At 44.9% G+C, this 72089-nt stretch overlaps 1 protein-coding gene across 2 annotated transcripts; it reads left to right on the forward strand.

Moving 5' to 3' along the window:
- The first annotated feature begins 19767 nt into the window (after positions 1 to 19767).
- On the forward strand, positions 19768 to 52795 carry midn (midnolin). 2 transcript variants are annotated; one of them, XM_055658887.1, is made up of 8 exons: positions 19768 to 20744; positions 22820 to 23405; positions 23688 to 23775; positions 23898 to 23960; positions 36626 to 37087; positions 39396 to 39513; positions 40272 to 40562; positions 49495 to 52795. In XM_055658887.1, exons 2-8 carry the CDS (start codon positions 23194 to 23196, stop codon positions 49755 to 49757), a joined length of 1497 nt encoding a protein of 498 aa, XP_055514862.1. In that variant the 5' UTR covers positions 19768 to 20744; positions 22820 to 23193; the 3' UTR covers positions 49758 to 52795. The 2 variants fall into 2 exon arrangements, with proteins under 2 accessions (XP_055514862.1, XP_055514863.1); XM_055658888.1 differs by lacking the exon at positions 19768 to 20744 and adding an exon at positions 20755 to 22550.
- Positions 52796 to 72089: the final 19294 nt, after the last annotated feature.

The raw sequence follows: 72089 nt of genomic DNA on the forward strand, positions 1-72089 counted from the left end.
CTGCGAGCTATCAAATTAAATTGGCTTTGTTTATATCTGTTAAATAGATTCGGCCATATTTCTTGGCATTCCTTGGAGCTGAATTATAAACCATCTGCATCATCCTTATACATAATTGCCCCTAACAATGGTGTATCACCCAGACTTAAACAGCAACACAAGCTGGGGTCACAGTTACTCCTGCACTGTTGAAGCTGGGTGGAGGCTCGCGGCTGGTGGCAGCGTCGTTATAATGTTGTGAGTGTCCAGAGGGAGATGGGTTACAGTTTATGTAGGAAGGAACTGCAGATGTTGGTTTACCCTGAAGGTAGACACAAAATGCTGCAATAACCCAGCAGGTCAGGCAGCATCTGTGGAGAAAAGGAATAGGTGACGTTTCGGGTCAAGATTCCAGTGGGTTATAGTTCATTATTGTCATGCGTACCGAAGGTACAGTGAAAAGATTTTTGTTGCGTGCTATCAAGTCGGCTTTCTGCTTTCTTTTGGTCAGTGTGCATATGACACCCTCAACGTTGAGAGCAAAGAAACGTTGATTGAAAAAAAACAACTATGACAGTGATGGCAATTTATTTAGTTTAGTTTATTATTGCCACTTGTACCAAGATACAATGATACAAAGTTTTTTTTGTTGCATGTTATCCAGTCAGTGAAAATATTATACATGATTCCAATCAAGCCGTCCACAGTGTACAGATACAGGATAAAGGGTATACTGGTTAGAGCAATGCTTAATTATAGTTTAAAAGTCTCCATCGAGGCAGATGGGAGAGAGACACAAAATGCTGGAGTAACTCAGCGGGACAGGCAGCATCTCTGGAGAGAAGGAATGGGAGACGTTTCAGTTGAAACCCTTCTTCAGGCTGATTGAATTGGCTTTGTTTATATTAGATGGGCGGTCAGGACTGCTCTCGAGCTGTTGAGAGGTCGGTCCAGTTGCCTGGTAACATGGGCGGCATGGTGGTAGAATTGCTGCCTCACAGCGCCAGAGACTCTGATTTGATCCCGACTACGGGTGCTGCCCTCTTCGGAGTTTGGACTTTCTCCCCGTGACCTGTGTAGGTTTTCTCCACGGGATCTTAGGTTTCGTCCCACACTCCGGGCGTACTGGTTTGTAGGTTAATTGGCTTGGTTTAATTGTAAATTGTCCCTAATGTGTGTAGGATAGAGTTAGTGTGCGGGGGATCGCTGGCTGGTGTGGACTCAGTGGGCCGAAGGGCCTGTTTCCTTCCTGTATCTCTAAACTTTTTTTTTGTGGTCAAACAAAAAATTCAAAAAATATAAAGTCTAGAGATACAGCAAGGAAACAGGCCCTTCTGCCCACCGATCCACACCAGCCAGCAATCCCCTCACACTAACACTATCCTATAGGGGAACTGCTGATGTTCTGCGGATAAAGGGGAAATCCTTTAAAACCGAGATGAGAAGAACGTTTTTCACACAGAGAGTGGTGAATCTCTGGAACTCTCTGCCACAGAGGGTAGTTGAGGCCAGTTCATTGGCTATATTTAAGAGGGAGTTAGATGTGGCCCTTGTGGCTAAGGGGATCAGGGGAGATGGAGAGAAGGCAGGTACGGGATACTGAGTTGGATGATCAGCCATGATCATATTGAATGGCGGTGCAGGCTCGAAGGGCCGAATGGCCTACTCCTGCACCTAATTTCTATGTTTCTATGTTTCTAAATCCCCTCACACTAACACTATCCTGCACAGGTAGACAAAAATGCTGGAGAAACTCAGCGGGTGCGGCAGCATCTATGGAGCGAAGGAAATAGGCAACGTTTCGTCCCGAATTATGGCCAAGCACTGCCATAAGCTCAGGATTGAGGAGCACTTCAACAACAACTCCGACCCCCGACGCATGTGGCAAGGCATCCAGGCCATCACGGACTACAGACCCTCCAACATCACCCCCACATCCAGCGACGCCTCCTTCCTTGAGGAGCTTAACCACTTCTATGGCCGCTTCGACAGGGACAATCTAGAGACAGCCATCAAGGCTGTGCTATCTGCCGATCACCAACCCCTCACACTCACCCCCTACGACGTGTACGTGGCACTGAGTAGGACTAATGCACGTAAGCTGAACACCAGGAAGATCTTCATGACTGCTGAAGCCATGTGAGTGGTGCCTGACGGCATCCCCCAGGGCGCGTGCTCAGTGCCTGTGCTGCGCAGCTGACAGACGTCTGGACTGACATCTTCAACCTGTCACTTGCCCAAGCAGTTGTCCCCACTTGCCTTAAAGCCACCTCCATCGTGCCAGTGCCAAAACACTCCACTGCGGCAAGCCTCAACGACTTCCGCCCAGTTGCACTTACCCCCATCATCACCAAGTGCTTCGAGAGGCTGGTCCTGGCACACCTCAAAAGCTGCCTACCCCCCACACTGGATCCCTATCAGTTTGCCTACCGCAAGAACAGGAGTACGGAGGATGCCATCTCCACGGCACTTCACTCCGCCCTGACCCACCTTGACAACAGATCACACTTATGTAAGAATGCTGTCATCGATTACAGCTAGCATTCAACACCATTATTCCATCAAAACTGATCACCAAACTCGGTAACCTGGGCATCGACCCCTCCCTCTGCAACTGGATACTGGACTTTCTAACCAACAGACCCCAGTCTGTGAGGTTAGACAAGCACACCTCTTCAAACCCTCACCCTGAACACCAGCGTTCCTCAGGGCTGTGTGCCGAGCCCCCTCCTCTACTCCCTCTTCACCTATGACTGCACACCTGTACATGGTACTAACACCATCATCAAGTATGCAGATGATACAACGGTGATTGGCCTCATCAGCAACAACGATGAGCTGGCCTACAGGGAGGAGGTCCAGCACTTAGCTGCATGGTGCGCTGACAACAACCTGGCCCTTAACTCCAAGAAGACCAAGGAGCTCATTGTAGACTTCAGGAAGTCCAGAGGTGGCACGCACACCCCCATCCACATTAACGGGACGGAGGTGGAACGTGTTTCTAGCTTCAGGTTCCTGGGAGTCAACATCTCCGATGACCTCTCTTGGACCCACAATACCTCTACTCTGATCAAGAAGGCTCATCAGCGTCTCTTCTTCCTGAGGAGACTGAAGAAGGTCCATCTGTCTCCTCAGATCCTGGTGAACTTCTACCGCTGCACCATCGAGAGCATCCTTACCAACTGCATCACAGTATGGTATGGCAACTGCTCTGTCTCCGACCGGAAGGCACTGCAGAGGGTGGTGAAAATTGCCCAACGCATCACCGGTTCCTCGATCGCTCCCCTCCATTGAGTCTGTCCAAAGCAAGCGCTGTCTGCGGAGGGCGCTCAGCATCGCCAAGGACTGCTCTCACCCCAACCATGGACTGTTTACCCTCCTACCATCCGGGAGGCGCTACAGGTCTCTCCGTTGCCGAACCAGCAGGTCGAGGAACAGCTTCTTTCCGGCGGCTGTCACTCTACTAAATGCAGACGTCGTCCCCCCCACCCCCCCCCCCCCCCGGACACTTATTATTTTTTTTTTATTCAAATCGTTTGCTATGTCGCATTTTTGTCTACCTTCGATTTTCCAGCATCTGCAGTTCCTTCTTGAACACTATCCTACACACATTAGGGACAATTTATCTCTTTCTCTAAACTAAACTAAACTAAGAAACTGTCCCTGACAAAAGGAAGATATCCCTTCATGACAAAGTGCGTTACGACCAGTGAAGCCGTGTGAGTGGTGCAGCAAGGATATAGGCCAGACGGCGCATCGAATCTCCTTCGACCATCTGAAACATTCGCTGTTTAGTTTTGTTTGGTTATTGTCTTTTGTGCAGAGATGCAGTAAAAAGCTCGTTCTGCATGTTATACGGTCAGATCATGAACACAATACATCCTCTTCTGGAATAGCACGCGCAGAGCCGCCACGTTCCAGCTCCACCTTGCGGCTGACAGGCCTCTGGAAATTATCAACCTTGACAGAAAGAGGTTCACAACTTCATATATTTGCACTTTTAGGCTCGGTGTCCTGGAGACACAGCTGTGAACAATGGGGTAACAGATTTTTAAATCGCAAGCTCCTGCAAACAGCAACTAAATCAATGGCCAAATCATCTGTTTTAAGTATCCGTATATAGATAAATGATGGATCACCAATGACTCACGACAATGCAATATGTTACTTATAAAGACATAAAGTGCTGGAGTAACTCAGTAGGTCAGGCAGCATCCGTGGGGAAATTGGATAGGTGATGTTTCGGGTCGGGACCCTTTGTCCTGACCAGAACACCTATCCATGTTCTCCAAGGATGTTTCCCAACACACTGAGTTACTCTTACACTTTGCGTATTTTTTTGTAAACCAACATCAGCAGTTCATTGCTTCAGGTCTTATGATTAATATACCAAGTTACCATTCAGTATGGTGTAAACAATGGTTGCTTTATTTTTTAGCGCCACACCCTAGGTAGGAAGCAGACTCAGAACTGGACTGAAAGGGGGAATATCCAGTGTCATTAAAAGTGAAATGTAGCAACACAACATAACAATAGCATCACAACACTGAACGAGGCGAATCTGTAACTAACTGCAAAGCTGAGAAAATAATGGAGACACAAGGAAATGCAGACGTGTCCCCCCTCTCTCCAGAGCTGCCTGACGGATTGTTTTACTCCAGCACTTTGCGTTTTATCCACTGCTGATTACACAATGTTCAAAGCCATTCACCACAAATGAAGCAGCCCATGTCTACATTCAGTAAGGCCTAAACAATATTCAGGCTTGGGCGATGAATGACAAGTTCCCTTTGTGTCATTGAATTGCCACGTGAAGACCATTGCCAGCAATAGAGATTCTAATCATCTACTCTTGGCATACGATGGCCTTGCCATTGTTGAGTTTCCCACCATCATTATGCTCAGCTGGACTGGTTACATGAATACAGTGGTTATAAGGTGGTGCAGCGGTAGAGTCGCTGCCCTACAGCGCCAGAGTTACAGCCAGTGAAGGGCGCTCAGCATCGTCAAGGACTGCTCTCACCCCAACCATAGACTGTTTACCCTCCTACCATCCGGGAGGCGCATGTACCACTGTACCTCGGTAATTGCCAACCACACTCCTTCCACCAGGAAAAAAAAATAATTGCACTACAATGACTGTATGCACGTAAATATATTTATTTATTGCTCATATTCTATGTCGCTCTTCTCAGGAGATGCTAACTGCATTTTGTTGTCTCTGTACTGTACACTGCACAATGACAATAAATTTGAATCTGAATCTGAATCTGAATCAGAGGCCCAGATTCGATCCCGGCTACAGGTGCTGTCTGTATGGAATTTGTATGTTCTCCCCATGATCTGCGCAGGTTTTCACTGGGTGCTCTGGTTTCCTCCCACGCTCCAAAGGTGTACAGGTTTGTAGATTAATTGGCTTGGTAAAATTGTAAATTGTCCATAGTGTGTGTAGGATATTGCTAGTGTGTGGGGATCGCTTGTCAGGGCGGACTAGTTGGGCATGTTTCCCGCGCTGTATCTCTAAACTAAACTAAGCATATTGGAGGTACACAAAAAAGCTGGAGAAACTCAGCGGGTGCAGCAGCATCTATGGAGCGAAGGAAATAGGCAACGTTTCGTCTCGAATTTTTCATTTTCTGAGAATGCGGCTCAACGGGCCCTTAAAGTGTGATTGAGCACATATAAATATATAAATAATCAAAAACACAACAAATTAATAATTTTCATACTTTAATTGTGCAAAGTCCATAGTGTATTCAAAGTCACAGTTCATAGAAGGTCACAATTGCTGAGGTTAGTGTTCAAGTGCCTGATGGTTGCTGGAAAAAGGCTGTTCTTGAACCTTGACCACTTGAACCTAGTGGTCATGGTTTTCAGGCTCCTGTACCTTCATCAATGAATGCATTGTTGCATATCTAAATGGCTGATAATTGGGACATCCAGGTTAATGAATTGCCAATGGGAAAACCTTGTGTTTTTTCCTGTTGGATGTGATTGAGGAGATTATAAAACAACACCATAACAAATGCCAGCAAAAGAGGAACTAATGCCAGCTTCCTTCGACTCACTTCCACATCGAAACTCTGAATACACTTTCACATACATGAAGAAGACACTTTGGCCGAGATATTGGGCCAATAATATTATTTATATAGCTGAACTTCAATCTCTGCTTTGGTTAAAATGTTATGTCAGAGAAGGAATCAAAACTGTTGCTATTGGATACTCAATGGCAGTCACATAATATTATTCAAACCATTTACGTAGTCTGATGCCATTCTGAAGAAGGGTCTCGACCCGGAACGTCACCTGTTCCTTCGCTCCATAGATGCTGCCTCACCAGCTGAGTCACTCCAGCATTTTTGTCTACCAACCACTTTATTAACGATGAGATTATGAGAATAAATGATTGAACTGTACATAACAACTTTTATTTATTCTCTTTAAAAGAATCATAGAACATAGAACACGATAGTTTTTTATTTGGTACAGTGAAATGTGTGGTCGCCATACAGCCATACGAATAATAAAGAGCACAGAACACATAGTTTTTTAAACACAGACATCCCCACACAGCGGGATCAAAGTTTCCCACTGTGAGGGAAGGCTCCAAAATCCTCTGTTGTCATCCCGTGGTCGGAGAGGCTCCCGAATCCCCGCTGTCGCCGCTACGGGCGGCCCGATGTTCAGGCCCGCTCACCGTGGTGATGGAAGTCCGACGTTGGGACTGGAGGACATCCTACGCGGCTTGGACATCCGAAACGGTCACCTCCTACTTGAATCCGCGGCTCCCGAAGTCTACAGGCTGCGCTGGGTGGAGATTCAACGCTGGCGGCCCTCGGCAAAGGGACCAGGACTCCACGATGTTGAAGTCAGCGCCGCCTGCGTTGGAAGCTCTTCAAACCACAGCTCCGCGATGTTGAAGCAGCAGGCCCAACACATCGGAGCTTCAAACGGCGATCCCAGGTAAGGCATCGCCCGCTCCGCTGTGAATCCAGCGCTGCGCCGCCGCTGCTGGTGCTCTGGTCTGGTCCCTGGCAGGAAAGGCTGCTCCAATCCAGTTGGTAGGCCACGAGAGGGGGGGGGGGGGGGGGGGGGGGGGGGGCGAGGGACGCCACTCGGAGAGTAGTCGCGTCTTCGCCAGGAAGTGTCCGTGAAACGTTTTCCCCCTTACCCTACCCCTCTCCCCAACAAAGAAAAGCTAAAGAAACTAAAGAAACATACTTTAAACATAGCTAAAAATTAAAAAGAGATAGAAAAACAAACAGACTGTAGGCAGAGGCTGCCTTCAATATGGCGCCCCCAGTGGCCAAGCACAGGAATAGGCTTTTTGACCTACTGAGTCCATGCTGAACATATAAAACCAACCGTTTGTAGGAAGGAACTGCAGATGCCGGTTTACACCAAAGATAGACACAAAATTCTGCAATAACTCAGCGGGTCAGGCAGTATCTCCGGAGAAAAGGAATAGGTGACGTTTTGGGTCGAGACCCCTCTTCAGACTCCTTTACCTCCATTCTTTCAAAGTTTAGTTAGTTTTAGTTAGTTAATTAGGTTTTCATAAAACAAATTTATCCTTCCATTCTCTACATATCCATGTGCCTTTTAAAAGTTTCTTAAATGTCACCATTTTATCTTCCTCCACCATCTCCTTTGGCAGCTGTTCCAGGCACCCACCGCGCTGTGTGTAAAAACTGGGTTAGCACGCCTCTTTTAAAAAAAGTGCTACTTTTAAAAGTGTTACAGAGATAGGTTGAATAAGTTAGGTCTTTATTCTCTGGAGCGCAGAAGGCTAAGGGGGGACTTGATAGAGGTCTTTAAAATGATGAGAGGGATAGACAGAGTTGATGTGGACAAGCTTTTCCCTTTGAGAATAGGGAAGATTCAAACAAGAGGACATGACTTCAGAATTAAGGGACAGAAGTTTAGGGGTAATATGAGGGGGAACTTCTTTACTCAGAGAGTTGTAGTGGTGTGGAATGAGCTTCCAGTGGAAGTGGTGGAGGCAGGTTCATTGGTATCATTTAAAAATAAATTGGATAGGCATATGGATGAGAAGGGAACGGAGGGTTATGGTATGAGTGCAGGCAGGTGGGACTAAGGGGAAAAAAAAGTTGTTCGGCATGGACTTGTAGGGCCGGGATGGCCTGTTTCCGTGCTGTAATTGTTATATGGTATATGGTTATATGGTTAATGGTTCAGGCAGCACCCCTGGAGAACGTGGATTGGTGATGTTTTGGATCGGAACCCTTCTTCTGACTGATTGTAGCAAAAGCTCATCAGCAACAATGGTGAGAATGTGAATTTAGAAAAAACATGCAACTGATTCAGCCATGTCCTTTAGGGAGGGTGGTCTGTCACCCTTACATGGTCTGTCCTGTATATATGACCAAGAAGCCTGGCAGTATGTGGATGACCCTGAAAAGCCCTCTCAAACGATTTAGCAAGTTACACCCCTTGAGTAAATCAAAGAAGATAACAGTTCCTTGCTTGCCGTAGCAACAGAGACCTTGAACTGTTTAGATCAGGAGTTTTATGTGACTCATTTTCCAATGATCATCGTATCCCCGAATATCTAGAACTTTCTCTCCCCTGAAAATTCAGGTGAGTAGTAGGTAGCTATCTTTTTTCTAGAATGTTCTAGACTGGCTTGTGTGCAAGCCATAACTAGAATAGGCGAAGCCAGAGTCACAGGACTGGGATGTCAGGACAATAATCTACAGATTATTAGGACAGCACAGTGAAGCAGCGGTAGTGTTGCTGCCTTGCAACTCTAGAGACCCGGGTTCGATCCTGACTGTGGATGCTGTCAGTACTGAGTTTGCACGTTCTCCCCGTGACTGCGTGGGTTTTCTCCGGGAGCTCTGGTTTCCTCCTACACTCTGAAGACGTACAGGTTTGTAGGTTAATTGGCTTCGGTAAAAGTGTAAATTGCCCCTCGTGTGTGTAGGATAGTGTCAGCGTATGGGGTGACCGCTGGTCAGTGCGGACTCGGTGGGCTGAAGGATCTGTTTCTGTTCTGTATCTCTGAAGTCTAAATAAATAAGTCCAAATAAGTTCAAAGCATTAACAGTTTTGTGTAGGAATTGAAATAATTAAATGTCAATTATTAAATAGAATACAAACCAATCCACATGTGGAACTTCCTAGAAGAACTGACGCAAAACCTATTGTTTAAGAAGGAACTGCATCATGGTGCTCCGGTGGCTGAGACGGCGTTCTGGCGGCGGCGGCCTGAGTCCGGGGTTCGGCCGCGGGCCAGTGGACGACGTTGTCAACAGCTGCATCCGCTGGTGTTGAACTGGCCAGTTCGCGGAGCGCGGTGAGCCGCGGGACTGATTTACCATCGCCCAGTGGGGTATCGCCTCAGCGCAGAGGGAGAAGAGGAGGGAAGAGACTGCAGTCCTAAGATTTTTGCCTCCATCACAGTGAGGAGGTGCTTGGTGGACTCACTGTGGTGGATGTTAATTTGTGTTTACTGTCTGTTCTGTTGTCTATTATTGTATTATTGTATGTATGACTGCAGGCACGAAATTTTGTTCAGACTGAAAGGTCTGAATGACAATAAAAGAAATTCAATTCAATTCAATTCAATTCAGAGGAACTGCAGATGCTGGAAAATCGAAGGCACACAAAAATGCTGGAGAAACTCAGTGGGTGCAGCAGCATCTATGGAGCGAAGGAAATAGGATTCCTTGAAGAAGGATTTTGGTCCGAAACGTCGCCTATTTCCTTCGCTCCATAGATGCTGCTGCACCCGCTGAGTTTCTCCAGCATTTTTGTAACGCAAAACCTATATTGCCAGTGGGATAATTTTGATAAAAGGTTGTTCTCTAAACTATTTCCTTCCTGCATTGAACCTGTATCATCAGTAACAGACCAAGCAACAATTCTAATCTAATTTGATCGAAGGACAAAACATTGGATCGTATGGCAGTGTTTTATGAGTGTTGTGCAACAATAAATTGATTTGAGATGAAGTGAATCAAGTTGGTGAGTGTCTCCTGGTCAATCCATGTTGATTGTGAGATCTGGCAGTTTTCAGTACTTGGGGCAGTACTTGGCGCAGCGGTAGAGTTGCTGCCTCACAACAGCAGAGACCCAGGTTCGATCCTGACTATGGATGCTGTCTGCACTTATGCCCCTGTCCCACTTAGGAAACCTGAATGGAAACCTCTGGAGACTTTGCCCACCACCCAAGGTTTCCGTGCGGTTCCCGGAGGTTGCAGGTGGTTGCCGGAGGTTGCAGGTAGTGGAAGCAGGTAGGGAGACTCACAAAAACCTCAGGGAACTGCACGGAAACCGTGGGTGAGGCGCAAAGTCTCCAGAGATTTCTGTTCATGTTACCTAAGTGGGACAGGGGCATTAGTCTGTACATTCTCACTGTGACCCCATCGGTTTCCTCCAAGTGCTCCACACACTAAAGGCGTACAGGTTTGTAGGTTACACTGCAAATTGTCCCTAGTGCGTAGGATAGTGCTAGAGTATGGGGTGACTTGGTGGACCATAGGACCTGTTTCTGCACTGTATCTCTAAAGAAAAATCTAAAGTTCTGTTGTGAGAACTTGAACCAGGTAATCCTTAAACGCCCATCATTAGACATATGTATCCAATTAAACTCACAGCGCCTCTGCAGGGGTTAGATTGGGAGCTTGGTGCCGTGGTTGGGTGGCTGTGTTGTTATTTGTGCATGCATGGGAAGAAGTCAAGTCAAGTTCATTGTCATACTCAACAGTATTCAAGAGTCAAGAGAGTTTATTGTCATGTGTCCCAGATAGGACAATTAAATTCTTGCTTTGTTTCAGCACAAGTGAATATAGTAGGCATAAATAAACACAGAACAGATCAGTGTGACCATATACCATTGAATATATATATACACACATAAATAAGCAGATAAAGTGCAATGGGCTATTAATGTTCAGAGTTTTGTTTGAGTTGAGTTTAGTAGCCTGATGGCTGTAGGGAAGTAGCTGGTAGCTGTCCCTGAACCTGGATGTTGCAGATTTCAGGCACCCGTACCGTCTACCTGAAGGCAGCGGGGAGATGAGTGAGTGGCCAGGATGGTGTGGATCCTTGATGATGTTGGCAGCCTTTTCAAGGCGACGACTATGATAGATCCCCTTGATGGTAGGGAGGTCAGAGCCGATGATGGACTGGGCAGTGTTTACAACTTTTTGCAGTCTTTTCCGCTCCTGGGCGCTCAGTTGCCGAACCAAGTCACGATGCAACCGGTCAGCATGCTCTCTACTGTGCACCTGTAGAATTTTGAGAGGGTCCTCCTTGACATACCGACTCTCCGTAATCTTCTCAGGAAGTAGAGGCGCTGATGAGTTTTCATGCTTTCTGTGGTGCTGTAGAAGTTTGGAATAGTCGTTGGAGACACGCTGAATTTCTTCATAGTTTTATTTGGGAGTGGCTCTGCCACAACAGCAAGAAATTGCATAGAGTTGTGCATGTAGCCCAGTCCATCGCACAGACCAAACCCTCCCATCATTGATTTAATCTACACAGCCTCAGAAAAGCTGCCAAAAAAATCTCCCCGCTGCCCCGGGCCGCGCACTCCTTCTCAAAGATCCTATAGGATCTTTGCTCCTTCTCCTCGCTGCGGATCCAATCTTTGGCCGGAAGCAAGAAGGCGGGAGCAAGATGGCGGAACAAGATGGCGGAGGCAGGTTGCTAAAATGAGGCATAAAATCGTCCATGAATCCGCCCATGAACGTACCTCACTTTTGCGTGAGAGTAACCCATCTTGCTCTGCTATAGGATCTTTGGCCCTGTGGAACGCCGGTGTTCAGGGTGAGGGTTGAAGAGGTGTGCTTGTCTAACCTAACAGACTGTGGTCTGTTGGTTAGAAAGTCCAGTATCCAGTTGCAGAGGGAGGGGTCGATGCCCAGGTTACCGAGTTTTGATGGTATAATGGTGTTGAATGCTGAGCTGTAATCGATGAACAGCATTCTTACGTAAGTGTCTCTGTTGTCGAGGTGGGAGAGGGCGGAGTGAAGTGCCGTTGAGATGGCATCCTCCGTACTCCTGTTCTTGCGGTAGGCAAACTGATAGGGATCCAGTGTGGAGGGTAGGCAGCTTTTGAGGTGTGCCAGGAACAGCCTCTCGAAGCACTTGGTTATGATGGGGGTAAGTGCAACTGGGCGGAAGTCGTTGAGGCTTGCCGCAGTGGAGTGCCGCAGTGGAGTGTTTTGGCACTGGCACAATGGAATATCTCAGACAATACATAAAAACATTAATTAAACATAAATTTCACACAATATTTCTAAAGTAAAGAAGACTGTGCAAAACAAAATGTGTACCCTTATAAAATTTGCACCCTTCCCCCTCAACCCGTCCCCTTTAGTGCAACCTGAAACTTCACCAACCATGTTCTCCAGAGATGCTACCTGACCCGCTGAGTTACTCCAGCACTGTGTATCTTTTTTTGGTTCAGGAACCTGATTTACAATATGTTGTACAGGTTGGCACTTTGTTGCAGCCTGTAATTGCATTTCTAATGCGCATTTAGTTTAGTTTAGTTTAGACACAGCGTGGAAACAGGCCCTTCGGCCCACGGAGTCTGCGCCGAACAGCTCTGCCTGTACACTAGCACTATCCCACATATTAGGGACAATTGCAATCTTTACCAAAGCCAATTAACCCACATACTTGTATGTCTTTGTCGTGTGGGAGGAAACCGGAGCGCACAGAGAAAACCCACAATCATGGGGAGAACGTACAAACTCCGTACAGACAGCACCCGTAGTCAGCATTGAACCTGGGTCTCTGGCACTGTAAGGCAGCAACTCTACCGCTGCGCCACTGTGGCGCCCTTGGTCTTTACATATTTATTACTCACCTATAACAATGGTTATGGCAAGATTGCTGGGCAATTATGTCGTAACTTTAGTAATTAGGTCCATGTCTATATCAGGGCATGAACTGTGGTGACATGTATTTGGGTCAAAGATGATAAATATTACATGGAACCTCCTCAGTTCTCCTGCAGGTGACCAGTAAATTTTATTGTACTCATCAGTCAAACCGTCTTCATGGACTTTTGTGTCATGCTCCAAAATATTATGCATAAAATCCCATTCACGTCTGTGTGCCAAAATGAGGAAACTGTTATTTTTGTTAGAAATAACACTTCCTCCTTTTGAATTTCACGCGGTTGGGAAATATTGTAGTGTACAAGGTGTCTAAGATGTTTTAGTTTGGCTCATTTTTATTCTTGTTACGTAAAATAGCTTTACCCTGACCCTGTTGTAATGTTTTATGTGCGATACGTGAAATTCCTGTGTGTGTTATTTTTAACAAGCAGGGTATCATGTTTGCGCCATTCAAGTGAAATTATTTCAAGGGAATGCAGAAGCTGGGATCTTGAGCATAAAACAAACTGCTGGAGGAACTCAGCAGGCCAGGCAGCATCTGTGGAGGGAAATGGACAGAGGGCGTTGCGGCTCTCAAGTTTGAAGTAAGAGAAGTATAGCAGGACTGAACCATAGATCCTGACCCAATACTTTGAGTCTGAAGAAGGTTCCCAACATGAAACATCACCTATCCATGTCGTCCAGAGATGTTGTCTCACCCGCTGACTTACCCTGGTACTTTCTGTCTTTTTTTGTAAACCAGCCCCTGCAGTTCCTTGTGTCAGTTCAGTTCAATATATTTGTGAGCTTGAAGTGAGAAAAAGAATAGTGGACCGATCAGCTTTAGGCTGTGCTTCCTAAAGATATAAGTAATGCCTTTAGCTACCAAAGGTACCATCCCTTTTAAAAATTAGTTTTAATGCAATATCAAATATAACAGGCATTTAACCTGTTTAGTTAAAATTAATGAGGTGAAAAGTGTTGGAACATAGACCTGCACCAACTCATGCCAGTGGGGCATATGGAAAGACACAATAAAAGCAGCATACAAGACTGCTGCTCATTGGTAGGCAGAGCCTGCTTCTTGCCTTAGTGTTCCCCAAAATGAGGAAAAGGCCTTCCTTTGTTTAGTCTGGATATAGCCCAAATGTGCAGTAAAACTAATACTGGCAGCAGTTTTCTGCCTTCTCTTTTGGCCAGCTTCACAGACCTGGCCCCGGCTGTACAACAACAGCATCAATGTTTAGTAGTTTGCTTCTCGTAATACTTGCTGGCTAAGCCAAAGGATTACTCAAGATCACCCCCCCACCCCACCCCTCCCCCATTACATGGTGTGCCCCTGAATCATATTGGGCATGGTTCTCAGAATGGACTGAGTTTTGGGAGGTGGATAAAGATGAGGAAGTTTGCTGTAATCAACACATTTGTCAGCCCTTTAATGCATTAGTTAGAATCTAAAGGCATGTGTCCACTTAAATACGGGAGTGGGCACAGTTGGAGCAAAAATGATTGCAGCCTTTCACAATCTGTATAATCTTGGCAGTGACATGAAATTCGTTTTTCTGCCATGCTTATCAAAGAACTTTGAAGTGTTCTGCTGTACATTCGGATCAAGGCGAATCTAAGCATTTCTCTTTTCAAGGTCAAACAACATCTGTAAAGATAGGCTGTAAAGATAGGCTGGTGTAATGATTGCATTAACTTCCCTTTTCTCTTTACCTGTCCAATGTAAATTTGCTCCATTTTATATTTCTATACTTTGGTAAAACTGATGGAAGCTTTTTTGAGTTTTTAACCTTCCTTTGAAAAATTGAATGTAGTTTAAGACACAGATACAGCACAGAATTAACTTCCCTTTTCTCTTTAGGCCCTTTGAAACAGGCCCTTTGGCCCAACCCATTCATGCCGACCAAAATGTCCATCCAACCTAGTCCTATTTGCATGCATTTGACACACATCCTTCAAAATCTTTCCTACCCGTGAATCTATCCAAATGTATAATCAAGCAGAAGACTTGCTGCCTTACAATGCCGAGGACCCTGGTTCAATCCTGACTACGGGTGGCGACTGCACGGAGTGTGTACATTCTCCCTGTGACCGTGAGGGTTTTCTCCAGGTGCCCTGGTTTCCTCCCAAACTCCAAGAATGTACAGGTTTGTAGGTCAATTGGCTTCTGTACATTGTAACTTGTGTACTTGCTAGTGGATGGGGTGATCGCTGAACAGCACGGATAGCATGGGCCGAAAGGGCTTGTTTCTGCACTGAATCTCTGAAGTTTAATGCATGAATTGTACTTGGCACAACCAATACCTCTGGCAGCTCTTTCCATCTGCATCCACCGTGTGTGAAAATGTTGCCCCTCACATCCCTTTTTTCTTCATCCCTTTTTTAATAGTTGAGGTGTCTGCCCACCATGTATTGATGCAAGGCCATTTCCCCCCATCTCCCCCCCACACACACAGTAAGTGTGAAGAAGGGTCCTGACCCAAAACATCACCTATCCATGTTCTCCAGAGATGCTGCCTGACCCACTAAGTTAAGGGCCTGTCCCACGAGCATGCGACTCAATGCGGCAAGCGCGACCTAAGCCACTCCATGCGGCAAGAGCGACCTAACCAGAAGCGGGGGCTGCATGGAGGTTGAGTGAGTGACATGAAGTGCGAGCGAAGTCCGTGGGAAGTTCGCGCGTGACGTACGGCGTTGAGGCGGCTGCGGACCGGCAGGCCGTTGCCGTGCGGAATTTTTGCACACGGTCAGTTTTTCAGAGCCCCGCCCGCGCGATGTCGGGACCAGCTCCGCACAACTCCATACGGCTCCGGCAATCGAAGTGGGACCGGCCCCGCGAGGCCGTACAGCTCAAGTGACCACGTTAGGTAGCGCTTGCCACATGGAGTCGCTTAGGTCGTGCTTGTCGCTTGGAGTCGCATGCTCGTGGGACAGGTCCTTGCTCTTTGTGTCTTTTTTTCCTCCATGTTTCTCTATGACATTCTACGGGCTGTGCCTTAGGTTGCATTATGAACTTCAGCGTTGCACTATTGTGATTACCTACTTTTACCATTATTAATTTATTATATTGTTGATTATTACATCTTTATCGGGCTTATAAGGTCATAAGACCATAAGTGAAAGGAATAGAATTAGACCATTCGGTCCATCAAGTCTACTCCGCCATTCAATCATGACGGATCTATCTCTCCCTCCTAACCTCATTCTCCTGCCTTCTCCCCATAACCTCTGACACCCGTACTAATCAAAAATCTATTTATCTCTGCCTTAAATATATCAACTGACTGCATCTACAGCCTTCTGTGGCAAAGAATTCCACAGATTCACCACCCTTTGAGTAAAGATATTTCCCCTCTCCTTCTTAAAAGACCATCCTTTAATTCTGAGGCTATGACCCCTAGTCCTAGACTCCCCCACTAGTGGAAACATCCTCTCCACATCCACTCTATCCAAGCCTTTCATTATTCTGTATGTTTCAATGAGGTCCCCCCTTATCGCGTCTACAGGCCTGTTAAGCGAGCAAGAACGTCATTGTTCTGTTGCCAGTACTTATGATGGTTGCTCTAAATATGTGCTTGGCTGATTGAAAATGGTGATGCACAACCCGAAGATTGCAGTGGTGTCACTCAATGTTCAACAGTGGGATCAGCTGTTACTTCCCCAAGCATTTGCTTACAGGTTCTAAATCTCTAACTCAGCAGTTTATGGATGAAAATGCCACCATTACATTGCAACAACCATGTTGAACTGGTCATTGACCGAGATGCAAGGTGATAATAAAGTAACTAACGTGTGATAACTATCCAAACACATTTCCACCAGCGGCAGGGCCTTATTTCACTCCTAGGTGGAAAATTGACTTGGGCTGGTAAAGCTGTTGCCTCACAGTGCCAGAGGCCCAGGTTCGATCCTGACCTCGGGTGCTGTCTGTGTAGAGTTTGCACAAATTCTGTAAACCTTTCATTCATGCATGTTCCATGTAAATCCAAAGTAAATTCTTTGGCAAGAGAACATAGCTCCTGCAGCAAGTTTATTCAGTTTCTAGAATAAAGGTGTCATTGCTTATTTATTCCACAAGAATGGAGAGACAGCATTAATTTTCAAAAGATTATTGTTTTAAATTGTCGTCCTGACCTCGGGGCTTAAGAACGCCATTCTTCTATATTTCCAAGCATTATAGTTGCTATTATGAAACCGACTCTCAAGTTCACTGCCGTGTATGGACAGAATAGGTGCGGCAAAGTGGCGCAACGGTAGAGTTGCTGCCTTACAGTGCTAGGGACCCGGCTTAGATCCCAACTACAGGCGCTGTCTGAGTTTGTACGTTCTCCTTGTGACCATGTGGGTTTTCTCTGGGTGCTATGGTTTCCTTTCCCATTTCAAAGACATACAGGTTTCTGGGTTAATTGGCTTTGGTACAAATTGTCCCTGGTGTGGTGTAGGATAGTGCGAGGATCGCTGGCCAGCATGGACTGCAGAAATTAAAGAGGCTAAGTCTGCAGAGTTGCAGGGAACCAAGGTTTCCAGCGGCAGAACAGAAAACGGACTAGTAAAGTACCAGACAACCGCCAACCATAAAGAGGCAGCCATGCCTAACCTGCTACCACCCTTCTGCAGCCAAACAACGGCAAACCAAGCGGAAGCAACAGGCTGTGAGGAGAAGTCTGATTCAATGACTTATACACTCGATAACCACAGGATTAACAGCAAAGAGGATCTTGTGCAGGCTGTCAAGATTGGAAGAATTCACGGTAGGATATACGGAAGAATGGCTTCTGAAAGGGGAAGTTGGGAGACCACATGCCGGTTTTCATTGGTCGGCTGGTATGGAGAGAATTAGTAGCTTCAAAATCTGTTAACATCTTGGGTGGCTTTCACAACCCATAGATGTAATCACAAAGCAGACAAGCCCTCACCTTGGCTTTTTCCATAAGTTTAAGGGGATTAAGGGCATGTGGAGTTTTTTCTGGTGCCAAAACATGCAAGAATTTCACTGTGCCAGGCATACGTGACAAGAAAGAACCAGTGAAAGTTGGGAGATATTGGAGATGACCATGCAGTAAGATGGAGACGCTGTTCCTGCAACACTGCTAGTTGCGTCGGGATGGATGGGGTAGCAATGAATAGAGAGCAGGGACTTTTTAATGGCAAAGTAAGAGATGGAGTATTCAAGGTAGGTTTAGCGGCGGCGATCAAAGTCGAAACAATTAACAGTAAGATGTATGGAAAGAATGACTTCAGAAAGGGGAAGTAGGGAGACCACGCTCCGGTTTTTATTTGGTAGTTCGGTGGTGAAAGTTCATTGGACTTTCAAGCTGCTAATTCTCTCCACCACCGCCCGATCAAATAAACACGGGTCTCCCCTCTTCCCCTTTCTGAAGTAATTCCTCCATGTACCTTACTGTTAATTATTTTGACTTCCACTGATGCTCTGGAGAAACTAACCTGACTAGTTTTATCATGGCCTGGTGCCGCACCAGATATTCTGGAGCAAGAAGATTTGGCTGTGATGTCCATAGTGGAGAGATTATTCTTTCCTTGGAAGTGGTGACACAGGTTGATAGGTGGTCGAAAAGGCTTTTGGCATATTGGGCTTCATTGGTTAGAGTATTGAGTATAAGGCACGAAACGTCACCCATTCCTTCTCTTCAGAGATGCTGCCTGTCCCGCTGAGTTTAACCAGCTTTTTGTGTCTATATTGAGTATAGTAGGTGGGAGGGACCTGAGGGATAACTTTTTCACACAAAGGGTGGTGGGTGTATGGAACGAGGTGCCGGAGTGGAGGGGGGCATGTACTATTGCAATGTTTAAGAAACATTTAGATAGGTATATGGATAGGATAGGTTTAGAGGGATATGGGTCAAACACAGGCAGGTGGGACTAGTGCACATGTGTTATGTTGGTCGGTTTGGGATAGTTGGGCCGATGGGCCCGTTTCCATGCTGTATGACTATTAAGAAGTGATGTCAGGTACCTAGACTTATCATCAAATAGGATGGAAAAATGCCCCCAACTATTTGAATAATGGACATCAGGATGTCTGACCACTGAAATGTGACTTCAAAATATTTGTACACTTTGACAAGCCCTTCTTTTAAAATGCCCCAAAACAGACCTTGCTTGAGAAAGATAAATTCCTGTAGATGCTGGAAATCCGAAACAAAAACACTCGACAAAGTCAGGCAGCATCTGTGGAGGGAGAAACTAAGTTAAAGTTTCAGGTTGCAGACTCTGTCGGAGCTTCTCAAACCTTAATCATCAATTCTCAGTTATTTCTGCACCGCTGCTATCCGACCTGCTGAGTGTTTCCAGCTGCTTTTTCTTTTGCTTCGTATTGTTTTGTTGAAGAGCAGCCTCACAAGGGGGTGTTCCTTGGTGAATTAGTGGAGCGGGGACATATTTCTACCGGTTTGTCACCGCCTGTTGTTCGCTGTCGTCTGCTGCAAGCAGCTGGCAGTGACTCAGCCTTCAGTTTTGTCAGTTTATGAGGCATGTACTCACCGTGTGTTCGGCGCTTAAACTGCATGTTTTTTACTGACAAGACTTTTACTACATTCTTATTACTCACAGTAGTCATAGGATTGATCAAAGACTTGATCATGGGTAGAACGACCCCTTACTCATCACATAACCTCCAGTAACATTCTATCCAAGTGAGCAAATCCTAGAAATTAATCTCCTGGACCACCCTCCGCTGAGTTATGTTTTGCCCCCCCCCAATGTTTCTACATTTTAGTTCAAACATTAAAAGCCAAGCAACCCACAAACCGGATGGCAGTGGGAGGGCGCCATTTCTGCCTTGGGTAAAAGACTCTGTGCACTGAAATGTTTTTATTTGTTGGCGGGCGTGGCGTGTACTTCATGCACTGTGCAGATTTTATGGACGAGTCCTTGTTTCAGAAGTTTGCACACTATGTACAACGGCAGCGGGCGAATGCAAACTGAGCAATGTGAAAAATGCGCTTGAGTGAGGCATCAATACCAGGAACAGTAACGCCTTTCCTGGTTCCCCAAAGTGCTGACTTTAACATGACAGTAACTCTGAGTCATTGAGGACATTGTTTAAACTAATCATTAACGTTGTTAGATGGTCGACTAACCGTGCAAACATTATTATTTCCCCCCCCTGTTTAAACGTATAGAGAAATAATCTAACAATATTTATTCGTGCAATTGCCAAACTCCAAAGTTAAGCATTGCCGATTATTTTGACCATATTAGGAGTGCAGACGTAAAAAGACCAGGAAATCAGAATTGCGGGAGAAAAATATTTATACAAAATCCATAATTAATTTGGAATTGGTTATTTTGGTTTTTGGAAGTGTGTAATGTGTGACGTCCCTGGTAAGGATACACAGAGTACAAGAAGTGCGTTGGTAATCTCCAAGGTGTGTGGTGTTGGTGGAAACTGTTGTTGTGACACTAGCCCTACCACGCAACCGCGTAACTATGCCCTTTCCCGAGAGACGGCGAAGCGTCCAGGGCGCCGCTATACAACGCTAGCCTCCCCCTGCTCCGATTAGACACGAGCTAAAAAGGCATCGGGTTCTGCTTGGCGGTGCAGGAACCGCGATTTCTGGGAGAAAAAAACAACTTTGCACGGCGGCGGCTTAAAAAACTGTGATTCATTGATGGTTGTCCCTGCCGGTGATGTCAACGGGGCGTTATTTCTATCGAATAAGTCCGTGCATTTGAAACTCCCACCACACCCGCCTGCCGGCGTCATATCTACTCCTTAAATACCAAGACCGGTCTTCAGTCGAAGGCTTAAAGCAGCAACTGCAGAACGATATACATCTGCCCGACCTTAAAGGAATTTACAATTTGAACCTCTGACTAAAGGAACTTATTTTTGAAGTGAAGACATTGCTAAGAATAAAAGCGAGTTGATTATACCCGGTAAGCGATGTCGTAGCTGGGATTAAATTGAGCCGTTTTGTGGAACATTAATCAGGTTAATGGATAAGGCTTCGACAAGGGTGGAGAGTAAAGTTGTGCACTCCAAGAATAGTCCAATGTAATTGAGACTCCAAATACAGATTATTTAATGTACGTGAGGTGTTGCTATATGTTATAATCGCTGATTTTTTAATATGCAGCCGGATTGAGAAGGTCTAATTTCTGTGCATGTTGTATTATACTGTTTTCTGAATGGACTCCCAACTTTACTACGTTATTAGATTTAACCCGGTGCATTTTCTCACGTTAGGATCAGCTTGCTGCTTGCAATACGAAATGTTAGGAAGTTTTTAGAGAATTAAATGCTCATATATAGTCAATCGTCGTTCGCTTGGATGTGCAGTACCGCAGTTTATCAGAAGGTAGCGCTGTTGATCGGGTGGAGAGAGATTTCTGTTAGGACACCCACCCCCACAGCCTGCAAACGGATCTGGCTTTCTTTATGTATTAGTTAATAGTCACGATACACAGAGAATAAATATTAGAATATTTATAACGCTGGTTTAATACAAACTGGAATAATTGCAATGCAATCACTAAAGTTGGAGAATTGGCTGGGGGGGATTAGTTTTTTTTAATGCTTAACAACAGTGAGTGAGATTGCATCTAAATAAAACACTTCCAAACTAAGTCAGCTGAGTTAAAGCTGCAGCATGCCGGCTACATGCGGTGCAAAGGCATTGTTTGTTCGCCAAATGTTGCCATCGGATGTGAGTTTTTAAGCATTTGTGAAACCTCACAGCTAATAATCGAAGAGCGAAAATATTGTTTAACTTGCATCTGCAAACATTGTTAATTATGATTTTGTTTTTAAAGATAAAGTTTTTTGCTTTTTTTTTGTCGAAGTATTTTGGTCATAACTCCACCCGCCTGCTCATTTCCTTCTGGGACTGGTGCAGACACGTTTGATTGATTCCCCGGCACGATGCGGGGCTATTCTTATTTTGGGGGGGTTAAATATTTAATTGAAAATCGAGCTTTTCAGCAGTCGGTTCTGGATTCCATCCCGTCTCTTGCGGGGAGGGGGTGGAGGAGCATATGAATAGTGCTATAGTAAGGAACTGCAGATACTGGGTTTACACCGAAGATAGACACAAAATGCTGGAGTAACTCCACGAATCCCACAGTATCTCCGGAGAGAAGGAATGGGTGACGTTTCAGATCGAGACCCTTCCTCAGTCTGAGGTCCTGATTAATTTTACTGATTGTATACTTCGTTGTCACCTTCCCCATGGCTAAAATTAACCATTCTACATTTCCTTGATCAAATCATCTCCTTTCGTGTTGCAAGCAGCAACCGTCTGCTGGCTCTTTAATGACATACTTTTGCGGAGTTGCCAGAATTTTTTGTTTTTAACAATGGGTTGGCTCTGGCGGAACACCAACTTGACCCTGTTTGTTCTGGGCTGGTTGCGTCTTTCAGCCCAGGTACATAGTGCTTGGAGGGAGGGTGGTGAATAGCGCGGTCTCTTTAATGAAATACTTTTGCGGAGTTGCCAAAAGAAAAACGATTTTAACAATCGTCTGGCCCTCGCGGAAGAAGATCAGGCCGTCTGAAGAAAGGTCTGGACCCGAAACGTCACCCACTCCTTCTCTGCAGAGACGCTGCCTGTCCCGCTGAGTTACTCCAGCATTTTGTGTCTTATCTCCGGTGTAAACCGGCAACTGCAGTTCCTTCCTGCACATCAGGCTGACTGACCCTTTCGTTTCTTCTCGACTCATTGCGTCTTTTAGTTCAGAGACACGGTGTGTATATATGTGTGTGTGTGTGTGTGCGCTTGGAGAGAAGGAGGGGGGCAGGGAAGGAAGGAAGGAGGGAAGGCAGGAACTCCAAGGCGGGCGTCGCAGACTTTTCTGAATGGTTGAAACTGACGAGCGGTTGTCCCGCCCCGGCGCCGACGTCACAATAGACCGGCGCCTGATTGGCTGGTGCCTGGGAACAGGTGGATACTTTTTGGAATGTCGAGGCGTCGCGGGGGCGCTGATTGGCTGACGCGGTGTTTTCTTTGTTGCAGACGTTCTATGAGTGTATTCTCCCGGGGACGCGGCGGCGGCGGAGTCAGAGTTAACCTCGCAGGCAGTCGGCAGGGCTGAGAGAAAGCAGCACGGCGTTTAGACCTCTCCGGACAAACCACTTGTGTGTGCTTTTCTTGTTAACCCACCACCAACCCCTCCATCTTTCGAAGACAAAAGAAAAAAAAACATCACCTTCACACGGACAAATCCAGATACATACAACGCACACGAATCGTCGATTTATCTGTTTCAGCAGGAAAACGCCGGGATTTTTTTGTTTCCGCAACGCCAAGGGCTCCACAATATTGCATGATTCCTTTAAGAGTCTAAGGGACTTTCTTTTGTGACTCGAAGACCGATCAGAGGTAATCTAATGGACCATACAAGCACCAGGAGCTGTTCCAGAGCCCCGACTTGTGAGGCCCATCAAAACGAGCCTTCAATGCGTGTAGTCATCCATACTACGACCGGAGCCCAGTATGATCTTTCTGTTCCAGTAGACGAAACGGTGGAAGGACTCAAACGGAGGTTGTCACAGCGCTTAAAGGTTGCCAAGGAGCGCCTCGTCCTCTTGCACAAAGAAACGTACGTACATCTCTTTGTTCTGAACGAAGCCACGGAACCCCAATCGGAGTTTCTGTGACCGGCTTCTCCGTCGAGCTGTAGCCTTTCAGAACTCCGTTTTACTTTGATCGTTTGTTAGCAAGTAAGCCTTGTAAACTTTATATTCCGATGTACTTTTGAACTCATTCGCGAAGCTTGTGCTTTGAACTCTATGTATGGTTAAATGATCTTTCATATTGGAAGTGCGTTCCTGCTTTATTAAAAATTATAATGTGTGCTTTTTTTTTAAAATATTTGTTTTAGGCGGTTAAATTCTGGAAAACTGCAGGATCACGGTATAATAGAAGGAAGCAAATTAACTCTTGTCCCCACTGTGGAGGCTGGACTAATGGTAAGATCGACGTCTGACCCGGTTTATACAACATCAATTAATTTTATGTCTGGTGACACATTTGAGAGGAAACGTTTGCTTTCGTTAATTCTTTTTTTTTTCTCTCTCTTTCTCCCTTTAAGTCTCAAGCTTCACGGCCGGAACAATCAGTGATGCAGGCTTTGGAAAGCTTAACGGAAACTCAGGTAAAAATTAATTGACAGCCTTGAGCACAGTGTTTGCGACACAGCATTGTGTAGCTCGCTGAGTGGTACGCGTGACCGCTTTATTGATATTTTACTGATGAAATTCTGAGTACAACACATTACAAAAAAATAACAATTAAGCTTCCTATGATGCCGGTGTTGTATTTTTGGTGTGTGTTTTATTTGGATTGCGGAGAGTGAGTTTATGCATTATAGTCGGTTATAATATTAAATATATATATATATATATAATTATATATATATATATACAATTAATTAATACAATGGGCTCGTTATGGTATTGTAGAGTTGATGATTTTTACACTGTTACATTGCAGTCTCACGCTCAATTAGATTCGGGTAGTTCATGTCTAGTTTTAAATGTGAGATCCGGCATAGTTGGCCTAAATGTATTGTAAATTGAGTTCCCCAAACCTCAGAAGGCCAGACTTCGTCCTCTTTGTATTATTCGCGGCTGTGCATGTTTCATATAACACTTGGGAGTTCCTTGGCGACAGGCTGGGTGTTTAAGCCACACAGAGAATATTGTTCAGAGCCGACTCCTCCTCCCTTCCCCCACCCCCTCCTCCCTCGGTGACGCCAGTAAAACCTCCTACCGAAGCATGACCCGATCGTGAAAAGCCTCTTCCTTTGAACGCGATTTCCTGAACCGTGCAATTCACCTTTCACCCCCTTAAATTCCCGGGCCCTGTACATTTTTATCCTAATTACATCCATTGTTCTCCCTGATCTCCTTTTTGTGAAGTTGCAACCAGCCTTGCTAGGGCTGCGAAATAACTCGCCCGGCCCTGGTAACCATTGTGTGTGACATTGGATTTCTGTGCTTCTGCCGACTCTCAATGGCTAACTTGTGCAGAGCCTTTCCATTCAGGGCGTGACGGAGTCTTTTAAACCTGATACTATCGGGCACCGCTGAAACTTTTAACTCGCGTAGAACCTCCTGCTTCGCTCGATACCTTGTCTGGTCTAACCGGACACAGCGAGAGTGGGGAGGGGCAATTGTGACTGCTCAGCTGACTGGTTACACAAGATCAGAAAGCGTCTCAAACGCTTCTGAGGTGCTTTAGCCCACCCTCTCGTTTCACCTGGTCCATCGGAGAAGGGTGCACAGGAGCCCGTGAACATGGGCGCTTGTGTGTGTTCCCGATCAGTGGCCATAATTTAGGCTGACGTTCCATGAAGGAGGCAACAAATAAAATCGTTTTTAAGAGCGCCTAAGCCGGCTGCAAGAACTCATTCTAATGTTGGTAGGAGCATCAGGAAGTAAGAGCAAGACTTGTCGGCCTCCACATATAATTACCTTACAGACTCTCCGTTTCAGGAAGTAGTCCTTGAGTAATGAGATACAATGAAGCCTCCACCAGCTACATATTCTGGTTCGGTTAAGCAATAGTCTCCTGTTGAGGTTTCTAGAATGGACATTTTAGGGAGCTTGCTGCAGATTTCTAGACAGTTCAAGCACATTAAATTCAAAGTGTATCAGGTCAGGCTGAGATACCCACAGAATTTCTAGCGCCCTTTTTAAAATTATTAATAATGTTTTATTTATGTGTTTAATTAGGATTTCCAGGGCTAACTGATTAACTGGAACAGGATGAATGAGTGAATGCAAATGGCATTGAATGCAGCCAGGGCCCTTTAATCATATGTAAATTAATGTGATGCATATGGGTATGTTTTACATTGCTTGAAGGTCAGATCATTTATCATTCTGAGCCTGGCAGTATTCACTTGAAAAGTACTATTTATATTAATAGCTCCATTGATCAGGCAGTCGCTGAATCGGTTCCATCCTGCAACTCTTATGCTTAGAATGACCAGGCATTGGAGATAAGCATGTTTCCTGGATTTCCTGGGGAGTATATTTTTAAAACCGGAAATCCTGTGTTCTCTGCAATTGGTCTCTCGTAGAGATGTGCAGGAAGTACGTTTCTTGTCATCACAGATGGTTAAAAGTAACTGTAACTCTTACTCGTAAGGACTCTGTGGATGACGTCATGTGTGCTGATGGGCTTATACAAGCCATATTATCCCACCTTGACCAAGATGATAATTTCCTGAAATTATTACATCTGTAGTAGCTACATTACAGCCAGCCAATCTACTGCCCCCCCCCCCCCTCCCCAGCCAGCATGTTCGTGGATTTGATGGATCAGAGTTAAAAGAAGATTAAACCCCAGTTGAAGTTCTGTTATCAAACAAGCTGACAATAATTTCCCCTCCTCCTCCACTTCCTCCTCCTCTCCCCTTGGGAATGGCAGACGCTGTGAAAATTCATAATCCGGAATTGCAGAGACATCATAGTGACGTAGGCTGAAGCTGCATCACACTTGACGAATGAGAAACGCACACTGTGTTGTCAAACATATTTGTGGTAGAAGGCAGCAAGTGCCTTCAGACTGAACGGGACTCTCAAAGCAGTGATGTGCTAGTTACAGAATGTTCCAATAGATGTGTTTTTATTAAATAAATAAAAAATCCCCCAGATTTAAATGGAATAAAACCTATTAATATTTATATTTGTATTGTTGGCTCCTGGCTGTCGAATGGCCAAAGCATTTCCTCGAAATGTTAACGTTATGGCATGAGTTATTTTGCTGTGACGTCTGCATCCTCGAGAAGGAGCCAATGTCTCTTTAATCAAGACTAGGCATCCAGCTCAGTTACAAATGTGATCAAGCTAGCTGAGTCAAACCGTGGTGTAATCGGGTATACAGATCCAGTTACATTCCAATGCGTATGATGAGTGGGTACAAGATTTTAAAGCATCTATTTATATCTGAGTGTAAATGGCTCGGTGTACAAATGTACAGATAAGCACCCAATTAAACATAATCTTGTTCAATAATTTTGTCAGTGCTGTGGGCGAGTTCATTAAACCAGTCCTTGGAATTTAGCACATGGCTGGCCTGGAGAGCATTACAGTTTTTTTAAAACTGATTAATAACAATCCCACAAAACTGCCTGTTGCCCCGGCTTAACAGAATACCTTCCGGCCCCCATTGCTGTCACTGAGTTTGTTTATACTTTTTCATTTATTTCTCTTACTGTAAGAAGGCAGCTTTCCCGCTTGACTGGAAAATGCCAAGAGATGGTTTGTTTTGCAAGCCAGTCAAATAAGTCCAAGGAACAACAGATTGTGTTAGTTTAAGGTTAGGGGGAAGAGGTTTACTTTGTGCTTAAACAAAAAAAAGGAAGGGAAACTTTCGCAGACAAATACACAAATGGGCAGAGCGATGGTGGCCAGTAAGTCTGATCAGTGCTGGCAGTTAAGCTACCAATTTAAAAAAAAAAAAAAAAAAAGCTCTGTTTAAGGCCAGACTAAGAATAGAAATTAATCAAGTAAAATACTAAATCCATTGGAAGCTTTATTCTGCACACTGCATTCATGGAATTAGACTGAAGGATATGATTTCATAACCACTCTGTGGCCTTCACTAAATAACATGATGGAGTTTTTTTTGTCCTTGCTCCTCCTGTGTCCATGGTGAGGAACCATTTTTTAGCAGCCAGACTATAAATGAAACATGAGTCTGCCTTTCAATGAGACACAATTGATTGTTTTTTTTCCAAAAACTTGAAGCATTGGAAAGCTTTTTTATCAAACACAACATTTTCAAGTTTTTGGTAATGTACTGCAGATTTTACATAAGATAGGAATGGATCCTTCAGCCCTGCTAGATTAGATTGCACCATCGTCTGGTTAATTGGATCATTCCTCGTCTCTATCTTAATTCCACTTAGTTTAATATTCTGAATGTATGTTACTTAAACCACTGTACCATTTGTTTCAAGATGCAATAATAATGCTGTCATTTGAGTGTGGTATTCTTATCTTTATAACTTTGATGTGGTTGACTTCACCATCTTTATCCAAACCAGTCTTATTTTGTTCATTAGGTGGAATCCATCCTATCTCTTTCACTCCTTTCTTCAAAGATAGTTCTATTTCACCAACTCCATTCCACCACCGATGCCTGTTCTTTAAGTACCAGGGCACCAGCCACACAAATTCTCTCCCTAAATTCCTTCTCTCCTATCCTTCCCATCCATGTGAGATGTAGCTTAAAGCTCGCTTGTCCGAACATTTCCGTAAATGACTGGATATCAAAGTTACAATCAATAATGTTGATGTGAAGTGCGTTAGGACATTTTACAATATTAAAAATACTGTATTAATGCATGTGCAGTAAATCTGGTTTAATGTGTATTGCAGTTAGTCGTTTGACCAGATGAAGATTATTGTTGAAGATGACTCCCTCATTAAACAGGAGTTGAGTTTAAGACACTAAGTATAGAACTTAATTCTTAAATCTAGAGGAAGCTTTCATTTTGCGCAGAATTAGACTGAAGGATGTGATTTCATATCCTTTCTTTGGGCTTTTGAAAATAACACGAGATTTTTGTCTCCACTCTTCTATGTTCATGGTGAAGGAACTATTTTTAGCAGCCATTATATGAATGAAAAATGAATCTGTGCTTTAAAAAAAAGATATATACGTGGGCTGATGTCTTTTTCTCTTAATGATGACAAGGGAGTGGAAAACTTGAACTAAATCGTGGCAGTTAAAAATAGAGGCTGCATTTTAAATTGCCCACTGCAGAGTTAAGATGCACATAGACAGAATGCAAGTCACACACACACACACACACACACACACACACACACACACACACACACACACACACACACACACACACACACACACACACACACACACACACACACACACACACCTGAGCTGGTGAATTGTTGGGGAATCAGCAACAACACCTGAAGAACTCATTGATATTTCTTTGCTAAATACAAAACTGATCTTAAACCTGATACTGGTTTAAACGAGTGTCAAACTGAACAGCAGACATGAGGACCCACTGTCACACTGTTAGATCTCTATGCCCGGACCTTTATTTTGCTCCATCTTTCCGTTCAGAGTAAGCCTTTGGAACAGCCACCTTTGTCTCATTTGCTAATTAGTGTGTATTATGTAGAACAGAGCTCCGATTTGAGTGGCCTTTTATTCTTTTCACGTCCACTCCATCGTGCACTCTCTGTAAACTCTGCATTTTAATACACGGTGGATGCTATACATTTTATTTGAATTAACAACGGGCACACCCCCCCCCCCCCCCCCCCCCCCAAAACAAGCCCATTCACCACACCACGAGCCATTGAAATGGCATTGTGTCCTTGCAGCTGAGGGGCTTTTGTGGCGACGCATTTTTAGACTTTAGAAAGGTATCTATATATGGCGGTGAGAAGTACATGTGAAGCTCTTTTGTTTTTTTTTTATTGTGCGTGGGCGAGTCTGTAACGCCTGATGGCTTTGCATCTGAGACGGATGGAGAATCTGCAGTCGTGACGCCTGGGACTCTGATACCGCACATCTTTTATGAGTGAAGTGGATTTTGGTCGTGACTGAGTAGATTGCAGGGGACCACCTTCGAGATCCAATTAACGCTGTGGCTGTTGCTGCGGTTTTTTTTTTGTACAAATGCAGCTGGAAAGAATGAGTGGGCATGGTAACAAGAGTTCCAAGAAATTGATTAAGAAATGAGAACGGCTACCTTGCCCCCTTTGAGGTTAAAAAAGCATTGGAACGTATTGCCATTTTAGTTCTTTTCTAAACCTTTGAAATATGCCAGGGTAGGCAGGTTCTTTATTATGGTTTCGGGTTACAAAGTGCATGACACCCAACTCTTTCATGGTTCTTGTTTCGCAAGCTGGGAAAGAAAACTAATATGATTTGTAAATTGATAGTGTGCCGAAGGAAGATAGACTTTAGCACTTGGTGCTGAGATGGTCTGAGGCGTGTTGCGCAGTTGCATACAGATGAATATTGCAATACATGGCTGCAAATGAGTTTCTGTGAACTGTAGGGACCTCTATAAATGGATCTGTCAGCATTGCATTTTCAACGTCTGTACTTGAGCAGGCCTGTCGTGTGGTGACTACTAGTATATGCCTCTCAGCTTTTTTCAATTTGATCACCTTTTGAAGCAATTTGCAGTTAAAGGGAGATGGGAATTTGGGCTGCAGCTAACAAATAAAAAAGAAATTGACTAAGGCAGAAAAATCTCTCTTTTAAATGTGTAGCTACTGCACTCGCATCTCCTGTGATAAAGTGCATTTTGCTTCTTTTAATAAAGAACTTGCCATTTGTTCATTCAATTCTAGAATAGAGTTATGGATAGAATATTGATATATGTGGCTACTTACATATTATGCTATAATATATATGCTATAATGTGCCTACTTGCATATTATAGTATGGAGCTAGAATGACCCTAACATGAAAGATCCACAGTAACAATTCATTCGTTTTTTTTAAAAGTGCTTTTGAATTTTTTTTTAACCGATGGTTATATGTTTGATGTAAGGAAAATATTCTTTAGTATGGACCTGCTACCAATTAGAAATTGATTGTTATCTTTAAAACTAGTTAGCTGCTGCTTGTCGTTGCATATGATGGATTTGTGTGTCTGTGCATGTGTTGCTGCATGGCTTCTATAAAAGGAAAGGTGCAGGAGGGTCAAAGTCTGTATCTTGAGCTTCAAAGAGACTCCACTTAGTCTTTGGCAGCTGGTAGGGTTGAAAAATGGAGGATGACTTTCAAAGATGTGTGGGGGGTGGAATTGAGATGGGTCCTGTTTCTTATCGGCTGGGATTCGTATAGTTCTGGTACTTAATCAATACATCCTAGGATACTTAAGATTTGCAGCATGCTTAGAATCCTAAGAAGGCTTCCTCCTCCCCTGCTGGGTGATGCGGGGGAGGGGAGGAGGAGGAGGAAATAGGTGCAGGAGGAGGCCATTCGGCCCTTCGAGCCAGCACTGCCGAAATAGGGAAAGGGAAAGGAAAGAAAGAGTGAGCCACAAATCCTGTGGGACTTTTACATTGAGCTGATGAGATGTGGATTTTGATTTAGCTGCAGAGACTGAATGACTGAGTTTAGTCCAGGTCGGGTCACTTGAGCTCTGCGGCCCTTTGCTAACGTGGAATTAAAATTAAATATTTTGAGTAAAGACACTTGCAGTTCAATCAGCACTTGGTTTGGTGGTGCAGGATTCAATTTTACTGTTCCAAAAGTAGGTGGGAAAGTTGAACTCTAAAGGCAGGGTTAGTATTCTTCATTGATTAAGATACCTGCATATTTCCCGAGCTATTTACTAGATGGCATATACAGACTTTGAAAAGGCCTCTTAAAAGAGCTAAGCAAGTAAAAGGTATCTACCCTTAAAAGAGTGAGCACCTTTTTGTGTTCCAGCATTGTGGCTAGATGCCATTTGCATTGTTGCACTAGGCTTCACAAACCTTTTAAGTTCTGCATCCAGATTACAGTGATCAGTGAAACACCCATTCAGCCTGGCTCACTTCCTGATAATCCAGTGATTGTGTCATTGCCACAAGGACATCAGTAGGTCCATAACCCCGTTCAATAACTTTGTCCCTTTTCCTTATTCTCTTGCTTGTTAGATATCTGGTTTAAATTTGATTGTGTAATTTGTCATTATTTGAGTCACTTTTGTTTGTTGAGTGGAAAGATTATGAAAGTGATGTATGTTTTCCGAACTTAACTTGAAAATGTCCTTACTAAATCCCCTTGTGACATCACTGATGATATTATTGCTTAATCATTTTGGACGAAGGAGTTTAATTTGTGTGAGGTGGAGGCAAAGGTGTACTTCAGCACCTTAAATGGAATAAAAGCAAATGTGCTTTTTATTTTGGTCTGCATATGGACCCTTAAATTCTGCCTCTAAAGTTTTACCTTTTTTCCGCCTCTAAATCCTTGCTCTATCTTGATAGGGAGCGGATGGTTGTGGGTAGATGGAATGAGTTGCCAGAGGAGGTAGTTGAGGCAGGTACTATAACAATCTTTAAAAGGTGTTTTGGACGGGTTCATGAATAGGAAAGGTTCAGAGGGATAAGGGTCAAATGTGGGGCAGATCACTCTAGTGTAGTGTCTTGGTCGGCATGAGCAAGTTGGGCTGAAGGGCCTGTTTCTGTGCTGCATGGCTCTGACTCTATTGCAGGGCTTGCCTGCAGACATATTTCCACAGACAAATAAGTTTGTGGGGGTTGAGATTTTGGAATGCTGTTCCCCATCTTGCTATACCCAAATACCAGGGGATCTCTCTCCTCTTGAGGCTGTTCCCTTAATCATTGAAACCTGAACTTCTCTGGCCAGGGGAACATTTCACTAACCTCTGGCTGAAGAATTATCTTCTCATTGCATTACTGAATGGCCCACCCTTATTTCTTAGTTCTGGACTGTGGCTAGGGGAAGCTTCCTGCATCTGTCCTGTGAAGATCCATTAGCATTATATTTGTTTCAATGAGATTGCTAATCATTCTCCTAACCCAAGAGAGCATTGGGTGTTCTGCTGACCATATTGGATAAATCCCCTTCCTAGGATTCGATGGGTATCTACTTCCAGTAAGGAGGTCGGATCTGAAGCCAGTACTCCAGGTGGTCTCACCAGGGACCAAAACAAATGCATTAAAATCATTTATGAATTTATTACCAGAATTATGTCCAAAAATAGCCAGATGCCCACCTTTTAATTAAGAGGAACAGTTTCAAAGCAGAAGTTAAAATGACTTTATTGTTCATGTTTGGGGAAGTCTTTCTCCAATGCCAGAAGAACAATGTTGGGTTGGAACAGAAAGTGACATCCACACTCTGGTTGGAAGTTTGTGCACATAATTCAAGATGCGGTGAGTTCACCACGGAAGGCCTTGGTGGACAGAAATATTGACTTCCCGCATTTGGCTTGTCGGAAGAGAATTTGTGGAAGAAAACTCATTTGTTGCTCTTTCTGGAGCTGCATAATGTTGAGAGATAGTTGTGAATGAAATCTGTGCAGTTGGTTGAATTATATGATGATTAAATTTGATTTAACTTTGGCGTGTTTGCTAAGGGATGGATTAGACTATTTCCACTTCCGCCCCAATGCTAATACTTCTGGAAAGTGGTTATATGAAAAATCTGAGTGGGAATGTCAGGGTCTTCCAAATGTTGGAGTGAATGTTAGCTTTGTCTTAATGTCGCAGCTTAATTTGATTATAGTTTTACCAATTTTTCCACCAAAAAAACAAATATGGAAGAAAATGCAGGCTATCGGACTTTACTAGCTTTAACTTGCACTAAATGTTATTCCCTTATCATGTATCTATATACTGTAAATGGCTCGTTGTAATCATGTATTGTCTTTCACTGTACCTTGGTCGGTACGCATGACAATAAATTCAACTGAATATCGGCAAACCAGGATCTGAACATTAAGGCTTTTTTTTAAATCAGACTGCTTAGAAGACATCCTACTGAACTAAGATTAATCGCTAGTATCATTTCTTACGGCTTCACCCCCTTCCTATAAACTTGGTATTTTCAGAATGTCTTTTTGGAAGTAGTTCAGGCTCTTGCAGAGATCATTGTTTTACTTCCAAATGTTGAATAGAGCCCTTGAATTCAGGCAGCCCTCCTCCACAAAGGGAGCAAGGAATGTGCTTTGAAACCTTGCCTCTCCTCTGGTGAAGTTTTTGGATATACACCTGCATTGGGCCTCATCATCTTTGGATGCCTGACAAAATGCTGAGAGTTTGCTCTGGCAGAGCAGATTATGTATCTGATTTTTCAGCCATCTGCTCCCCCCGCCCCCCCTTCGCCCCTAACAATCAGGTGACCAGACTTGCAAGATGGAGATGAATTGCCATCAGATGGTGGAAATTCTTTAGATTCCCTGCCAGCTAAACCACACACACACACACACACACACACACACACACACACACACACACACACACACACACACACACACACACTCACACACACACACAATCACACACACACACTCACACCCACACACACACACTCACACACACACACACACTCTGTGAATGTAGGGCAGTTGTATAAGTGTTGTGGAGAGGGGGGCTAAGTGCTCTTAGAAAGGCAGTCGCAATGGGAAAAAAAACCTTTTGTATGGACAGAGCCATTTGGCATTATCTCTTGAGACCGGTGGTCGGTCTTCATTGAAAGCTCCTTGTGTGCAGACTGTACTGACGTGGGCACGAACCAGACCATTCAATTTTTTGCAGAATGCACTCCTCCCCCCCCCCCCCCCCCCCCCCCCCACCACTCCCAGCCCCTCCGACCCCATTTATATCCTGCAGCTCCCGTCGGCACGTGAATACAATTCCAAATTAGACATGTAAATATACACAGCTTGTGTAAATAAGTGGCGACTCGACTGGGTATATCAGCTAAATCAGCTCGTCACCCCAACCGGTCGGTGTAGCTTCGGCACTGAGCTGCTGCAAGCTTGCTGTAGCCAGGCATTGGGTAATTTAAATAGACATGAAGCACAGATGTCTAAAACAGCTATGCACGCCATTTAACTCCCTTGAGTATGGGCCGTATATGCTAGGCAGCAGCACGCAAGCGATTTTGACATTAAAGTATACAGATTTAATTACCGTCATGAATATTAGGCAAAGCTGAAGAACAGAAAATCGCGGAAGGATGCAAATCTGTGCGGCTGTTTCCCTGAAGCAGAAAATTAAATGAAGATTAAAAGGCACCCTTTGTTACCTCTTGATGTTGGAAGAGATTTGCTCTCATCAGTCCCGATCTTGTAAAACGCATTACTTTAGCTAATCTGTTTTTTTTTTTAAAAAGGAAATAAATTGTTTCCCATGTTAGATCTTGGGTAAACTGGCCCATTGGATGAGAGAGGTTACTGTGGTGTGAGGGGAGGGAAAGGTTAGTTCTTGGTTACTGTTCGCTGATCCTTAAGGGAAGCTTTTCTCAATCCGAGCGTAAGGAAAGGAAATGGGTCATTTGGCCCCTCGAGCCAGGTCTGCCATTGAATTAAGATCCTTGCTGATCTGACTGGCCTCGTGCTCCATTTTCATGCCTGCGACCCATGACCTCCCTCCAGATAAAGGATCACCCTATCTTGGCCTTGAATAATCAACGACTCGGCACAGAAATTTCTGGATATTTGTGGTTGCCCAAGAAATTCTTCCTCCTCTGTCTTAAACAAAAATAGCCCCTTATCCCGAAACAATGTCCCATGGTTTGAGATTCCCCAAGGGAGAAATATCCTCTGAGCGTTCTGGATGCTACTCGAATACTGCGGGCGTAGTTCGTTTGGCTTCCCTTTGTTCTGTGGCTGAGTGCTCTGTCTGAGCGGCTAATGGTACGGCAAAGGCAAGCTGCCCTTTGCCACTGCACTCTTAATGTGAAGTGGCTCCCTTCAGGAGAGCTGGCAAAGGTTTGTGAGCGTCAAAGGTATCCTTCCTCCACATAACATTGATTTTTTTTAAATTTATTTTTTTTAATCAGCGGTCCTAATTTTAACTTTTCCGAGGTAGAAATTTCACTGCATTCATTCAATAGCTGGGAGCAGTTCTTGAGTGCCAACAAAATGTAGCTGATTCTGCAGCCAGTCAGTGGGGGGACTGGGAGCATTGTCATTGGATTTGTACATCAAGGACTGGGGCAACTCCTTGAATATTAAATGTGTGTGCAATTTGGAGCTTTAAGAGAGAATGAAGGTGGAAAATGTGCCACGCACACATTTTAAGGTTTAACGTGTCGTCTTCGTCAATTATCTCTGAAACTGATGCAAGAATAATTTGTTTATTGCCATGAACCTTGAGCTTCATTGATTTGCTTCACCAGCTCAGTAAAGGATTGCCACTTTAGCGTAGCCTTTAGACTCCTTGCAGCGGGACTCCTTTGTGAAGCTGGCAGTTAAATTATTGCTGCCTTTGATGTATTATTGCTGGTAGTGCAGCAGTATTTTGTGCTGCATTCTGCACTTTAAAAAAAATATTTGTCTACCGTCTTAAAAGCGTTTTGTGTACTATTTTAAAACAGTTGGGAAATGCTTTTATGACATAAAATATCAACTCGGAAGCAATTCAGTTAAACGCTTAATTCCACAAGAACAATTGAGCTCATTCAAATCTGGTCTTCCGATAAAAGTTATCTACAAACTTGGCTGAAAGCTTTTCTTTCTGCACAAAGTCCACAATATCTGTTTATTTTCCTTTGCAATTGGCTAAATCTGAAGTGGGGGTGGGAGGGAGGGGGCTGCACTTTGAATATTTGTGCTGTGCTGTTCTCATCTCCTTCACGGTGCATCTAAAGCACTTTACAACCTTTCTGATGCTGACACTATTGAATTATTCCCGGTTGGCAGTCCGCATGCTTTGATGGCTAGTGTTTTTATGATGACCATAATATTTGTACTGGTCACATGAACTGAGAGGAAAATATATTGGCCAGGTCATTTGGGGCAGCACAGAGGCACAGCGGTAAGGTTGTTGCCTTGCAGGTTCGATCCTGACCACGGGTGCTTTCCTCTATGGACTTTGTCCATTCTCCCTATGACCATGCGCGTTTTCTCCAGGTGCTCCGGTTTCCTCGAGCTGGTGTACGGGTGGGTGATTGCTGGGTCGGTCTGGGCCGATGGGCCCGTTTCCACGCTGTACCACTAAACGGAACTAAACTAAACACTTGGGACTAATTCCATTGTATTTCCGAGACATTTTGTTTTGTAAGCACACACAGGGGAAGGTTACGAGCAGCTTCGGAGCTTTACATGTGCCTGCTCTTTTTTCCTTACAGGTCAATGACTTTCTGTCGGGACGGTCACCTCTGACCCTTGCCCTGCGGGTTGGCGACCACATGATGTTTGTTCAGCTGCAGTTGGCGGCGCAGCAGGCTGGCAGCCAGCTCCAGCACCGGCATGTCATTGCCAGCCGGGAGAGCAGCAACAGCGGAGGTACAGTGGCGGGAGCAGCAGCGGCAGCAGCGGCGGCGGCAGCGGCAGCGGCAGCAGCAGCGGCGGTAGCGCCCAGCTTTGCCAACACTCAAGGACTTCACAGGCAAGCGGTGGGAGCCTCGAACTGTAACCACATAGCGGCCTGCCAGCCAGCGATGGCCATTCCGGCCCCCGCACCCCCTGCCCCCGCCACCACCTGCTTCAGCCCTGCTCGCCCGCCATCGGTCACTGCTGGATCCTTCCGCTCACACGGGGCCAACACGTCGACGAGCGGCCACAACATCGCTGCTTCCTCTTGTACTGAGGTACGGTAAACCTACACCGGCGGAGGGTCAAGGATTGCGTTCCCACCAAGCACTAGTTTAGTTTAGATAGACACTAAAAGCTGGAGTAACTCAGCGGGTCAGGCAGCAGCTCTGGAGAGAAGGAATGGGTGACGTTTTTTCGGGTCGAGATGTTTCTTTACACTGAGAGTCGGGGGAAGGGGAAACGAGAGATATAGGCAGTGGTATAGAACAAATGACAGAAAGATTTGCAAAAAAGTAACCATGATAAAGGAAACCGGCCATTGTTAGCTGTTTGGTAGGCGAGAACGAGTTTGGTTTAGTTTAGAGATACTGCGCGGAAACAGGCCCCGAGTTCGTGCCGGACAACAATTCCCGCACGCTTACACTGCCCTATACACACTAGGGACAGTGTACTGTTATACCAAGCCTATTAACCTACAAACCTGTGTGTCTTTGGAGTGTGGGAGGAAACCGGAAATCCTGGAGAAAACCCACGTAGGTCTTGGAGAGAACGTACAAACTCCATACAGACACACCCGTAGTTGGGTTTCAAAACTGCGTCTCTGGCGCTGTTGCGTCACTGGGCGGCCCGGCACGTATATACGGTCATACAGCACGGAAACGGGCCCTGAGGCCCAATACCTCCGTGTCAACCAATATCCCCCATCTAACCGAAGCTAGTCTCATTTGGCCCATATCCAGCTAAGTCCTCTGGAAAATCAGCGTGTGTAGACACCGTACATTGGTGCTGGAGCATTAACCTGAACTGTGACCTTCAGTCCTTCAGTCAATTGTCCACAAAAATGCAGGCAACAAGAGGCACCTATAGAACTGCAACCTCATCTCTTCTGGGAGGTGTTGGTTGATACAGAGGTTGGGGGGGGGGGAGGGGGCTGGGAGAATAGGCTGCCTTTATTAATAGAGAATCGGTTACTCCAAAAGAAAATCAGAGGGGAAATCCAGCAAAATTGTTAACTGTAAATCATAATTCATGTCTACCCACTCCCCTAGCTCTTTATTTCAAATGTGTAGCAATGTATTAACGTTATGCATCAAGTAACTGGCTGATATTAATGCATTGGACCTGAGTGTTTGATAACTGTTCACCTTTTAATGCATTGATCTTAAAAGGAAATATAAACCATTTCTGCTACATTTACCTCCACTTCAGTATGCAAAAGGCATGGCAAAATGTCTAATTGATGCTTTTTGCTGATAGCCAGCTTCTTGGATGTGGTGTCCTTTGGGAATTGTCAGCTACCTTTATGCTTTGCCTGCCAAAAGCATTAACTTAGTTGAAATTAAGATAATTTATTATGGAGCTGGGTTGTCCCCGATTAGCTGTAATGACCAGCTCCGATGGGTCTATGAGAGAATAGAATTGCTTCAACTGGTGATGTATAGTTTGCATTAGTGTAGGCGTGCCCTGTTAATCGGTCCAATTAACCATTGTGCACTTGAGACGGTCCGAAACTATCAGGAGGCAAAGGGTTAGGTAGAGCAATACAATCGTCCACATTGTAGCCAGGGCCGGAAATGTTCCCTTCAGCAAGACGAAGGGATGCATACCATCGGTCAGCTTATCTGTGGGCCTTGTGTTCCCCAGGCTTCCTGTCTTGCATTCCATTACAGGCATTGTATCAGTGGCCCTGCAGGCTACAAAAAAAGATAATTTGCCGAGCGAGGGATCGCGAGTGAAAATTGCACGTTGAATATTGGTTCCATGAAGACATTAATTTAGAAATGCAGCGTGGAAGCAGGTCCTTCGGCCCACCGAGTCCACGCCGACCAGTGATTTCAGCAAATCGCCGGCCAGCAACATGGACATGTTGCATTTCCTTTCAGCACCTCATTCTGTAAATAGTCATTCAGCATGGAAACAGGCCCTTCAGCTCAACTTGCACATGCTTACCAGGATGCTCCATAATGTTAATCCCACCTGCCCTTGTTTGGCCCATATCTTTCCTTTCACCTCCATTTACCTGTTGAAATGTGTTTTAAATGTTATTGTGGTACCCGTCTCTTGACTCTCTGGCAACTTGTCCCATGTATCCTCTTAGTGTGTGTGTGTGGGGGGGGAGTGCCACCCTACTTCCTATTTAATATTTCCCCTCCCACCTTACACACATGTTCCCTGGTTCTTGATTTCTCTAGTCTGGGTAAACGACTCTGCATCTTATGGGAGGTGGGGGGGGGGGTTACTTTGTGGAATTATAAAACAATGCAGGGTGGAACAATAGACGGAGCACTGCTTGCGTTCATGCTGAGTGTGTGTTATTAGTTCTCTTATCTGGACAATGTTGACATTGAATAACTCTTTTCTCAGGGTGACTGCAGTACAAGAAACACTAGTCCCACTGCTTCGGGCAAGTCTCGGAAACCAGGTGCCATCATCGAGAGCTTTGTCAACCATGCCCCTGGGGTTTTCTCAGGAACCTTCTCAGGTAATTCAAAGCGCACTGCTTTTGTTCAAATCCTTTTCAGCGGCGAAAGTGCATTAAAGTTGTCAAAATGGCGAGGCGGGTTGGCAGCAGAGAGAGTTTGACAACTCTCCCCTCGGCAAAGCAATTGTATTGCTTGTTCGTCCGCGCTCCTGGACATCTCCCCAGATATTTCCCAGCTGGTGTCTCCGGCCATTGGAATTCAACAAGTTCCTCAGAGCAGTGGAAGGAAGGAGCTCTGGTTTAGACTCCTTTGGGGCTGTGGAGTAGTGTTGCTGCCTCATAGCGCCAGAGACCCAGGTTCGATCCTGTCTGTGCGGACTTTGTACGTTCTCCCTGTGAGAGCATGTGGGTTTTCTACGGGTGCTCCGATTACCTCCCGCACTCCAAAGACGTACAGGTTTGTGGGTTAATTGGCTTTGGGAAAATTGTCCCTAGTGTGCAGGATAGTTTGACCTGGTGGGTACGGGATGATCGCTGATCGGCACGGACTTGGTGGACCAAAGGGCCTGTTTCCGCGCTGTATTTCCTAGTCTAATATAATAAGAGAGCATTTTTGGGGCCTTCTGCAAATTTCCTCGATATGCTAACTCCATTAGTCGTGAATGGTAACGGCATCAAAGGTCATGGGGAGAAGGCAGGCGAATGGAGGTCAGAGGGAAAAATGTGCGGTGGTCGGTGCAGACTCGTTGGGCCGAAGGGCCAGCTCTCCGCGCTGTGTCTCTGTAAACTAAACTAAACAGAATCCGCTCCTTCAACAGGCACTTTGCACCCAAACTGCCAGGACAGCACTGGAAGGCCCCGCCGTGATATCACCACCATCCTGCAGATCCTGAACGACCTGCTGAGCGCCACCCGTCACTACCAGGGGATGCCGCAGTCCCTGGCCCAGCTGCGCTGCCAGACGCAGTGTGCCCCCAGCCCCCCTTCACCTTCGCCTTCTCCACCGTCCCCCAGCTGCTCCAACAAAACTACCTCCGAAGACACAGCCCAGCAACCACTGCATTCCCTTGTCCAGTGCCAGAGCCAGATCAGGATGTGCAAGTCAAATGGTAAGTCATCCGGTGGCTGGGTGGGCTGCAGTGGGTCTGGTTGGGGTGGAGGGGGGGGAGGGAGGCACAGACACATCAAAGTGGCTCCAGGTCAGGCAGCATCTCTGGAGAAAAGGAATGGGTGACGTTTAGGGTCGAGACCCTTTGTTAAGAGTCAAACGAACAAAAACTCAAACAGACGAAAAAGTTGCTTCCTCAAAACCTGGCGTCCTGTGCACCAAATCTTGCAGTCAATTCACTTTCTTACAGCAAAGCTGGTGAAATGATTGCATTTGTATAGCGACTTTCATTAGTTTGACCTCGCAGAGCACCAGCTAAGTATTTGAGGGACATGCTCGCTTTGCAACGGAGAAGGCACATAGCCTGAATATGCAAATTAAATATTTCCCTTTTACTTCAATAGTAATTTCTTTTTTTTTTAATCCACACTTCCCACCGTTCAACAAAGAGCTTTTCTGTTGAGTTTTGCCTACCGTTTGTACGTGTGTTGCCATTATCCAGCGTGTGGTTCATGGCTTATTGCCGCGTGTAGTACTGAGCTACAGTGAAATTCTTGTTTGCATATAGTGCAGTAAAGTATTATCATGCATAAACGCAACTTTAGATTGGGTAGAAAGTGTACAGAAATGGCTCACTGAGATAAAATCCCCTCTTTGTCGAGAGTTGATGTACAAAAGTGTTTTGAGCAGGAATTGAGGAATTAATAATTTTTGGCAAAGCGCAGGATCCTTTCCATCTTCCTTGATCTTGTCGGTGACGAATTGCTCATTCTAACATCCTAATCCAGCACTGGTTTGAGAATTCCTGCTCCTTCATTTGAGGACCTTCTAAGGTTGGAACGCTTGATGTTCATGGTCATCGTAAAAACTGATTGCACCGTTGGGGAGTGGGAAAGAGCAGACAAAACCAGAATGTAAATTATATCTAGAAAAAAAGTAAGCTTTTTCCCCAGTCCATGGCATATGATTTTTCATAGAGCAAATGGGACTGGCTGTAAATGGCTTCCCCATTAGGCCTTGAGCCATGTTGAGAGAAACTTGAGGTTTTGTCTGTGTTCAGCTCCTGGTTCAGTAATCTTTCCCTCTTGCATACTGGCAATGAAACTTGGCCAGCGTATGCACTACTAATAATTACTGCGGCAACTAAGTTTCCAAGGGGGAAACAGAATTGGGGAAATATAATCAGCCCCAGTAGTGTTAATAGCTGCTGGAGATGGAGTGAAGAGAAGATTACAGGCTGAGGTAGTGGAGAAGGACCCCAGTCGGGTGTCTAAAGGACTGAGGGCTGACTGGGTTTGATGGCGATGGTAGGGGGGGTTTGGCACCGAATATAGCCAATCACTTTAAATGTTAAAGTGGCTCGACAGGGGCATAATGCACTTGAGAGCAGGATGTTTTTAAACTTTAGAGATACAGCGTGAAAACAGGTCCTTTGGCCCAACGGGTCAGTGCTGGCCAGCGATCGCCCCTTGCATTGGCACTATCCGACACACTAGGGACAATTTACAATTTCACCGAAGCCAATTAACCTACCAACCTGTACGTCTTTAGAGCATGGGAACAAACCAGAGCACCTGGAAAAAAACCTAAGGGGTCACAGGGAGAAGATACAAACCCTGCACTGACAGCGCCCATTGTCGGGATGGAACCCGGGTCTCTGGCGCTGTAAGGCCGCAACCTCACCGCTGTGCCACTGTGCCGCCCGGTGCACCACAATGTTCACACAAATGTTCTCTCCTTGATGGTTCTCATTTCGGAGCACTCTTACCAGAGGCGATGTGAAGCTGAGAGAGAGCGCTGGCCAATAATGCTTTTCTTGTGCTGCAACAGCTGTTGATAAAGTCAGACCGGATAGAACAGCCGTCACTTGGGAGCTGCAGGAATTAACGGGGATGGGTACCTCGGGAACGCAGTAGCGTTACTTTGGCCGTAAATTGGATCTGTCTGTACCTGGGCTGTATCATTTCTATTCAAGGCTTCAGCAGCTTGTGAAGGATTCTCTGCTCTCCAACTGTAATTATCAGCTTTTTGAAACATCTGTCTAAAAGTGAGAAGAGGGCCTCTTAATGTATTTTGCTGACTTCATGCTTCATTCAATGCAAACCATGGAGAATAAATACAGAAATTTATGAAAGGGAATTTGTTGGAATCTCCCCCCCCCCCCCCCCCCGCCTTCTATGAGGAGCCTTTTGTATTTTATTTTCTCTCTCGCTTGCTATTTAAAGACCCAAACAAGGCGTGCACTATTGAGACTAACGTTGAGATAGCTGACATTGTAGTCGGTGAGGTCAGCTATTTGGAAGGGAATGAGGAAATTGCAGTAGAGGCCATTGACTGTGGCACACACGGCCATGAATAATTTAAATCTCCTTGAAATAGTTTACAATGATGCTTTTGCAGCCAAAGCAGGAGTGTAGTCACAGCCATGCTCTTGTTTTTCCCTCTTTATTTATAGAAATAATTCTGAGCCTAATTATTTCTTGGTATCAAAGCGCATTCATTGGACTTTCTCCACTGTGGCTCGAATCTAAAATCGGTTCATGCTCTGACCACCTCCTCGTTATCTTTCGGTGCCGGCTCTCGAGTGTTAGACCTGTCGGCATTGTGTGTATATGGCGGAGCTGAAGGCACTTCCATCGAAGCTGTTCTGTAACTTTTGATCCCTCACTCTTCCTATGAAACTTCCCGGCTTCTCCCATCTCTCCTGATCCGGAATGAAGATCCATTTATATCAATATTAAAACTAGCCCCAAAAAACACATCTATACCCGACACTTGTCTCGCAGTCAACAGTCCATCACTCACTAGAATGTCCAATAATTGAATGCTGTTGCTGTATTTGAAGAAGATTCTGTTGATTTATCTTCTCCTCGTGAAAGAATCCGGTCGTCTTTCAGGATGATCTTTTCTCTCTCACTCTCTCTCTTGCCATCTCTCCTCTCCCTTCGTCCCTTGCCCTTTTCTCCCTCTCACTTGCCCTCCCCTTGCCCTCTCTCTCGCCATTTCTCCTCTCCCTCTCTCTCCCTCCCTTGCTATCTCTCCTCTCTCTCGACATGCTATGATCCTTGCATCTTTTGAGCTTCTACCTATCCTGCCTTCCATCGATATTTAATTCAAACCAAGTCCACCATTTTCCTTGAATCAATTCTTTTGAGATCTCAAGCCGCTGGAACATTCTGCCAATCTTGCAGCTTTCTTCTGCAACCTTTTGTGTGTTTAACAGAAACAAGTGCCTGTGTGTGACCGTGACACCATTTCCTCTATTTAACGAGTTCTGTCTGCTCCAGGTGCAATGAACATTGGCTTTTCTTTCTGCCCTTGCTCCACAACAAGACAAAAGATTGATTTGGTGTTGATTTGTTTGAACAATTGGAGGGCGATGTACCACTGGAAATAGTTTATTAATGATTGAGATAGCTTGTAATGGCCCCAGTTACCACACCCTAAGAATGCATAAACTAATCGGCTTCAATAAAGTGGGTTATATCTCGCTTTGCTGCAATTGGCAGCAAAATGTGTAACTAGAAGGTGGAGTTGCTGCCTTATAGCATGAGAGACCCGGGTTCAATCCTGAATATGGGTGCTGTCTGGATGGAGTTTGTACAGTCTCCCCGTGATCTGCGTGGGCTTTCTCTGGGAGCTCCGGTCTCCTCCCACACTCCAAGGACATACAGGTTTGTAGGTTAATTGACCTCTGTAAATTGTAAATTGTCCCTAGTGTGTGTGTGTGTGTGCAGGATGGTGTTAGTGTGTGGGGATCGCTGGTCGGCACGGACTTGCCGAGAGCTGTGTGTCCATTCAAAAGACAATTGTGGAAATTGTAGTTGTTGCAGGCCGAGGCGGGCATGGAGTGAGTCCGACCAACGTGCTGGCCGTGAAGGTGAAAGATCTGTCCCAAAATAAATCGGAGAAGATTGGAATGTGGGAGGTGGTCTTGGTGTCAATGGACCCTTAACAGTTTGGTCTTGAATGTTGCCAAACCATGGGTATTGTACTGTGTAAGAAGGAACTGCAGATGCTGGTTTAAACCAAAGATAGACACAAAAAGCTGGAGTAACTCATCGGGATAGGCAGCATCTCTGGAGAGAAGGAATGGGTGACATTTCGGGTCGAGACCCTGCTTCAGACTGGTTAGGGATAAAAGAAACGGGAGATATAGACGGTGATGTGGAGAGACAAAGAACAATGAATGAAAGATATGCAAACTGCAGGCACCTTGCTCACACTTGAAGGACTGTAATAATAGAATAAGGAAGAGGAAGTAGCCCCTTTTGCAAGAAAAAGGATCGGTAATTTGCCTGAAATTCATCCAGTAGAAAGATTATTGCCTGCACTTTAAAATGCAACCAATTTAGTGTCTAGTTTGCATTTCTCGTGCCAGCAAAGTTTTTATTTGTGTGCATAAAGTCGTGCATGGTAGGAGGTGGGGGGGTGGGGGGGGTGGGGAGAACAGTGAAGCACTATTCATTGGCTTGTTTCTGACAGATGTGGGGAGCCTGCAGGAGATGGGCTCATTGGTTGGTATTTGCATTCATTCCACCCACGCAGACAGGCAGAGACGTTGGAGAAGGTAGCGCGCACAAGGTGGGGTGCGGGGGTGGAGGAGGTTGTGGGTGGCAGCGACAGGAAGTGCGCAGCCTCTGCGTTCAGATCCCTTGTGGTTTCCCCCTCGTATCTTTAGTCCAGGTCTTTAGTTCCAACACCTGTTAACTTCAACAGGGTTTGGTGTAACTTGTAACTTCGCAGAACTCCCTTGGATATTTTGAGCGTTTTTAGCAAGAGGTGTACCACTCGGTAGAGGACAAAAATGTAATAAAGGCCTAATTGCCGCTGATAACTTCCTTCCCATTTCACCCTCGCCACCATTCATATATTCATGGGCACGCACATTGGGTTTTGCACTAATCGCCTAGACCTATTTTTTTTTTTCCCCCCTGCGTTCTGATGTTTAAAAAAAAATCCCATAATTATTGAGGATTGTTTTGGCTGCTGCTTGTCATTGAGAAATGTCTATAGTTTCATGTAGATCGCTGATAGACTCTAGGATCCTGTTGTAAGGTGTTGGATTCAGTTGTGCACTGCCAGGCATTTATAAATCTGTGGTGGCCCGAAAGGAAGTCTCCGTTTTAGCAATGCTTCAATTGACGTTCTCTTCTCCGAAGGAAGCGGGAGCTGTTTGCATCTGGAGTGGCCGTATATAATTTAGCGTTAATGCACTTTGTGGCCCGGGGTGGGAGGCTCAGCGCCTGGAGCACTACTTTGAGGTTTATCTGGTGAACTTGGCTGAACATTCTGTTCATCCAGTTTTCCTGACATACCTTGGGATAGTGCTCCACAGTCACCCTGTATGACATATGTAAATCAAGATCATATCTGCCACTCCAGCTGGATGCAAGAGATCTTGTGGCACATAAGGTGACACAATTTCTTAACTAAAACTAATATTAAATTTATTTGACATTCGAAACTCAAAATGCACAACTTGGATGCTGATTGGTTCTTGCTGCCCATTAATTGTTTGTGGCATTTGCAAAAGGGCAGCAAATCAAAATTACTCTGAAATAAAAAAGGAAAATGCTCAATAAAGCAAGTACAATTTCATTTATGGAAAGAAAAGTAGTTGCTATGTCTATTCTATTACTTTTTTTAGAACGGTATTCTGTTTCCTAGCTGTTCCTCAAGGTTTTATCCCTTGGTGTTTCTGTTTGAGGTGTCTAACATCTGCATGTATTTGATCGTCAAAGATTGTAATGTGGTTTGGTATATAGAGCAGATAGAAACATAGAAAATAGGTGCAGGAGTAGGCCCTTTCGATCCAGGACCGCCTTCAAAATGATAATGGTTGATCATCTAAAATCAATACCCCCGTTCCTGCTTTTTCCCCATATCCCTTGATTCCGTTAGCCTCTATCTCTTTAAAAACATCCAGAGAATTGGCCTCCACTGCTTTCAGTGGCAGAGAATTCCACAGATTCGCAACTCTCCGGGTGAGAAAGATTCTCTTCATCTCCGTCCTAAATGGCCGACCCCTTATTCTTAAACTGTGACCCCTGGTTTTGGACTCCCCCAACATCGGGACAATTTTTCCTGCATCTAGCCTGTCTGATCCCTTAAGAATTTCATCTGCTTCCATAAGATCCCCTCTCAAATTCCAGTGAATATCAGCCCAGATGATCCATTATTTCATCATATGTTTTGTTTTACTGTATAAAGGCATGGTTCTTGTAGTCTAGTAACAGAGGCTTGTGTATGGATGGTCTTTTTGTGAGGTGGTGCAAACAACCAAATAATATACAATGAGTTGGCAGCTGTAGGGGATGGTCTGGTCCTCTTCATTTCTTTAAAATAAACTTTGAAAGGCTCTCCCAGAATGACAATGTGAGTGAGGTGCAGCCCTGAATGAGAGTAATAACGTCCTGTTGATTGCATGGACTTTGACAAAGGGGAATGAATGTTTTTTTCATAAAACCACTGACATTTAATTATTTCAATCTTTCTCTGTCCATCTGCCATTCATGGCTAAATTGTGAAAAGCCGGTTTAAAATGGTGACATCTTGTGACATTTTATAGCAGAGTTCCATGTCGAGATGAGGGTTGAATGCTAGATGTCAATGTAAAATCTTACATTTGTAGATTATACCAGGGGAACGGCAGGCCCACACCCTCTAGGTCTTGTATCAGCTCTCCCTGAGGAACTAAAATTAAATATTAGATTACACTTTGCTGTTGGTTTCTCCGTTTAAATGTGAGGAAGCGCAGCATACATTGTTTCCTGAAAGTGGTGTTTGATTCCAGTGGACCGTGGTTCCCATGTGATCCCTTTCATATCTTTTCCCTCATTTTGGACATGTGCTTGGCATTCCACTATAATAACCATTGGTTCGTCCCATGGCTGGGCTTGTGTGGCTGCTGCAAACACTGCTTCTTAAATGAAATAGACACAGATAGCTGGAGTACCTCAGCGGGAGAGGCATCTTTGGAGAGAAGGAATGGGTGACGTTTCGGGACAAGACCCTTCTTCAGACTAGTTAGGGATAAGGGAAACGAGGGATATAGACGATGATGTAGAGCGAAAAAGAACAATGAATGAAAGATATGCAAAACTGCAGGCACCTTGCTCACACTTGAAGGATTGTAAAAATAGAATCAGGAAGAGGAAGTAAAGATGATAAAGGAACCAGGCCAATGTTAGCTGTCTGTTGGGTGAAAACGAGAAGCTTGTGTGAGTTGGGTGGGGAATGAAATTGTGGATCCTGGTCTAGAGTAGCAAAATTGGTTGGTCTTCACTTGTTTGGATGTCGTTAGTCTCGGCTCTGGCTAACTCAAGACCTTTGGTTGGAAATGACTCCCGGGGTCTACCAGACGTCTGAGGTTCAGTTGATAAACCAGCTGAATCAATACAGACCAGGAGGGTTGATCAGTAAATAATTCAACAAAGAAACTCTTTGTAAAAGCTTCCCTGAATTATAAAATTTGTTTCTTAATTACTTTTTTCTCAAAAGTCAATGGAAAACGAATGCAAGGTTTATATAAGGTAGACAAAAATGCTGGAGAAACTCAGCGGGTGAGGCAGCATCTATGGAGCAAAGGAAATAGGCAACGTTTCGTCCCGAAACGTTGCCTATTTCCTTTGCTCCATAGATGCTGCCTCACCCGCTGAGTTTCTCCAGCATTCTTGTCTACCTTCGATTTTCCAGCATCTGCAGTTACGTCTTAAACAATGATTATATAATATCACCTCTCGCTGCTAAAACTTGCAACCATTTGGAAATGGGTATTATGATTTGACCTCCTGCCAACCAACTAAAAGCACATCGAGAAGTATCAAGGTGCTGTGGGCTCTTTGAATTACCATTAACTTATGAAAGAAAGATCTATAGGAGCCACAGGGATAACCTTTAGCTCTCTGTTCCCATGGTAATGAATGAATGCACTCTCACTGATGTTTAATCAATACAATTCCCATGAGTTTCTAATGCCGGATTGATCTTGTCCAATGTACTGGCATTATTTAATTCCATTCAGTGGGGTGTAGCAAGATCTTTTGAAATGTCTTGGTTTTTCAATGACTAATTCTCCCTCATTTACAGCTGGCTTTTAGCCCTTTTTGAGTTAGTTGGGTCCAATATATTCCACTGAGATTAAAGGTAAATACTGAAAAGCAGCCCGATCTTTAGCAGCAAGTCAGCAGAATGGAGACCCACCCGAAGGTTCTGGGCTGTGAACTAAAAAACAAAATTCTGCACTCAGTATCTTCCCCTTTTGCTCTATCCGAGTGAGTGCTTGAGTTTGACTTGTGTGGTATTATCTGGTCCGTTTGGGTAGTACGCAAAAGAAAGCTATCACTGTTCCTCGGCACATGCAACAATGATAAATCCATTCCTAAAAACAACAGTTTGAGTTTTATTAAGTTTATTTATGAAAACCACATTTACTGGCCCCCTTGAATTGCCCTTGAGAAGGTAATGATGGGTCACTACCTTGAGTTTTTGTTATCCTTCTGGTGAAAGTTCTCCCACGGTGCTGTTGGAGTGGGGGGGGTTCAGGATTTTCACCCAGTGGCGGAGAAGGGGCAGCAATACAAGTCGGGACAGGGTCCATTTTGGAGTATTATTCGCAACTGCTGAATATTGGCCATCCCAGTTATGGAGGCCGCATGTTTAGGAAGCTCATCGATATAGCTTTGGCCGATAAATGCAATGCATTTTAGTCCACATTGCAGCCAAGTCCAAAGCACATTGATAGTGTAATGATGATTTTAACAAAAACTTTAGTATTGTGATTTTGTTCTGTGACATGCAATTCTGACTCGCAGGTAGGTGTTTTGTAAGAGACCTGGCTAATTACAATAATTAAGCTGGGGGTTTGGAGGTTGTCGCTGTTTATTTGCACACTCGATGGCTGACATCACGAACGGCTTTTTTCATTGCAGGCGACCGACTGCGACAGACGGAGAACCGTGCTACGCGTTGCAAGGTGGAGCGCCTGCAGCTGCTGATGCAACAGAAGAGGATGCGCAGGAAGGCTCGGAGAGATGCCAGGGCGCCGTACCAGTGGCTGCCGAACCGCAAGTCCAGCCGGACTAACAGCAACAGCAGCGTGTCGAGCGACGGCAGTCTAGACTTGGACTTTGAGGACGCTGTGTGGAAGCCGGAAGTCAAAGCTGACATCAAGTCTGAATTTGTCGTGGCGTAGACCTACCTTGGCAAGGGGCGTAAAGAGCAGGACGTTTTTTTATTTCGGCGACCAAAATGTACTCTGAGCAAACTTCTAGTGGTTGCACGTGGAATATACAGAAGAAGGGGAGAGAGAGAGAGAGAGAGAGAGAAAGAGTGTGAGAAAAGAGAGAGTTTAAAGTGTGGTCTCCTGAAATCAGGACTGTACATCTGAAAAAAAAACATTTAGTTACCACAAAACACGGACGCTGTCTGCAGTTCAAGTTGGGGGAAAGTAAAGTCACATGATTAAGTGGATCTAACAAACAGTGGTTGGCGTGTCTGCAGTAACAACAAATGGCTGCCTTACAAAATGGTCAAGCATGACGGAGATTGGAGAAGACTCGGCATGTCCGGACATGAGAATGCCTTTTCTCTTGATGATAAAAGCTGCACCGTAAAGCTGCTTGTTGCCATGGTTGCACTGGTTTTTTCACGCAAAGGTAGCAGGCCCGCCCGCTGCTGTCGCTAATAATTTAAAAAAAATGCCTCCCTTGCCTCTGAGAAGGAGGGCAGTCAATACTTTTTATCAGAAAGGAAAGAACTGATAATAAGAAACATAATACTGTATGTAGCATTGTTCACCAACACTCTGAAAGCATTTAGTTACTGAAATTTTGCACAATTATTGACAGCGTGACAACAGGTAGCTTTCGTTCGAGCAGGTTTGTCCAGTGTTGACTGCACACACACCCCACCCCCCACCCCCACCCCCGCGGTGACGTGTCTGTTGACCCTATGGAAACGGTTGACTTTGGAGACAAAGGCAGTGGGAGTTGTTTGTTCTGCAGCCTATTTCCGATGCCCGGTTTCAGACTGGAAAGGGTTTAAATTGCTGATGCGGGTGGAGAGGGTGCCAACAACTTGGCTCACCTTCACCCTGCTGTTCAGGGACGGGAGGGGCATGGAATCTCTACACAGTGAGGCAAAATATAAACATCCTCTTTTTGTTTTATTGGTAGTTTTTTTTTCATACAGAACTGAGCCAGATCATTTTAGAGGTAGACTTGTGGTACAGTACTAGCTGATGTAGACTGTAGATAAATTGCAAGATCCAATATCTCTCTAATTGCTTTCTGCAAACCACATCTCGGACTTACCAGTAAGTAGATGGAAGCTTTTTTCTGACTTCAGTACAGTGCAGAACAGGTGATGGCCATTGACTTAGTCCTGGGAGCACAGGTAATTAGTATAATGCAGATCTTGGCATTGGCAGAAGATTTCCCACTCTGCTTAACCCAATGCAAGTGTTATTGCTTTAGCCCACTGGTACAAGTTTAAAAAAAAAAAAAATTTTAAGTGTAATTCCGCTCCAATCTTTTTTTTGTTGGGTAACAAATTTGCATTTTGGTGTGCATGTGTGTGTGAAAAAACAGACCGAAGAGCATGTATAAGGGGGTTGGTGGGATGGGGAGGGGTCGTGTGTTTTTTGATCAAAACTTGTTGCATAAGTAAGCCTCTTGCGTATCCTCTTGAAAAGTCAGTACCTGGAGCGAGGGTCTGTTTTGGCAAACAGCCCCGCGATGTCAAACTGCAAAGATTAGTTTCGAGCTCCGCGGTGGGGCCCGGTTTGAAATGAAGTTTAAATGTGTGCCGGTGATTTGGCCCTGGTGAAAACAATGCAGTGCGTGAGGTGTGTTCCTACAATGTCACTGAAACAATCGGCCCCGCTCCCGTTTAACAATGTCTCCAAGACTACAAATTAAGATTTGAAGCACCCAAGGTCCTACCGTTGCAATACTGTGATGTCTCAACCCAATCTCTTCCTCACCAGTGTCGGGAACACAAGTGCCTTTTTTGATCGTAAAGTCTGCTTCTGTGTCCTTGGCCTCAGCTGGGAGATCTTCCCACTTCCCCTGCCCCTGTCCCACACGTGCTCTCACTTAAAGTCTATGGAAAGGCCAGTGCTGTGTCTCTTCCCCCCCCCCCCCCCCCCCCCCCCCCCCCACCACTTCTGTGTCTTCCTAGAGTCTGTGTGCTTTCTCCGTCTTTGTCATTTGAAATGAGACTTGTTTCCGCTTGCTACTGTGCAAAGAGAAATGTTATGACACTCTACTCCACGCTGAATAGGCCGTGCCTCCATTATGTGTGCGACATGACCCTGCAAGGCCATTGTAGTGTATCAAAGGTGTGCCATCTGGACCCGTATTGTCCTGTGTCCTTGTGACTTGGGCACAAGTTATGACGTCCCACTTCTGTTTGTGATCTTCCTGCTCGTATTTACTGTAGGTTTTTTATATATAAACACATATATATATTTAACTGACTTTGTACTGTGTGCTTTCCATTGTGCCCCTATCCTGGTTTTAAACAAAAACGTAAAGAAGCATTAATTCACCAGTTTGTTGGTGGAGATTAAATGTATGAACACCTCATTTAAATATTCTGTATTCTTGTAGCCAATTAAAAAAAAAAAAGATACAATGTTCTAGCTAGCCTGGTGTAGCACAAATGTGACTGTATTAATTTATAAACCAAAATGGTGACTGTGAACTAGGTATTTATTTGTGCTTTTGAAAGTCTTTTGAGAGGGGAGGGGGGGGGGATAAGCGACGTCACAGTTTGAACGTGGCCAGGGTTGATGCAATCTCCTCCATGGATTCTGCACCCGTTTCCATTAATTCTAAGCAATACATTTCATTGTGACTTGGAATGGGCCTTGCTGTTCACTTGGGTTTGTTGGGGGTTGGTTCAAGGTAACCAAAATATTATTGTCACTTGGGATTTTGCATTTACCTCTGCCTTATACACTTGGCAAGACATGAGGGTTGGCAGATTGTCAACTGAAGCATTGGAATGAAGCAGAAAACAGTAAATTATGTATTGGTATGTAGATAAACTTACATGCATGTATCATTAGGACTTGACAATGGTTTGTGGGACATACAGTAATTGGTTGTTATGTGGTAATCTGAACATGTACAAACTTGTATTAGGTTTTTGTATAGCATTGGAGGGAAAAAAACAACTCCACAGGTATAAATAATAATAAAAGACCAAATGTTGGTGATAAACATATTTTTCATGTTTGTGTTGCTTTATTATCGCAAATTCTTTATTCTTCAGGTCTCCTCTGCCTGAAATTACTTTGCAAGCAGACCTTACTCTGTTAATTCGATATTGTAGAAGTTATCGTATCCTCTCTAGATATTAGATATTCTTCCTGCATTGGCTACGAATGGATAACCAAAGGCAAAAGTGGCAGCTTAATTTTCCACTGGAGGACACATATGCCACAAAATGTCTTATCACCACAATTTTCTTTTTAGAAACAGCGAATCATAGTTGCGATCAAACAACAAATGCTGGGGAATTCATTAAGCCAGGCGGCATCTGTGTAAAGAGAAGCAACCCACTGTTTGCACCAAAACGTTCTCTCTCAGCAGATGGACACAAAATGTTGGAGTAACTCATCGGGACAGGCAGCATCTCTGGAGAGAAGTAACGGGTGCGTTTTCGAGTCGCGACACTTCTTCAGACTAGTCGGGGGGAAGGGAAACGAGAGATATGGACAGTGATGTAGAAAGATATAGAACAAATTAATGAAAGATATGCAACAAAAAAGAGCGATAATAAAGGGAACCGGCCATTGTCAGCTGTTTGCTCGGTGAGAATGGGAACCTGGTGTGACTTAGGTGGGGGAGGGATGGAGAGGGAGGAAGTGCAGGGGTTACTTGAATTTGGAGAAATCCATATTCATACCACTGGGCTGCAAGCTGTCCAAATGAAATTTGAGATGCTTTTCCTCCAACTTGTGATTAGCTTCACACTGACAATGGATGAGGACTAGGACAGAAAAGTCTGTGGGAAGGGGAATTAATGTTTGGCAATCTCTCTCTGCAGATACAGCCTGACCTGCTGATGTTTCCCTGCATTGCACCTTATTTCAGGTTACCAGAAGCTGCTGGGTTTTCTTAGAATTGTAGTGATACCACAGACATGAGTTGCATCACAGAAGTCATCAAAAAGAAAAACAATGTTGACTATAGCTACAATTCTGAGTGTTTCTATTCCATGTAATATTGTGACAATTAGGTTTTGGTTCACCTTGTTCCAGTTTCTTGAATGGTTTGATTAAACACTTTATTCTCAAGTAATATCAGACTAATCTATAATTCACCAGGTCTTTGCCCTTGGATACAATGCATCCACACCCCTGTGCCTTAATGAAGAGTACAACTACCCTTTTGGCTGGAAAGATCTTGGGATCAGAAAATGTTGAACTAAATGGTTTGGAGTTTGGTCCAAACATGTGCTGAACGGGAGGACTCTGCCTTGTGGCAGACTTTTATTTTTCTTTGGAATGCCTCGAACTGGATCCCTACGTCTTACAAATAATCACACTGCCCTCTCGCTGAGTTTAGTTTAGAGATGCAGTGTGGAACTAGGCCCTTCAGTCCACCGAGTTCAGTCCATGCCCAACGGCCATCCCCGCACACTAACACTATCCTACACACACTTGGGACAATTTACGCTTATACCAAGCCAATTAACCTACAAACCTATACCACTTTGGAGTGCAGGAGGAAACTGAAGATCCCGGAGAAAACTCGCGCAGGTCACAGGGAGAACGTACAAACCCCGTACAGATAGCCCCTGTGGTCGGGATCGAACCCAGGTCTCCGGCGCTGTAAGGCAGCAACTCCACTACTTCGTAGTGCTTGGCTTCAGAACATAATGACTAAAAGTTAATCATCACCGAGGACATAGGTTCCCGGTGAAGAGGAAAATAATTAATAGGAATCTGAGATAGACAAAAATGCTGAAGAAACTCAGTGGGTGAGGCAGCATCTATGGAGCGAAGGACTAGGTGACGTTTTGGGTCGAGACCCTTCTTCAGACTGATGTTGGGGAGGGGGGGTGGGAAGAAGGAAGGAAATGGTGGAGATAGTGGGCTGAGGGAGAGCTGGGAAGGGGAGGGGAAAGGGAGAAAGCAAGGACTACCTGAAATTAGAGAAGTCAATGTTCATACTGCTGGGATGTAAACTACCCAAGCGAATATATGAGGTGCTGCTCCTCCAATTTACGATGCGACTCACTTTGGCCATGGAGGAGGCCCAGGAATGAAATGTCAGATTAAGAATGTTAGGGGGAGTTGAAGTGCTGAGCCACAGGGAGATCAGGTTGGTTATTACGAACTGAGCGGAAGTGTTGGGCGAAGCGATCGCCAAGCCTACGCTTGGTCTCACCGATGTAGAGCAGCTGACTCCTGGAGCAGCGGATGCAATAGATGAGGTTGGAGGAGGTGCAGCTAAACCTCTGACGCACCTGGAAAGGCTGTTTAGGTCCTTGGATGGAGTCAAGGGGGGAGATAAAGCGACAAGTGTAGCATTTCCTGCGGTTGCAAGGGAAAATACCAGGGGAGGGAGTGGTTTGGGTGAGAAGTGACGAATTGACCAGGGAGTTACGGAGGGATAGATATGGGAGGAGATGGGAAGATGTGGCCAGTGGCGGGATCCTGTTGGAGGTGGGGAAGATGTCAGAGGATTATCTGTTGTATGTGATGGCTGGTAGAGTGGAAGGTGAGGACAAGGGGGACTCTGCCCTTGTTACGAGTGGGGTGGGGGGGGATGGGGAGTGAGAGCGAGAGCAGAGTTACAGGGTATAGAACAAACCCTGGTGAGATCCTCATCTATAGTCGAAGAGGGGAGTTACCTAAAGAATTAGGACACCTCTGATGCCCTGGTTTGGAACACCTCATTCTGGGTGCAGATGCGGCGTAGACGGAGGAATTGGGAGTAGGGGATAGAGTCCTTACAGGAAAGGGTGTAGTCCAGATAGGCATGAGAGTCGATGGGTTTATAGTAGAATGGGAATCTGAGGGGTAACTATCACACAAAGGGTGGTGGGTGTATTCAACAAGCTGTCAGAGGAGGTAGTTGAGGCTGGGACTATCCCAACGTTTAAGAAACAGTTAGACAGGCACATGGATTGGGCAGGGTTAGAGGAATATATGCACCAAATGAAGGCAGGTGGGACAAGTGTAGCTGGGACATGTTGGCCGGTGTGTGCAAGTTGGGCCAAAGGGCCTGTGTCCACACTATCATTCTATGGCAATCTTCCTAATGATAGAATATCTAAATAAGGGTCTCCATTCCTTTAATTAGCAATGAGTGCAACAGGTGAAGGGGTAATACCTAAGCAGCCATTTTCTGTAGCTGCAATTGGTTTTGTGTTGCAGTAAAGAAGAGGAATGGGTCAGAAGGAACTGCAGGTGCTGGATAACCACAAAGTGCGAGAGTAACTCGGGTCAGGCAGCATCTTGGAGAGAAAGACGGGTGACATTTCACCTCGGAACCCTTCTTAAGACTGAAAGAAGAATGGGTGGTGATAATCTAGATGTTGGAAGATGCTGGGGTATAGTATTACGATTCCCCACTCTGTTCTAACTGGCAGTGACATAGCAGTACTAATGAAGGCAAGTAGTTAGTGCTTGGGTTGGAAACATAGGCCGTTGAACCTCTCCCCAGGTGAGAGGGGGAAATGTAATAGGAACTATTTCCACGCAGGGTAGTGGGTACATGGAATGATCAGCCAGAGGAGGTAATTGAGGTAGGAACTATGACAACGTCTAAACGGTGGCGCAGCGGTAGAGTTGCTGCGTTACAAAGCTTGCAGCACCAGAGACCCGGATTCAATCCCGCCTCTGGGTGCTGTCTGTACAAACTTTGTACGTTCTCCCCGTGACCGCGTGGGCTTTCTCTGAGATCTTCGGTTTCCTCCAAAGACATACATGTAGGTTAATTGACTTGGTGTAAGTGTAAATTGTCCCTAGTGTGTGTAGGGTAGTGTTAATATCCGGGCAACGCTGGTCAGTGCGGAAGGACCTCTTTCTCTCTGTATCTCTAAACTAAACTATATCTCGCTGTGTCTCTAAACTAAACTAAACTAAACTGGTAGGAAAAGCACAGGAGCAAGTGGATCGGCACTGATCCCATCCTTTGGCAAGGACACCAAAGATAAACCTACGGCTCTTCATCCAGATAGTGCCCCTGGTTCCTTTACATCCAGATAGTGCCCCTGGTTCCTTTACATCCAGATAGTGCCCCTGGTTCCTTTACATCCAGATAGTGCCCCTGGTTCCTTTACATCCAGTTGAGAGAGCAAACAAGACTCTGGTTTATCATCTCATCCAACAGCATCCCTTCAGCCCAAAGCTGAAATGTCTTTTGCTGAAGTCACTGGAGTGAGACTTGAACACTCGACCTTCAGTATCAGAGGTGAAGGTGTCGGCATCACTGGTGGTGGAGCCATTATAACAACTAGGTACAAAGCTCAAAGATATCTACTTTGGATGGATGGAATCCTTTTGATGCCGATTAAAAATCTACACTCCCGTTCACAATGACTGGCTCCTCGTTTCTAGTGGCCAGGAACTGGCTTATAGCGTTATAGCGCCAGAGACCCTTATACTGCCTTATAGCGCCAGAGACCCGGGTTCAATCATGACTGTGGGTGCTTGTCTGTATGGAGTTTGTGCATTCTCCCCGTGACCTGCCCATGAGTTCTTCGGTTTCCTGGTCAGCACGGACTTGATAGGCTGATCCATGCTGTATCTCTAAACTAACCTGAACAGAAACTGCCATTCTGGCAGTGGAGATCAGAATGCGACAGCCCACTTGAAAGTGCCCAGACCCCAAGTTGTCACACACTATAACACCATTGAACATTCATCTCGTATGGGTGGGTAGATGTTTCAGTGTTATACTTAAGTCTTCAGAAACTGCGGTAATGCTACATAAGCAGTTTGTGATACAAAAACAGAACATGCTCTGAGCTCTCAGCAAGTTGTGCCACATCTCTCAAAGGACCAAATGAGTTGTCACACTATTTGTCAATTCATTGTCAAAGCTCAAAACCGGCAGATTTCAATGTGCGGTGCAAACTGATCTGTAACCTGCTGAAAACCTTTCATCACAGCAACTGAAAATAGGATTAGTTTTGTTTCTCAAACTGAACTTTAGTTGAGTTTAGATTAGAGATACAGCATGGAAACAGGGGCTGCAGTCCACTGGATTCAGCTCCTCAGCAACAGAAGGTCTCTGGACTACGATCCTTTCCCACAGAGCCTTTGCATTGTCTGCACCGAGCTTCAGTCACTTGGTCATTGGTTTGGTTTCTTCACCCTTTGGTGCAGGGAGCTCCTGGAGAAATCAACACATTCTCATAGTAATGCTTTGGGCAGCACGGTGGCGCAGCGTTAGAGTTGCTGCCTTTACAGTGTCAAAGACCCGAGTTTGATCCAGACTACGAATGTCGTCTGCACGGAGTTTGTACGTTCTTCCCGTGATCACATGGGTTTTCCCCAGGTGCTCCAGTTTCCTCCCACACTCCAAAGAGGTACAGGTTTGTAGGTTAATTAGCTTCAGTAAAAATTGTAAATTGTCTCCAGGGTATAGTGTGTGCTAGTTGGTCGGCGCAGAATCCATGTGTCCGCGCTGTATCTCTAAACTAAACTAAACTAAACTACATTTATTCTATGACATACCCTGGAACTTTGACATGCCTTCTTTTAAAAAAAATAATCAAATATATTTATTCAAATATTATATTAATATATACGATACAGTAAAAAACAAAACAGAACCCACCACCATAATACATAACAAATGATAAACCATTATGCAACTATCTTACACTCCTTGGCAAGGATGCATTCAACCCCCCGTGGTGCCCAGCGGTCCCAGAAACCCCCCAGGGTGCCCGTGGACAGTGTGTAGTCCACTTCTAGTACCACCCGGGCATGGACGTAACCCTGGACAAAGGGGCAGGCAGCTGGCTCGGGCAGAGCCCTCTTCCGCCTGGCACCATGACTCGCGGATGGCCAGCTTGGCCAGGCCCAGGAGCAACCCAACCAGGACATCTTCGGGTCAACATGCCCTCTTGGTAGTATTGATACACTCCTGGTGTTTCCCGACTCAATGTTTAAAAAATTGTGTTAGGTCCAAAAAACATCCTATTCCTTGCTGGATACAATTTTTCATTGACACCAGCTAACCTGATGTGCCCTGCCAAGTGAATATTCAAATGTGGTGTGTGATCGGTGCTGTTCAGCTGTTTTCTCTTTATGGTAATTGCTCAAGTGCCAAAGTGATCTGTTGTAGGAAAATGAAGGCAATTGGAGCTGCTTGTAAATTGTTTAAAATCATTCAAAGCCATACCTGCTTGTAAATTCCAGGCTCCAGATCAGAAAAAAAAACACAGCAGGAAATGACAGACTGATTTCTACAGAACCTGTAATGAAATGTGATAGTTAAAGATCACAGACAGAAAAGTAGAATACATCTCCTCCAAACTGAAAATTAGTTGAGGCATCTGCAGGTTTGCAAATTTTGAACAAGAAGATAGACCAGTACAGGAACAGGGCCTCCAGTGGGCTATTCCATGCTGGATGTGAGGCCAGGTTAAACTAATCCCCTGTGTTTAAGAAGGAACTGCTGATGCTGGAAAATCGAATGTAGACAAAAGTGCTGGAGAAACTCAGCGGATGCAGCAGCATCTATGGAGCGAAGGAAATAGGCAACGTTTCGGGACGAAACATTGCCTATTTCCTTCGCTCCATAGATGCTGCTGCACCCGCTGAGTTTCTCCAGCACTTTTGTCAACAAACAAATCCCCTGCACATGTTCCAGGCTTGTCTGGCTTTGTCCTGTCCCTGCCTCTTTTCCAGCTTTCTCACCTCTTCTACAATAAAGGGGCTGTCCCACTGCGGCGACCTAATCTGCGAGTTTAGACGAGTTTGCCCTCGACTCAACCTCGCAGCATGGTCCTATCCTATGAGGTCACTGGAACTCTCCTTCATGCTCGAGGGAAGTTCCCAAATACTGGCGGCCTCAGGTAGGCCGCGGAATTTTCAGCATGTTGAGACATTTTCCGCGAGTAAAATTTGGTCGGCATGGTTCTTTTTAACTCGTAGTTCAGTGGAGTGGGGTCACTATTTAGTTACAGGCAGTCGAGGGCAGCCGTAGGCAATCTCTTTCACTGACCGGGCATTTTAATTGGCTCATTGGAGTTTTCAGGACCCAGGAAAACTGACCGGTATTGTTAAATGCCTGCTAAACTTTATTATACTTCTTAAAAGTGTCTCCACTCCTTCTCCCCACCCCCCTTCCTCCCTTCTCTCTCTTTCTCTCCCCTTCTCTCCCACACTCTCCCCTTCTCTCCCCTTCTCTCTCCCCCTCTCTCTCTCCCCTTCTTCCCCCTCCGCGCTCTCTAAAGGACTTAGCGTACACTGTGCGACAGTCTTTCTTTCCTTTTCATCGTGGGTGTGAATTTCAGACAGCGCTCCCCCGAATTCCCTGGCCCCCGCCTTTGCAATGTGTTTGTGTGTGTGGTTGGTCGATCCAGCTCACAGTTACAAGGCAGACGATCGATCCAGCTCAAGGTTTTCCAGGCGAGTGCCCTCGAGCTTGAAGGTCGAAGACACTCTTCTTAACTTGCGGATTAGGTCGCCTCACTGGGACAGCCCCTTTAGTCTGAAGAAGGGTCCTGACTGTTAACGTTGCCTTGCCACATCATCCAGAGATGCCACTGAGTTACTCCAGCACTTTACGTTTTGCTCAAGACTGCAGCATCTGCAGGCCTTTCTTTCTCCAATACCTGCACCAAATTCATGTTGAGGGAGGATGAGACAATGTGGTTCATCGTTTGATCCAGGTAACCGCAGTCGAAAGTAGAAGAGGTTTGATTTTCCACTATTAGTCGCAGGTGGTCACATTGTCCATTAAGTTTGACAGAGAGGAGGTGAAATTGTTTCTCTCAGAGGATCACGCAACTTTGAAACGCATTCCCCTCGAAGGGCTGTGGGTGTGGAGTGTTCGAATATTTTTAAGCCGGGGTTGGATAGATTTGTGATCATCTTCTTGCGTATGGAGTGCACAGCCTAAAGTTATAAGACAACTTCTTCTGTTTGATCTTCTGTGCACGCCAGTTTGATTGCATTCGTCGAAACAGGGTGGACCTCGTGAAGGTTGCAATCTCACACCCCAGATATGTGATAAGTTAGTGGAGATATAAGGTTACCTCACTGTGGGTAGACAGGAAGGTGGAGTTAGTGTTACAATCAGATTAGCCATGACCTGTAGCCCTACTCCTGCTTCCTAATTATGTTGGTATAGAACATGGAACATAGAAAGGCACTACAAAGGAATAGGTCCTTCAGCCCACAATGTCAGCGCTGAATAAGGTGCCAAGGTAAACTACTCTCATCTGCCTGAACATGACCCATATCTCCAGCATACTTGTTCACCTATCTAAAAGCCTCTTAAACACCACTATTTTATCTTCCTCCACCATCATCCCTGACACCATGTTCCAAGCACCCACCATAAGTTCATAAGTCCATGTGCTCTAGGAGCAGAATTAGGCCATTCGGCCCATCAAGTCTACTCTGCCATTCAATCATGGCTGATCTATCTTTACCTCTCAACCCATTCTCTTGCCTTTGTCCCGTAACCCCTGACACCCATCCTAATCAAGAATCTGTCCTTCTCACTGCGTAAACAACTCTGTGTAAACAACTTGCCCCCGCACCTCTCCTTTAAACTTTGCCCCTCAAAGCTATGCCCTCTAGTTTTTGACATTTCCACCCTGGTCCAGACTGTCTGCCCTATCTATGCCGCTCATCATTTTATTTTGCGGCTATACCCAGAGCGGATTCCTTGATACCTCGTCACGCTACGCTGGTGGAATGCAACGCATGTACCGTTCCTTCGCATTACGTCGGAAATAGGGTGCGCTCTCCGAGCTTTCTGTGTTTTTATCTTCAGTTCTTTCTAAGAAAGTAACAATGAGCAGATATCACAATCTGACTGGTTTATAATGTCTGATTGGGAGAGCCAATTTAGGAAAGATGAGGTCATAAAATAGATGTTGGCTGGTTTATCGCAGAAACATCTGGTCACCATCTTCGAACAAAATGAAGTGTGAATGAAGCTAATCTCAACACTGTCTATCAAACTGCAGTAAGACATTAAACAGAAGACCCTAAGGAGTCTTTGATAGACTCAAAAAGCTGGAGTGACTGGGCGGCACGGTAGCGCAGCGGTAGAGTTGCTGCTTTACAGCGCTTGCAGCGCCGAAGACCTGGGTTCGATCCCAACTACGGGTGCTGTCTGTACGTTCTCCTCGTGACAGCGTGGGTTTTCTCCGAGATCTTCGGTTTTCTCCCACACTCCAAAGATGTTTGTAGGTTCATTGGTTTGGTATAAGTGTAAATTGTCCCTAGTGTGTCCCTATTGTGTTAATGTGCGGGGATCGCTGGTCAGTGCGGACTCGGTGGGCCAAAGGGCCTGTTTCCGTGCTGTATCTTTAAATTAAACTAAGCTCAGCAGGTGTCAGACAGTATCTCTGGAGAAACGGAATAGGTGATGTTTTGGGTTGAGGCCCTTCTTCAGATCACTCTGCCTTGCAGTCTGAAGGAAGGTCTCCAGCCTTTTGTGTCCATCTTCGGTTTCAACCAGCATCTACAGGTCTTTCCTACACCAAGTAGTCTGACGTGTAGGAGGTAGACAAAAGTGTTGGTGAAAATCAGCAGGTGAGGCAGCGTCTATTGAGCGAAGGAATAGGCGACGTTTCGGGTCAAGACCCTTCTTCAGACTGATGTATAGGAGTGTATATGATGTATAGGAGTGTATATGATGTGTAGGAGTAGGAGTGTATATGATGTGTAGGAGTGTATATGACACATATAGGAGCGTATTTTCTGCAATGCGCCAACAGAAGATTCCTGTTATATGGACTTAGTTAATCAGTTCGTAATAGAAGTTAATCCTACTGGTAACATTAGCTTAATGTCTAATGGGACTCGAGAGCCTGAGCAATAGGGAGAGGTTGGGGAGGATCGGACTTTATTCCTTACAGTGCAGGAGACTGAAGGGTGATCTTATGGGGGTGTGTAAAATCATGAAGGGAACAGATAGGGTGAATGCACAGTCTTATTCCCAAGGAAGAGGAATCAAGAATGGAGGGTGTAGGTTTATGCCCCTGTCCCACTTAGGAAACCTGAGTGGAAACCTCTGGAGACTTTGCGCCCCACCCAAAGTTTCCGTGCGGTTCCCGGAGGTTTTTTTTTGTCTGTCTCCCTACCTGCTTCCACTACCTGCAACCTCCGGCAACCACCTGCAACCTCCGGGAACCGCACTGAAACCTTGGGTGGGACGCAAAGTCTCCAGAGGTTTCCGTTCAGGTTTCCTAAGTGGGACAGGGGCATTAAGGTGGGAAGGGGAAAGGTTTATTATGAACCTGAGGGGCAACTTTTTCACACAGAGGATAGTGGTAATATGGAAAGAACTGCCAGAGGAAGTAATTGAGGTAGGTACAATAACAACAGTTAAAAGACATTTGGACAGAAACATGGATAGAAAAGGATTAGAGGGATACGCAAATGGGACCAGCTTAGATGGGTTATCTTTGTTAGCATGGACAAGTTGGGCTGAAGGGCCTCTTAAACACCACCATTGGATCTGCTTCCACCGCCAATCCTGACAGCAATAACCAGCCCCAAGGGTGTAGGAGAGGGTAGAATCTGGGTTTTAGGATAGTTGATGAAATTGTGGGGAGAATGGGTTATATGGAAAGTGAATGAGATTGTTCCCCGATCCGGTATGGTATGAGTGTCAGAGGTTATGGGGAGAAGGCAGGAGAATGGGATTAGGAGGGAGAGATAGATCAGGCCTGATTGAACGGCAGAGTAGGCTTGATAGGCCAAATGGCATAATTCTACTCCTATCACTTATGAACTTATGAGTGAGGTAAAATGGCCTCCACCTACATCATGAGTTAACGTTGTGAGATAAGGAGAAAGAGCATGCCGAGAATATGATTAAAAAAAACCCTACAAGCTCTTTCTTTATAAACGCTTCAATAACTGTTTTAGTAAACGCAACGGGGGTCGGTGCAGAATATTAAATATTTAATGGTTTAAATGCATTTAATTTATTTTTGGCATGCAGGCTCCTCCAGAAAGGACAGCATTAATTGCTTCTTTCTCAAACAAGGTCAATGTTAAATATTACTTCAACAGAACTAAATGTTAGTGCCACTTATTCGCTGTACAACTTGAGGAGCCTTTAAGATTAGTTTTTCAATTATTATTTAACTTGCACCTTTTTCCTTTACTCCTTCCTATTTTAGGAATTCTTCTCTTTCTTTCGTGCCATTTTAAGTTCCAACACTTCACAGCAAAATGATCGCGGTGAAAACCAAAAATCAAAAAGCTATTACAGCAGATACTGGAAATCTAAAATGAACTATAGAACATGCAGGAAAAACACAGCAGGTTAGGTCGGATCTGTGAGAAGAGAAACAGAGTCAATGTTTCAGACTGAAAATCATTTGCTAAATCAGAGTCATGGAGTCATACAGCATGGAAACAGGCCGATCAATATGCCCCATCCACGCAGGCCCCACCTGCCCGTGTTTGGCCTATCTCCCCCTGAACCTATCCTATCCATGTACCTGCCACGTGTCTTTTAAGTTTATAGTTTAGTTTAGTTTAGAGATGCAGCGTGGAAACAGGCCCTCGAGTCCGCACATTAACACTGTCCTACACAAACTGGGGACAATTTTACACATACAGTACACCAAGCCAATTAACTTGCATACCTGTACATCTTTGGAGTGTGGGAGGAAACCGAAGATCTCGGAGAAAACCCACGCAGGTCGCGGGGAGAACGTACAAACTCTATACAGGCAACACCGTAGTCGGGATTGAACCCGGGTCTCCGGCGCTGCAAGTGCCATAAGGCAGCAGCTCTACTGCTGCACCACTGTGCTGCCCTGTGCTGTTATAGCACCTGCCAAGAACTATCTCTTCTGGCATCTCATTACATATATACCCACCACCTTCTGTGAGAAAAAATAACCCCTCAGGTTCCTATTACATGCCTGTCTAAATTTCTTTTGAATATCCTTCTATAGCTTCAGCTGGCAATTTATTCCAGATACAGACTGCTCTCTGAGTGGGATTGTTGCCCCTGAGGTCCTTCTTAAATCTCACCCCTCTTGCCTTAAACCTATGCCCTCTAGTTTTAGAATCTTCTACCCTGGGAAAAAGACTGTGAGCATTCACTTTATCCATGCCTTCCATGATCTTGTACACCTCAATAAGGTCAACTCTCAGCCCCCTATGGCCCAAAGATAAAAAGTCCCAGTCTATCCAGTCTCTCCCTTATCAATAGTTTTGTTGGAACTTTCTATCCCCACCACAACCTTGCTCTCCCACCTATATTTGTGCCATCACAACCTTGGCCACAGGTAACTTCGACATTGACTATGAGTGGAAATGGTTGAGGTAGAAGCTCTGTTCCCCAGAGTACCCGACTGTTATGACTTGCAATCCTGAAACTCATTAATTTACCCCGATTCTGCTTTCTTTTGGCCAGCGCGTATATGACATCCTCGACATTGAGAGGAAAGAAATGTTGAGAGAAAAAAACAACTGTCATGCCTATGGCAATTTGTTTAGTTTATTTTAGTTTATGGTTGTCATATGTACTGAGGTACAGTGAAAAACTTGTATTTGTTGCGTGCTAACCAGTCAGCAAAGAGATTACACGCAAGCTGTCCACAGGATAAAGGGTATAACATTTAGTGCAAATTAAAGTCCAATTAAAGATATTTTGAAGGTCTCCAATGAGGTCGGTGGGAGGTCAGGCCCACTCTCTAGTTGGTTAGAGCACAGTTCAGTTACCTGATAAAAGCTGGGAAGAAACTGTCCCTGAATCTGGAGGTATGCGCTTTCAAACTTCTATATCTCGGGAGAACCTAACGGCAGAGGGGAGAAGAGGGAGTGACCAGGTTCTGGTTTTTATTTACCAATATTGAAACAAAAGTAAGAGGCATAACTCAACTATACCAGGACATTTATCCATAGGTATGAGCGGAAAGTTTAAATTATTCTTTGTGTTTTTTGAGGGGGAAAAATAGATCAGCCATGATTGAATGGTGGCGGAGACTCAATGGGACAAATGACCTAATTCTGCTCCTATGATCTTATAGTTGCATGAGACATGAATCTGAAGACGCATGCAAGTCTTATGATCTTAGAGTTGCATGAGACATGAAACTGTGACCCGACCTTCCCTCAGGTGCTGTGAAAAATCCCATAGCTCTGAAGAGCAGGGTTGTGGTGAATGTCACACTGATTGTCTTCCCTTTTCCACATGTTGACCGACTTGCTAAGATTTTCCAGTGGTTTGTGTCTCTAGTTCCAGAGAGTGGGTGTCCTGGCTAAATTCCTTCACCGTTTTAGCTATAAACAGACTTTTTGATTGTTGTCATATTTCCCTTTGAGGGAGCATGATGTCTGCAAATTGCCACGTCCCATAAATAACAGCAATGACTGCACTTCAAAAGCAACTTGGAATATCCTGAGGAAGTGAATCGTTCTTTTGTTTATAATCTCGTTATGCAAACAGAAGAAGTTGTTCATTCTACCTGCCTTTGGCAACAATACGTCTGAGACAGATCCTGTCCCCATCGGACCTCCTTAGAATTGGCATCGGTATTGGTTTAATATTGTCCCATATGCCGAGATACCGAGAAACGTTTATTTAAGACGGAACTGCAGATGCTGGAAATTACGAAGGTAGACAAAAAAGCTGGAGAAACTCAGCGGGTGCAGCAGCATCTATGGAACGAAGGAAATAGGCAACGTTGCGGGCCGAAACCCTTCTTCAGACTGATGGGGGGTAGACTGATGAGGGGTGGCGGGGAGAAGAACGGAAAAAAAGGAGGAGGAGCCCGAGGGCTGAAGGATGGGAGGAGACAGCAAGAACAGCAAGAACTAACACAATTGGGAGAATTCAATGTTCATACCCCCAGGATGCAGACTCCCCAAGCAGAATATGAGGTGCTGTTCCTCCAATTTCCAGTGTTGCTCGCTGTGGCCATGGAGGAGACCCAGGACAGAGAGGTCGGAGACGGAGTGGGAGGGGGAGTTGAAGTGCTGAGCCACCGGGAGGTCAGGTTGGTTATTGCGGACCGAGCGGAGGTGTTCGACGAAACGATTGCCCAACCTCCGCTTGGTCTCACCGATATAGATCTGCTGACATCTAGAGCAGTGGATGCAATAGATGAGGTTGGAGGAGATGCAGGTAAACCTCTGTCGCACTGGTGACAGACGTTTCACAATCGCCTCCACCACACCTCAATGAGGAGTGATCTTATAGAGGTGTACAAAATCATGAGAGGAATAGATCAAGGTTTCTTGCCTGAAGTAGGGGAACCGAGAACCACCTTAAACAATAGATGTTCACTGTTGCATCACCGCGAAACCAAATTAATGATAAAAATAAAGATTTAATAGGAACCTGAGGGGTAATGTTTTCATACTAAGAGTGGTGGGTGTATGGAACGAGCTGCCGGAGGAGATAGTTGAAGCAGGTGCTATTGCGACTTTTAAGAAACATTTAGATAGGTAGATGGATAGGACTGGTTTAGAGGGATATGGGCCAAACGCTGGCAGGTGGGACTAGAGTAGATGAGGCATGTTGGCCAGTGTGAGCAAGTTGGGCCGAAGAGCTTGTTTCCATATTGCATGACTCTGACTCTCTGACACTCTTCAAATCTTCTGCATATGATGCTGATATCTCGCAATGTTACTGTCTTTGGTCGACTGGGGATATTTCACCGGAAAATGAATGAAAGATTGTTTTAAATCCCGAGCTTCAGGTGATGGCCATGAACTGATCGAGTTCATGTGAGTTCATGAAGTTGTGAGTTTATAATTTCATACAGGCTACACAGGACTGTGATCCTGGCCCTCCTTGTCTCGTTACTCCTCTCAAAAATACTGGAAAACGGCTAGTAATTCAAAATAACAACGAGGGTATGAGGGCACTTTACAATTACGTTGAATGTTTGCATGTTAAAAAAACCCAGCAAAATGAACTGTTTCACTTTTAGGCAGATTGCTATGTGGTTGTTTAATTATTTTTTTTAAATTTAGGTTAGAGATACAGCGCGGAAACAGGCCTTGCGGCCCACCTAGTCCACGCCGACCAGCTATCCCCGTACATTAACACTATCCTACACACACTAGGGACAATTTACATTTATACCAAGCCAATTAACCTACAAACCTGTACGTCTTTGGTGTGTGGGAGGAAACCGAAGATTTGAGAGAAAACCCGCGCGGATCACGGGGAGAACGTACAAGGTCTGTACAGGCAAGCGCCTGTAGTCACGATCAAACACGGGTCTCTGGTGCTGTAAGGCAGTAGCTCTACCGCTGCACCACCCTGATACATTCTACACCATTTCATCAAGGGGCATTATATAAGATACCATTCTCTCCTCTTTGTGCATAAGTTAAAAACGGAACAGGAGTTGTCCACTCAGCCTCTCAAACCTGCCCCACCAATCAGTATGATCATGGCTGATCTACCCCAGGCATTGCGTCCCATTCTGTAAAGCACAAAGTGCTGGAGTCGCTCAGTGGATCAGGCAGCCTCTCTGGAGGACATGGATAGGCAATGTTTTCAGTCGGGGCCTTCTTCAAGCCATGAAGAAGGATCATGACCCAAAACATCGCCCGTCCATGTCCTACAGAGATATTACCTGACCCGCTGAGTTACTCTAGCATTTTGTGTTAAGATTGCCCTTTATTTTTCTAAACAGCATAAACTTAGAATGTATTTCTTTAGCCACTTGTGAGAGGACTATCCTCTTGCCTCACTCATGTGCCCAATGATTAATTTTGGACTGCCTCCCTAGCAAATATATCCTGTCCTAAAACAGAACCAAAACTGTACACAGTTCTCCAGGAAGGGCCTTACCAGTATTCTGAAGCAACATTTCCCCTTTTTCTATTCTCCAATCTTCTTTCAATAAAGGCCAATATGCCATTGGGCTTCCTAATCAATCACTAAGTACAGTGATCTGCTAAATATTTGTGATCCATGCTCGTGAACACTTATACCTCTCTGTATTCTGCTCATTTGCAATCTTTCTCTATTTATATAATAATAATTCGCCTTTAATTGGTTTCAGTAAAAAAAATTGTAAATTGTCCCCATTGTGTTAGATAGTGTTAGCGTATGGGGGAGATCGCTGGTCGGCACGGACTTGTTGGGCCGATGAGCCTGTTTCCACGTTGTGTCCCGAGAATCTGAGGTAGAGTCAGGGGATATGGGGAGAAAGCAGGAACGGCGTACTGATTCTGGATGATCAGACATGATCATATTGAATGGCGGTGCAGCTCGAAGGGCCGAAAGACCTACTCCTGCACCTACTTTCTATGTTTGTAAGTCTCTAGTTTTTTCACTCAACAGTTTTTCTCATGAGCCTTAAGATTACACGGAACATGAAGAACCTAACGTGTAAGAAGGAACTGCAGATGCTGGTTTATAACTTAAAGATAGATACAAAAAGCTGGAGTTACTCAGCGGGACAGGCAGCATCTCTGGAGTGAGGGAATGGGTGACGTTTTGGCTCAACACCCTTCTTTAGACTCATCCAGGAGGATCAGAACAACGTTACTGTCCCTTCAATGTTGTGGACCTTCCCTGGTCAATTTTCGTAAATGTTTCCAATTTCTAGAGTCAAAAGCCAAGGGTGTTTTATTGTGATATGAACCCACAAGGGGCAATGGAATTCTTACTTACTCCAGCTTAATACGCCCTTACATGAAGTAACGCACTAATAAATAGTTAATAATCAATAATACACTCAATGGAAGCATGGAAGAGGAGGCTTGAGGAGTGATCTTATAAAGGTGTATACAATCACGAGGGGAGCAGGTAGAGTGAATGCACATAATATTTTTTTCAGAATCAAGGCATAGATTTAAGTTGAGAGAGAAAACATTTACTAGGAACCTGAGGGGCAACATTTTCACACAGAGGATGGTGGGTGTATGGAACGAGCTGCCAGAGGAAGCAGTTTATTGTAAAGGTACAATAACATTAAAATTACATTTGGTCAGGTACATGGATAGAAAAGATTTAGATGGATATCTCAGGTAGATGGGACTAGGTTAGATGAAGCATCTTGATTGCATGTTTGAGTTGAGCCAAAGAACCTATTCCCTTCTACATGACTCGATACTGCTATGACTCCAGAATCACCAACATGGTTGTTGTTTGACTTTGAAATGGAACGGTCGATAAATGCCAATTTACCTTGGTATGGATATGTATTTTAAGGGTGGCTGGCACAGTGGTGCAGCAATAGAGCTGCTGCCTTACAGCACCAGAAACCTGGGTTCAATCCTGACTGCGGGTGCTGTCTGTACGGAGTTGTACGGAATTGACCATGTGGGTTTTCTCCGGGTGCTCCGTTTTCCTCCCACACTCCAAAGACGTACAGGTTTGTAGATTAATGGTAGATTAATTGTGGCGTTAGTAAAAAAAAGTTGTTAAATGTCCCTTGTGCCCAGGGTAATGCTGGTCGGCGTAGACTTGGTGCGCCGAAGGACCTGTTTCCGCGCTGTATCTCTCAAGTCTAATGTTTAATTATGTACATTAATGAATCAGTATTGAGCATCAGCAAATGGTTGATTCTCATTCCATTTGGTGTGCCATATTAACAGGTCCACAGGTAATGTCAGGCTACATGTGGGGATCACCTTTTGACCTTTTTAAACATAATCTCATATGTCTCCCTTAATGTTGTGAATTACTATGCTCTGTCCCTTCTTTAATAAGCAGTTTACTCCAGAACTCCCAAGTAAATGAAGGATGCAATACTGGATGATAAACAGTCTCAGTTGAAGCATATTCTAAAATGAGCCATTTCGTTCAGTAAAGGGAAGAGGTCTGGAAAGATGTCTCCACCCATTAGCATTCAGTCTACTGCACTTAATTTGCTGGTACTTAATCTACTTATGCGATGCTGAGCAGCGTTCTAATGCGGTTCTAATATCCCTTGTTAATTCATCCCTTCCCACCCAAACCACCCCCTCCCCAGGTACTTTCCTCTGCAACTGCAGGAGATGCAACACCTGTCACTATACCTCCTCCCTTGACTCCGTCCAAGGACCCCGACAGTCATTTCAGGTGAGGCAGAGGTTCACTTGCACCACCTCCAACCTCATCTACTGTACCCGCTGTTCCAGGCGTATACATTGGCGAGACCAAGCGCAGGCTCGGCGATCATTTCGCTGAACACCTCTGCTCAGTCCACCTAAGCCTACATGATCTCCGGTTGCTAAATACTTTAACTCCCCCTCCCATTCCCACACTGACCTTTCTGCCCTGGGCCTCCTCCACTGTCGTAGTGAGGCCCAACACAAATTGGAGGAACAGCCCCTCATATTTCAATTGGGCAGCTTACACTCCAGCTGTATGAAGATAGACTTCTCTAACCTCAAGTAACCCTTGCTTTCCCTCTCTCTCAATCCCTCCCCCAATCTAGTTCCCTGACCAATCTGACTCTCCTCCTGATTAAATTTTATCTTTGTATGCTTCGTTGTCACCTTCCTCTAGCTAACAATTATCTATTCTACATTTTCCCTTGACCTACGTCCCCTTTGATGTCTCGTTTTCACACCTCACCCTTCCATGTATCTGTCTCCCTCTCCCCTGCCTCAGTCTACAGAAGGGTCTCAACCCGAAACATCACCCATTCCTTCTCTCCAGAGATGTTGCCTGGCTGCTGAGTTACTCCAGCATTTTGTGTCTATCCTCTTCTAATGCTGCCTCCAGCCGTGTACTGCACCCTATTCTACAGGAGAATTGATAAACATTCATATGACGAACTGACAAGTAATTGAGAACACTTCTGCAGTCATTGAGTGACATGTGCCTATATTAAGTGATGAGCTGCTTTTTTATGCAATCAATAATATTTCATATCAGCGTTGATGAGTAAAGGATCATATAAAATTAATATGCTCCATTTAATGTTGTGAAGACTTGCCCTTTTCTTGCGTCAGTGAAACACACTGGACTGCAATCGGGTTCACAAGGAGCAGACCCTAAGGCTTGAAAAACAGTTTGTAATTCCAAATAAAAAGCATCTTGAAGGTTTTAGATTCACTTGAGATGTAACATCTTTTATCTCGTTGTTATGATGGGGCGGTCAAAATTTGACTGAGATTTGCGATAAGTGGATAACTGCTTATAAACGTCAAACCTAATGTTTAACTGAAGTAGATCTGGTATTTTGAAACAATATAACGTTAATACGTTAATACCTTCCGCGGAGCCCTGCAAACAAGCATCAGGATGCGACAATCTTTGTTCCTCTGCTTTCTATCCGGCTCTGGCTTTCAATTAAATAGCATCTTGACTTTAAAATTCTCACTCCTACATAGTCCTTCCTGTCCCTTTTGCTATAATTGTCAGGGCTTTGAAGTCTGGGTGTTCCT

This window comes from Leucoraja erinacea, chromosome 29 (assembly GCF_028641065.1).
Source record: "Leucoraja erinacea ecotype New England chromosome 29, Leri_hhj_1, whole genome shotgun sequence".
Classification (NCBI taxonomy): Eukaryota; Metazoa; Chordata; class Chondrichthyes; order Rajiformes; family Rajidae; genus Leucoraja; species Leucoraja erinaceus.

Excerpts from the sequence above, each read along its gene's own strand:
- midn (XM_055658887.1), top strand. The coding sequence starts at position 23,194 with ATGGACCATACAAGCACCAGGAGCTGTTCCAGAGCCCCGACTTGTGAG. Across the intron at positions 23,961-36,625 it reads AAAGCTTAACGGAAACTCAG|GTCAATGACTTTCTGTCGGG; the intron begins GTAAAAATTAAT and ends TTTTCCTTACAG. Across the intron at positions 37,088-39,395 it reads CTGCTTCCTCTTGTACTGAG|GGTGACTGCAGTACAAGAAA; the intron begins GTACGGTAAACC and ends CTCTTTTCTCAG.